Below are 72,089 nucleotides of genomic sequence, written 5' to 3' on the forward strand. Positions count from 1 at the left end.
AACAACCTTGAAGGTCATATGTACTCTCTTTTTGCCTGAATTATATTCCTGCATCATGTATCTATATTCCCTAAAAATACCTACCCAGAAAAATCACTTATTTGCCTTACTACATTTAAAGTTGGATAATGTGTTCGGTAATGGCAATTTTGTGTACCTCTTCCTGTATAATTCCTTCTTGTTCTATTCAAAATATACAATAAATATGATTTGTTCCCTTTCTCTCCATACTTCCTCTCAACTCATTAAAATATCATTTGCAAGTCGTTGGCATCATCCAAATCATAGAGGAAAATAATAAGTAATCTAATCTAGGCAATTAGCAATAGTAAGAAGAGTATATTTAATCTTGAAAACATTAAGATCTTCAAAAATCTTGAAAACATCAGGAAGTCTGAATGAATAACCAGTGGAAAGAAAGCATTCATAAGGAAATTATAAGAAAGAAAGTATCTGGGTCAGATGAGACTGGCAAGATGATAGATTATTGGTCTGAGGCAGAATTGCAGCACTGAGGCTGACCGTAAGATCGGAGAAAAGGAAGTAACGTGCAATAGAACAGGTTCATAAAGAGAAAATGATTGAAACAGAGGCTGCAGGAAAGAAAGGGAACAAGTAATTAGTGTTCCATCAGTTCTGAACAAGTGGAATTTAAGCTGGTAACATGAACCAAGAAGAGATGGAAGAGGGAAGCTAAAAAAGAAAGAGCAGAAAAATGTGTATGTGAGATATTACCATAACAGCTGATAGTAAGAGACCTTTAAGAAGAATTAATCACTCTCGGAAAGCATTCAGAACTAAAGGTGCCTAAGAACAGAACCTTTCATGTTCTTTCATTATCTGGTTACTATTTTTGAACATACATTTTTGCAGAACAAATGGAGGAGCTGAAATTGTATCTTCTCCTGTAGCGTAATTAGTTTTATTAATTTAGTACCTTTCCTGCTCAGTAACTCCACTGAAACAACAGGTAGCTCCTTTAGGAAAATAAACATGATTATTCATGTAGTACCTACAATACAGAAAACTAAAGATTTTAAGATAGTTGGCTCCCAACATTTACCTTCTTTTCTTCAATATTATTTTCTGTCTAATTACAAGAACAAATGAGTATTCACCTACACTGATCTTCAATACAACCCACTTACTGTTTTCCCTTAGACCCAGTAGCCAGCATTAAAAAGATATTTTGAAGAGGGTATTTAACTTTTGTTAATAAAAACATATCCCTCTCTTGAGCAGCCTTTCAAACAGGCAATATAATAATGAGTCTTAATTATTTTTAAACTCCTGCTGAGTTTTTACAGGCCTTGATGCCTCTAAAACAAGTTAGATTTGTTCCTTACTATATAAACATTCAATGTATCATTTAAAAATACTTCTGGTTTATTCTCATACTGTTCAGACAGCAAGGTCTATACAGATTTTGCCACAACTTAATTTGTCACTGCTACAAAACAAAATGCAAAATACTATTTCTGTTTTACTGCTACTGATTGCTTACTTTGTTCTGATCATAGTTGGGGGAATGGAGCCTGAGAAAAGATGGCAAGATTTTTCCTTTAGCAGAGAAGTAAAAATTAGCTTTTAATTGCAGGAACAGGACCACTCAGAAAAGATATTTTCCTTTCCTCACATCAGCTTACTGCTGGCATGATAAATGAAAGAAATGTTGAGAGCTTTTTATTGATCTTACTAAATCCAACTCATCAGTTAATTTTTTTTTAATGGAAGCTACTTTCGGAGTACGATGTCAACTCCTCCCTGTCCCCTCTGTGCTGTAGTTAACTGCACTGAACTCCCAACAGTTTTGCAGCCAGGAGAGAAAAAAAGCAGTCCTGGAAGTTAGTAGGCCAAGAAACAGTATCTATGAAGTCTGTTCCTTGAAAGCACAGAAATTTAATAGATAAATATCTATAAAACTTGTCAGTCTGCTTTAGGCTGATGTAATATATGTATTCTGCTTATGTTCTTATCTCAAAGGAATTGTTAAATTGTTCCATGCTGATCTTAGAAAACTGACACCCAAAAGATTGTTTCATTATCAAAATAAAGTTCTATTACAGGGACTCAAAGAAAGAAAATAAAAAAAAAAACCCCAAATCCTTTTCCTGAACTTGACAAATACATAAATGTGTACATGTATATCTATATCCTAATATCCATGCCCACACAAGTGGCTGTCAACAGCAAATCAGCATGAAGTAGAGACAAAATGCAATGCATTGAGTAAACAGTGCCATTGTTTTAATTATTAACTTCAGCAATGTGGTTTTTAACCTTATTTTTCATCAGTTCATTTGAAGTAGTTTTATCTCTTGCATTTTCTCTTTAGACTAATATTTCCCTCAGTTGTACTCCACAAGGGAATTATTTACTCTTGAAGCAAATGTGCTGACAGCTACCCAAGTATATTTCCTCCTTGTCCATATAGACAACAACTCCTATATTTTATGTTAATTCTCTATTTCCCTGTCTTTGCACTATGTGGCCGTGCAGCAGCCACAGGGGGAGGGAGAATGGGAAGGAGAGGAGTAACAGGAACATGTCTTGCAATGTGTGTGTTTTCCCTGTTGTGCCCTATTGAGATAAGAAAGGTGCAGACATTACATAAAGCTGTGGCTGTGTATTCCTTCCAAAAGTCAGCACTTCATCTTCTTGCTATTTCTCATCTTTCAGAATTTCCTGGTAGTACACAGGATAAGTGTGGAATAAATTATTTCCTCTAGTAGTAAAGAAAAAAGCACAAAAAAAGGTACTATATGTAGCACCTCATATACTAAAATCATTCCTGAGATACTATATTTACTCAGTCATCCTTACATTATTCACATTTTGCACTGGAAAAAAACCCCAACCAACCAGTCTAAAAATACATATGCATAGGTATATATTTTCTTTCTTATCCTTGATGCTTTATATACATGAGAAGGAAGTTGCATGTTAACTGTTGTCTTTAATGACTGCAATAACTCAACAAATCTGTATTGGCTTTTTCCTCAAAAGGCATATTTAGTGGAGCTTTTTGACCAGTTCTTCTGGGAATGCATGAGCCTTCACTGTCAAAAAGGAACAATTCATCTTTTAACTGCAGAGGTGTTTGAATGTTCTCCTAACACAGTGCATTTCCCTGACGTGTGCTCAATCTACCAGAACATTTCTGTTAGGTTGTCTATCGGAGAGCCACACTGAAGAATACGTAATTTGGGTTTACCACACCAGACTACAGTAATTCAGGAAAGCATAAGAGCACAGATAACTAGTATATTCAAAAGAAAACCACAGGTCCTCTGGCACAAACAACTGCTTACAGACTTGGAAAGAGCTTATTACTGTCCAGGACAATCCACATACAAGAGGCAGAATCACAGACATTTTATTCTGTTCCATGAGTTAACAAACTCATCACTTCCATAATCTTATATCTGTGGAGAGGAACAGAATTTAATGTTTTGTCTTTATCATTACCTGTTTCTTTTCACAACTACGTAGAAATATATAAATAATTTGTGTGTGTGTGTGTGTGTGGTATGAGAAACTTTGGTCTCATAGCTGGAAGGAGAAACCATGCTCATGAAAAGTGTGTCCTTCCTACTCAGCTTTTAAAGCCACATTTCATTCCTTCATTCAGTAGGAGGGGAAAAAAAAAAGAAAACCCAAAACCAAACAAGTACAAAAACCCCAATACACCCCTTAATACGCAGTGATGTCTAACTTCGCTTTAGAAGTTAAGTCACTGTAACTTAAGTGAATGTCATTATATAGATAGTTATTCAAGCTGAAACTGTCCTTGGCAGCACTGTACAGGGCAATCTTTCCATAAGAATAAACAATTCTTGAACAATTTCTCCAATCTATTAGGCACAAACATATTTTTGTCAGCATGAGGCATGCATGTTTCTCCTCCAATTATTTTTATTCCTCACACAAATGTTTATAAATGTTTATCAAGGACAAATCTGAAGAAATCTCATTCTGTGTCTCTATGAGTGCTCTTCTCTCTCTTTTACACTATTTCAGCAGAGTCAGTTGTTACATGTTCCTTTAATAACATGAATTCATTTCAGGTTTCTCCCCCAGCCTCACAAAAAATGATTAGTATTTATGCAGTTTCAATACCAGCCCTCTACTGCTCACAATGCCAATATTTCATAAGTCTCTGTCATTTGAAGAATTAGAGCAACTTTTTTCCCAAATGGTGAAACCGGCTAACAGCAGCTCTTGGGATTAACAATGTTATTTTCCTCTGGTATAATCATGGATGAAATGTGTTCAGCAAGCTTGCCCCAGTGAAATGTAGTTTTCATTCTATGCACCTTATATGAGGTTTCATTCCATGCACCCTCATATGCACCTTTGCCCAGGTGGCCAGGAAGGCCAATGGCATCTTGGCTTGTATCAGAAACAGTGTGTCCAGTATGTCTAGGGAGGTGATTTTCCCCTGTACTTGGCACTGGTGAGGCTGCACCTTGAGTGCTGTGTGCAGTTCTGGGCTCCTCACCATAAGATGGACATTGAGGTCCTCGAGCGAGTCCAGAGAAGGTCAACCAAGCTGGTGAAGGGGCTGGAGGGCAAATCCTATGAGGAATGGCGGAGGGAGCTGGGGCTGTTTAGCCTGGAGAAGAGGAGGCTGAGGGGAGACCTTATCACTGCCTACAACTACCTGAAGGGAGGTTGTAGAGAGGTGGGCGATGGTCTCTTCAGCCAAGTAACAGGAGATAGAACAAGGGGAAATGGCATGAAGCTGTGCCAGGGCAGGTTTAGATTAGATATTACAAAAAAATTTTTTACTGAAAGAGTTGTTGGGGCCTGGAACAGGCTGCCCAGGGAGGGGGTTGAGTCACCTTCCCTGGATGTGTTCAAAGAAAGGGTAGATGAGGTACTTAGGGATATGGTTTAGCATAGGATGGGAACGGTTGGACTTGATGATCTTAAAGATCTTTTCCAACCTTGCGATTCTGTGATTCTGTGAAATCAGTTTTTAAGTGCTGTATGGAGTATCTTTTAAACACTCAGGCCAAACATTGAGATATACATGTGAAGTTTCCTCTAAGCAGATTTCTTACAATTATGTTTAGCTGGATCTTTTGTTGTGTGGTGTGGCCTGGTTCCTGCCCTTGTTGCTAGAGTGCACCTCAGCTCTTGTCTGGACTAGGAACATGTATTCCCTGTAAATGGCAATCAGGATGTATAGGGCTGCTGTCCACCTCAGTGCTCATCCTAAAACAGCCAAGATACAGGAAATAAGTTGAACCAGTAGGCAAACAAGATGTATTTTAAATATATGAAAACAGAAAAGACAATCAACTGTTTAAACAACCCACCATAATGAAATATTTTGGATTAATTTGAATGAACCTGACAAATGAAGTGAGATTAAATCAAAAAAGCTTTCTAAACATTTGCTTTCTGTTATGATCAAATGCAAAAAAGTCAAAATAAGTGTAAGATTCTTTCAGGATATATTAATCAAATAGTTTCTTGGAAAAATATGTGACATAATCATTATTTTCTGTATATTTCTTTCTAAGAGGGGAGGGTTAGCTGCAGTTCAGAAATGAACAATGTGTCACATAGTCCTAAAATCCAAATACGAAAATTTTATCTTCAAAAATACTTTTAAAAACTATTTATACATTTTTAAAGTGATTGGATTTTCACATTGTAAGTAATGGAGCCCAGACTAAGACAGGTCACGAGCTACTGAAATCCAAAGAGATTTCAGAAATCAAGGGAATACTGATATATCACTGTCTTACTTCATAATCAGTAATTCAGATATTCAAATAATGGCAGAAAAAAAAATACTAAAGGTCAAATGACACTGTTAATTGTTGCCTGGATTGATGCTGTGTCTGCAAACATACAGGCAGACAAGAAAGGGAGGAAAAAAGAGTCTTGCTTTTGTGTCTTCCTGTTCACCCAGAGGCAGAGGTAACTATTTTAAATAATTTCTTTAAAAGAATTGGGAAGAGTAAGTTAAGGCCATTTCAGAAAAAAAACAGCAGAATTGAAGTCTAGAGACTTCTTTAATGAGACCGAGGTTAACTCCTTATCCACCTTAAGCTTTAGTGTGGTGAATCATCTTCATGTGGTTAAAGAGCCAAACCAAAATTACTGTTTGCTGTCTTTAGCCTTTGCTCCCCTCGCTAGGTAATCTGCAATACATTTACACTTCGTGAACAGCTGTTTTGGAAAATAAAAATTGCTTTTTACACATGACAAAACCTGTGACACTACACTGAGGAAAAAAAATCTTTAAGTCTTGCCCTTTCATGCATCTGTCAAAATGGTAAATTTTAAGAATATCTTTTTTTAATATATAATTTATTTGAACATGTATGCACACACATGAACACACAGATAAAGAAATGCTCATAGAATAGGATATGGCAAACCTAAGCACTGACATTTATAAAACAGTAGTATGGAAGCTGCCTATGTAGTTTTCATTTAATCTCACTGTACAAACATGTTATATTTTGTCTTTATTTGTGCAATCTACATTGTTAGATTTATTCAGCAGACCTGAAATAGACTGTGTTCAGTTACTGAACAGCTCCTCAGTATATTTGGTCTCTTTATCTTATCTTTTTCCCACCCCCCATATCTCTTATATGCAGTTCACCATTTTATTCCTTAGGAACTATGAAACTTGTTCTTAATACAAAATAAAAAGGTCAGGACAAAAAAAAAGCATATTTTAAACATAAATTAATAATTATAGTAATTCTGTGAAGGTCAAATTTTACAGCAAAGAACTGAGATATAGATAGATTAATATTAAAAGAAAAAAAATCCTTTCTTTTTTTTCTTTACCTGGTGTAAGACAACTCAGACATTATTTTTCAGGACTGTTGAGCATTCTGTATCAATAAATCATGGTAGAATTTATTTTGTATTATTTCTAAATGTGAGCTTTCATCTGCTCAGAAAATCTGATCTTTATATCTCAGAAAATGATAAGCAGACATTTTAATACCACTTCTCAAAACCACTGCTGGTGCTTATGAGCTAGTAAGTCCAGCTAGTAAGTCAGTCTCACTGGGGGCCCAGCTGAAATGCTTCTATGCAAAGAGACATAGCATGGGAACAAACAAGAAGAGTTGGAGACCTGTGCATGCCCTGTGCGTGCCTGCAGGGCTGTAATGTTATTGGCATTGCAGAGATATGGTGGGATGACTCCTATGCCTGGAGCATCAGGAGAGAAGGATACAGGCTCTTTAGGAAGGCCAGGTAAGGAGGGAGTGTTGCCCTCTCTGTTAATGAGGCTCACCAAGAGCCTGTGGGTTAGGATCAGGAGGAGTGTGTGGGGCGCCATAGTGTGTGTGTGGGGTGAGGGAGTGGGGGGTGGGGTGGGGGTGTGTGTGTGTGTGTGTGTGTCTGTGTGGGTGGGTGTGTCTGTGTGTACCACAGGCCCCCTGATCAGGGAGGCTGATCAGATGAAGCCCTCTATAGACAGATAGGAACAGCCTCGTGTTCACAAGCCTTCTTATGGGGGATTTCAATCACCTCACTATCTATGGGATGGACAACACAGCTGAGCACAATCTAGGAGTTTCCTGGAATGTGTTGATGATAACTTCCTCCTCCAGGTGACGGAGGAGCTGCTGAGAAGAGGTGCCATGCTAGATGTTGTCCTCACCAACAAGGAGGGGCTGGTGGAGGATGTGAGGATCAAGAGCAGTTTTGGATCCAGCGACCATGAAATGGGGGTAGTTCTAAATCCTCAGGGAAACGAGGAGGGAGCATAGGAAACTTGCTGCCCTGGATTTCCAGAGAGCAGACTTGGGCCTATTCAGAGTAGAGTGCAATGGGACAAAGCCCTAAAAGGAACAGGAGCACAAGACAGCTGGCTAGTATTCAAGGGTCACCTCCTCTGAGCCCAGGAGCAAAGAGGAAATTAGGCAAAACCACCATGGGGCCTGCATGGATGAATAATTTGCTCCTGGGCAAATGCAAACCAAAAAAGAAAGCATAGCCAGGGTGAAAGGAAGGACAGGTTTCTTGAGAATAATACAGGGAAACTGTCTGAGCAGTCAGGGATCAGGTTAGAAAAGCTAAGGCCCTGTTAGAAATATATCTGGCCAGGAATATAAAGAAATGCAGGGAAACAAGAAAAAATTGTTACAGGTATATCAATGAGAAAAAGGATGATGAGGGAAAATGTAGGCCCTCTGGAATTGAACAGTTGATCTTGTTACCTGGGATATGGAGAAGGCTGAAGTACTTAGTGGCTTTTTTGCCTCAGTCTTCACTGGCAAGAGCTCTAGCCACTCCACCCAAGTAACGGAGGGCGAAGGCAGGGACGGAAAGTATGAGGAACTACCCACTGTTGGAGAAGATCAGGTTTGAGAACACCTAAGGAACCTGAAGGTGCACAAATCCATGGGCCCTGATGAGGTGTGTCTGTGTGTCCTGAAGGAACTGGTGGGTGAAATGGCCAAGCCACTCTCCATCCTATTTGAAAGGTCCTGGCAGTCTAGTAAAGTTCTCACTGACTGGAAAAGGGGAAATATAACTCCCATTTTTAGAAAAGGGAGAAAGAATACCCAGGGAACTACAGATCAGTCAGTCTCACCTCTGTGCCTGGGAAGATCATGGAGCAGATCCTCCTGGACACTATGCTCAGTCACATTGTGAATAAGGAGGTGATTGGTGACAGCCAACATGGCTTCACTAAGGGCAAATCATGCCTGACAAATATAGTGGCCTTTTATGATGGAGTGATAGAGATGGTGGACAAAGGAAGGATGATGGACATCATTTCCCTGGACTTGTGCAAGGCCTTCAACACTGTCCAGGATGACAACCTTGTCTCTAAATTGGAGAGACATGGATTCAACAGATGGACCACTCAGTGGAGTCAGTCCAGAGGAGGGCCACAAAGATGATCAAGGGGCTGGAGCACCTCTCCTGTGAAGACAGGCTGCGAGAGTTGAGCTTGTTCAGTCTGGAGAAGGGAAAGGCTCCAGGGGGACCTAATTTTAGCATACCAATATTTAAAGGGATCCTACAGGAAAGTGGGAGAGGGACTGTTCACCAGGCAGTGTAGTGATAGGACAAGGGACAATGGCTTCAAGCTGAAAGAGGGTTTGATCCATGGACGTGTTTAAGGCCAGGTTAGATGGCGCTGTGGGCAACCTGGTCTAGATGATCTTTGAGGTCCCTTCCAACCCAGAGCATTCTATGATCCTGTGATTCTGTGGTGTCTCAGTATCAAACGGGGATTATGTAGAAGAAAAACAGAATTTGACTAATTAGAAAAATAATTTCTTTAATAAGACACCTTTGTCTTTTTGTCTCCTGCCTGTTTTACTATACTCATACATACTCTATGCACGTTCTGAAGAAACAAATTGCGTGCTTATAAACAAAATGACCACAACAAACTGACAACAGAATGAATCCTAATCTAAGGCAAAAATCCTGTGAAAAATTAGGCGATGATAGTACATAAAAACCTTAGGCACAATGACATTAAAGTTGTGTCAGTATTTGTCTCTTTTGAAGTGTTTTAAGTAAACAAACTGAAAAAAAAAGTCATGCAGTCAGATAGAAACCCAGATTCTTTTTAAGCAAAATTTGCATTTCTCTTCCACAAATTTATCTAATTGCTTTACCATTCATGTAAGCCACTTGAAAGTTCCTATGGCAATGTACTCCTCAGTTCTTGGAATGCATGAGGAAAAACCTCCCTCAGTGTTTTTTTTGAAGACAATATACTTTCCCTTTTCTAATTTTACTTCATGAACAATATTTCTCATATTTTTGAGAATCACTATTACCTAGTTCACTTTTCTGTTTGGTATTTTTTGGCTACACATATTTCCACAAAGAATTTTATAAACATCTACCATTTCACACAGAATCACAGAATCAGAAAATGGTCGGACTTCGAAAGGTCATCTAGTCCAACCTCCCTGCCGGAGGAGGATCACCTAGCATTTACCTCCTGTATTTTCTGGATTTAAATTTAATGTCCCCATCTATCAGTTGCTCCTTACGTATTTTTGTTACTTTTCTGAGAAGCTTATATAATCTCACTAAGTGTTCTTTGAGATGCAAGGACCAAAAATGCACAATTGTTTAATAAATATTTACAAATTTGTAAAATAGTATAATATTTTCTGCAGTGTTCAGCATTATAATTAAATACTGTAAAATGTTTAATACTCCGGACACTTTCATCTTCACTACTTTGAATATCTTTGAATCTCTAGAAAGTTTTTGTCATGTCTTGAGGAGGAAGAAACCCCTGGAACTTTTAAACATTAATTCTTGCCAGGCTACTGCCATCTCAATGCTAAAATGCCCTCCATCGTTGCAATGAAGTTTCTGGTTTCTCTTTGTGGAACACCCACTATGAATGGAATGGTAAAAGCATAGAGTGAGTACAAATAGTATAGGCAATGGTGTTAATTCCCTGAAAACATCTGGAGTTGTGCTTGTACTTAATATCATGTGTTTTTCCCCTAATTCCAACAGATACAGACAAATGCTTCTAAGGACTGGTCTCCTGGGGGTCTCTGCATATTCTGAAATAACAACCATAAGGTATAATACCTAAACCCACACCTTGTTTTTCTCCTTGTTTTTCTGTAATATCTACCTAAGAAACACCATTTCATGCAGTTTAAGAATATCTTCAATAGGTAGTGGAGAATAGGAAGAATAAGTCAAGTTTTCTTTTCTGAAAGGCTTTGTTCCCTTTCTGTGTCCCACAGCCAAAGGCCTACATTTTTCAAGTATGATTGTACTCAATTTCACTGAAGTGTATTCACTTATGTTATACATAAACATCATAATTAAAACCAAAATACTTTTTTTTTAAACAATCCATGCTCTTTTCTGGAGCTAAAACACTGTAAGACTACTAAATCTTATATGTAAAGAAGAATTTCCCCTACCTGCCAGTAAAACTGTAGACCACTATATGATTTGATCAGACAAGATAGATATATGGATATAGTATGCAAGCCTGAAACCATTGAGGGAAGCAATATTGTAAAGAAAACATTTCTAAAGCAGACAGCCTGTATGGTTAAAGCAGTTAAATCTAATGGAAAGCCAGAAACATTTAACAGTTTGTTAAGGGAATACGATCTGTTTCTAGTGTAGTTTAATTTGAATCTGTAATAATTACACAACTGGTGTTTAACATACAGAACTCAAGCAGAACTGAAATGATGAAATTAAAACTGTGATGAACACTGCAAAAAGGCAGACAAGAAAGAAAATACACCCCTCACATAGCAAAGCTGCTCTATCCCTCTCCCTCTTCAGCTGGACAGGGGGAACAAAATTAAATTAAAATTCTGTGGGTTGAGATAAAAACAGGAGAGTTAACTCAGTAGGAATTACTGTCACAGGCAAAACGGACTCAACTTGGGAAATTTATGTAATTTTTTACAATGAAATCAGAGTAGGATAATGAAAAAAAAATAACTTAGAACATCAGAGGTGTCACCAAGTTCAGAAACACTTGCCGTCGGATCAGCAGCATACTGTTGGAGATCAGGCCTGAAGTCATTTGAAAAACTTGGAAGTGCACAAGTCCATGGAACCTGATGAGATGAAACCATGAGCCCTGAAGGAACTGGATGATGAAGTTGCTAAGCCACCCTCCATCATATCTGAAAAGTCATGGCAGACAAGTGAAGTTCCTGTTAACTGGAAAAAGGGAAAAGTAAGCCCCATTTTTAAAAAGGAAAGAAAGGGAGATTGGGGGAACTACAGACTGGATAGTCTCACTTTGTGTGCAGCAAGATCATGGAGCAGATGCTGCTGGAAAGTATGCTCAGGCAGGTAAGGGGGTGATAGGTGACAGCCAACCAACATGAGTTCACTAAAGCTCAAGTTGTGCCTGACAGTTTTGGTGGTCTTCTGTAATGGGTTACAGCAGTAGTGGGTAAGGGAAGAAAAATTGTCGTCACCTATCTAGACTTGTGCAAAGCATTTGGCACTGTCCTGTATGACATCCTTGTCTCTAAATTGGAGAGACATGTAATTGATGGATGGACCACTCAGTCGATAAGGAATTGGTTGGATAGTCACACTCAAAAGAGTTGTGGTTCGTTGTCCAAATCAAGACCAATGACAGGTGGTATTTTTCAGGGGTTGGTACTGGGACTAGCACTGTGTAACGTCTTTGTTGGCAACGTGAATAATGGGATTAAATGCAGCTTCTGCAATTTCGCTGATGACAGTAAGCAGTATGGTGCAGTCAATGTGCAGGAGAGAAGGGATACCATCCAGAGGCACCTTGACAGGCTTGAGAGGTCTGCACACGTGAACCGTATGAAACTCAGTAAGTGTAAGTATAAGGTCCTACACCTAGGTCAGGGCAGTCCCCAGTTTTAGTACAGACTGGGGGATGAACAGATTAAAAGTTGCTTGTGAGAATTACTTGGGGTTGTTTGCTGATGAGAAGCTCAGCTTGAGCCAGCAATATGTGCTAGCAGCCCAGAAAACCAACCGTATCCTGGACTGGAACAAAAGAAGGGTGGCCAGCGGGTCAAGGGAAGTAGTTCTTCCCCTCTTGACTACTCTTGTAGTACTCCATCCAGCTCTGGGGCCCCTAACATAGGAATGATGTGGAGATGTTGGAGCGAGTCCAAACGAAGGCCACAAGTTAATCAGATTGAGAAAGGTGATTCTCCCCCTCTTTCTGCTCTGGTGAGACCCCAGCTGGAGCACTGCCTTCAGCTCTGGAGTCCTCAACACAAGAAGGATATGGATCTGTTGGAGTGTATCCAGAAGAGGGCCATGATGATGATCAGAGGACTGGAGCACCTCTTGTATGAAGACAGGCTGAGAGAGTTGGGCTTGTTTAGTCTGGAGGAGAGAAGGCTCCAGAGAGAGACCTTATTGCAGCCTTCCAGTACCTGAAGGGAACCTACAGGAAATCTGGAGCGGGACTCTTTACTAGAACATGTAGTGACAGGACAATGGGTAATGGGTTTAATTTGATAGACCGTAGATTTAACTTTTCAGAAGAAATTCTTCATGATGAGAGTGGTGTTACAATGAAACAGGATCCCAAAGAGAGGATGTGTATGCCTTCTCCTTTGTTCAAGGCCAGGTCCGATGGGGTTTTGGGCAACCTGGTTTAGTGGAAGGTGTCTCTGCCCATGTCAGGGGTTGGAACTAGATGATCTTTAAGGTTGCTTCCAACCCAAACCGTTCTGTGATTTAGTCTATGATTCTACAACACTTGAATCAATAACCCTTGGGGGTTGAGAAGGGACACACATACAGGGATGTGTAGAAGGCTTACTACACACCCAAAAAAGGCTTATAGCTATGACATGACAACTTACACTGTCAGAATAAATACCCTGTTCCTTTAGGTCAATGGTGCTGGTCTAAATTGGAGTGGAGGGGTTTAGGCCTTGGTTTGTGTCAGGGTATTTTCTGTGTGTTCTATAATAGAAATTTGAGAACAAAAATTGTTTCCACCTGATACCTGTATCAGTTTAGTAAATACATTTTAAATTATACACCACTGAGCGACATGACTCAGATCTAGTGACAGTCTCACCTAAATTTCCTATTTTATGCCTGTACAATATGTTTCATCCTAAAGTAGGCAACTAAACTGAGTCCTTAAATACTCTCGGTATTGGCAAGACATGGAACTCCTAGTGCCTGGTAAATTTTAGTAAAACTTACCTTGAAATGATTTGGACACTTTCCTGTCAATAATAGCACTTTGTAAATATAAGAGAACTGTATCCTTACATTCTTTAATATTTGTCTAGTGGTAAGAAAATACACTGCATTGCTTCCTTGTACCTTATGAAGTAAGATATAACTTAAGGCAAGATGTAAGTCAAAGAGTAAACAAAACCAGGTAATTCCTCAGCGTATGTGAGCCACTCAGCAAGTTAGGGCTTTTGAAGGTGAAAGGATGGATTTCTGTCACCAAGGAATTTGAGTAAAAGTCATTCTTTTGGTTTGATCTTTTAATTTGCTACAGCTAGCTTTAGCAAATACGGAACTTAAACTCTATATCCTGTCATTCTGAATGTGGCTATATGTTCTGACAAGCTAAAGAAAAACAACTTGGAGTACAGGCCAAGGTACTTGAAGAAAGTTTCAAAGGAATCGGAATTTGATGTAACTCTTTGAAGCATCATATTTCTTAGATATTTGTAATAATATTAAGCTTTTCACAATATATATAAGTTAAGGTAGTTGTCTTAAATTATCTCCCTTGCTTCTTCATAGCCAAGGAAGCAATACAAAACACTCGCCTACAAACCTAAAGCAAATATTAACCTGTGACTTCCTTTTCTTCTTATGCCTCTCCTTAGCTAGAAGTTTAAGATTTACTTTCCTCACCTTTCCATCACATTGCAAATTTTCTTGTAGAGGTCAAATGAGTACGTACTGAATTCAAACCCTGAAGATACGTACTTTTCATTTTAACAAAATTGTTTTTCTAGGATCTGTAAATTAATTCAGAGAAACTGAAGAGGAATTCTTTTTACATTTATACACTTCTGTCCAAGTCAAGGCTTTACTCTAACGTAATTTTAACATCTGTGAACACCGCAATAAAAGCTATCTTGAATATACAATTTTGTTACAGATAAAATAATTCTTGGCTGACAGAGTGTTATCTAGTACAGATATGGCATTTTGCGTGAAGCTGAAGTGAAGAAACACTTATGTCTAATAGAAACTGCTATGGCAATCAGCAGAAGAGTGTTTCAGAAAATGGTGATGAAAATATATTAGACTTACAGAAAAGTATATGAGAAAATGGATTGCTTACCTCACAGAGAAATGAATTAGGGCATATGTCAGCAAAAGTATACACAATGGAGATAATATAGAGAAAGTATCATAAATCAAGGGTTTCTATTGTTTTTTTTCTTTTGGTTTATTTTAAGAGAAGATCAATGGGAACACTAGTGAAATTAAAATCAACAAATTAAATATATATTAAAGGGTTCAGGTTTGGGTTTTTTTCTCTTTTTTTTCTTTACATTACATGTCATGGAATTTCCACCAAATTACCTTGAAGTAAAAATGCTTAATCCAAGTGAGGACATAAATGTGGAGAGGCATGACAAGAATATTCCAAGAATTAAGAATATCCAAAGCAGACTTTGGTGTTTGGGCAGGATATAAACTCTTACATGTGAAAAGCAATTTATGACGGGCAAAGTGACAGTGGCAACACAGTAGATTATTCCACATCAATTCAATATAGAGTTCCATGGATCTTCATCAGAGAATCTAATTCTTAGTACTTCACTAGATATTCTCATATGTTAGACTAGTGTTTTATTAACACAGTTATTCATATGAGAAATTGGGCGATGTGTCTGGAAATGCAATTTTCCGGTATTAGCTAGGCTGCTATCAGGGATTCACCTGTTAAGTGCACAGCTGTATTTTTGTAAAGCATTTTCTTAATTTCATAACAATTTAAAGACAACACATTCAATAGATCAGTTTGTGGAGTTTCTGTGGATAGGAAGTGTAGTCTTTTTTTGTTGTTGTTGTTCACGTTTTTTCTTTGTTTTTCCAGCAGAAATTGGTAACATTAACAATGTCAACAGTATAGAAAGTCACAAGTATAGCTAAGCTAATATTTTACCTTCTTGCACTGTTATATAATAAAAAAACACAAGAAAGTGAGTATCTGAAGTTTAAAACAATTTCTGAAACTTTGTTTATATAAAAATACATCTATGATGGAAGGAATGAAAGGGTACAAATACGTTATACATATTGAGAATTGTAGGTAGCAATGAAGTCATCTATTAGTCTCTTTTTCTCTAAACTGAGCGAACCTTCTATCCTTAGTTTCTCCTCATAAGTCATAAGTCATGCCCTCTACTACTTTCAATATCTTTGTTACCCTCATTCTGGCACATCCTAGTATTTTAATATCCTTCCAGTATTGTTGAGCCCAAAATGGCACTTGGTATTTGAGGTGCAGTTGCACCAATGCTGAATATAGTGGGGTAGTCTTTCAATTACTTAGCTATGCTCTCTGTGCTTAATGCACTCCAGTTTATGGTTGGCCCTTTTGGCCACCAGGTCACACACTGTTGACTCATATTGAGTTAACCATCAACCAAACAAGGCCCAAAGTTCTCTTTCTGCAGGGCTACACTCATGTCCCTCAGTCTGTACCTGTACCTGTATCCGTATCTGTATCTGTAACCATATTTATCACTACATCTACACCTACATCTATATCTATGTCTATATCATCTATAACTACATCTACATCTTCATCTACATCTCTCTCTGTATTTATATCTATACCATCTGTCTGTATCCAGGATTACACTATACCAGCTGCAAAATCCAACATGTGTTCTTGTCAAGTTTTCTATGGTTGTGTCCTGGTTCCAGCTAGAACAAGAGTTAATTCTCACAAGGAGCCAGCACAGGTGAGCCGAGCGGGCCAAGGTTGCTTTTTACACCATGTTACAGCAACGCTCCCCATAAAAGGGGGCTAGTTTTGGAAGGGTGGTTCCACAAGGCTCCAAGATGGTCTTGAGTGTGGGTAAAGCACCTGGTCAGTCATCAGATGAGTAAAGTGCTTTTGTTCTCACTGTTGGTGTATTCTGTCCCTTCTCCCTGTGCTGGGTCAGTATACTGTCCTTTTGTCCACTTCTCCTCCCTGTCTGGCTGCAGTAGGGGTGAGGTAGCGGTGTGTGGTGCTCAGCTGCCACCTGGGGCTGAACCATGACAGGTTGGTAATTTCTCAGCACTCTGATCTATCAAGGTCTCTCTACCCTCAAAGGTATCAAAGACTGCTCCTAATTTAGTCTGATTGGAAAAACTTACTGAGCATACACTCAACTCCTGTGTCCAGGTCATTGATTAAAAACAAATTAAAATAAAGAGAAGTAGCCCTAAAATTAAATCTTGTGGAATACCACTGGTACCTCTCCACTAGCGAGGTATTACTGCATTTACTAAAAGTCTTTGAGACCAGCCGTTCAGGCAATTGTTCAAGTTGATTTAGGAAAAGGAAGTCTCCCCAAAAGGTAATTGTATCTTTCATAAATCACTGAAAAACTGACTTTTACTGATTTTCAGGAACTTCTGAAAATCAAAGGAGCTTCCCAAAAGTTTTAGATTTTTGTCTGCCTACAGATGGTCTTCCAGTAACATCATCTTTCAGTACAGAAAAAAAAATGAGATTTATAATACTTTCTTCACTATTCCATTCCACTGCAGAAGGAAAGTGGGAAAGGCTATCAGTGAGAATCATAACACTATCTTTTTCTTATCCTCTTACCTTTCTCTTAATCTCTTAATCTGTTTGACAACTAACAGTAAAGTCCATTTGGATTTAAGGAATAACTTGGAAGAAAGTGTGAATGGAGAACAGAGTCAATTGACTAGCCAAGGAGTAGCTGAAACATTTAAAAAACCCCAATAGAATATTGATGTAAATAATTCAATAAATGAATAGATGTCATGCTTCTGTAAGGAATATCAAGGCATTTCTGAACAGATATCTATCTGCACTTCAAAAGTTATAATTTTCAATGTTAAGCATTTGAAACTGATCATCTTTTTCTCCAAAGAGAAGTTTAATTTTTTGTCCTGCAGTCAGCCAAAAAGTCTTAGAGTGGGAAATGTTTCTTTTCTTGTTTCTGACAATCACATGGAGTATGTGACATGGAATTGAAGACAGAACATGACTCCACGCTATTAGTTAACACATATGTCAGGTATAAACATTGTTTTAGCAATGTTCCAGTTATCCAAATACTACTTTTTCACTTCTTGAGCAAGAGAGGGAAAAATGTTATTCTTGAAGGCTACTATAGGTTTTTTATGTTTATATTTTTTCCATGTTTATGTCTTAAAGAATAAAAAGAATTCCATTTCTATATAGAAATTTGTTTCTGTGAATTACAAGGCTCGGTTAATTTTGATCACTCCTTTGTTAACCTCATTTTGTCACTGCTTTGCATCTTGAGTACATCCAAAAAAATTAATTTGAATTTTCATAAACAGCTTGGGCACTGCCAGTGCTGCCTGCAAACTGAAAGAAATTACACAGCATAATTGACTTAAAATAAATGAAACACAATTGGATTTGCCTTATTGAGTTTACATAAAGTAGTTAAATTTACCTAAATCTTTATAATTACAATATGGCACATTTTGAAGTACAGAAATTAGGTCTGATTCACAGATGCCATTTATTTTAGATTTTGCATATTCCTTTATCTTTTAATCTGTTCTTTTGAACTACTTTTTTTTCCTGTGAAGTTGAATACATGTAGTTGAAGTCAGTTCATGAAAAATAATCCCCCAAACAAATGTAAATACAGTAATCCTTCTGTAAATTGTCCATTTGATACTGAAATTAAATGAAGCAATCAAATAGCCTGACTCAGCCAGGTAGTAGGATGATTCTATTTGAAATAGTAAGCAGATGTATGTAAAAACTAACGCTGATTGTCAACTTGCTAATTAAAATGTATTTGCTCATAGAGCACACTGCATTGATGGATTCATTTCAGACAGAATCATCTTGGTCCAATAATTAGATCTTAATATTTCTATTCCTTAGTTGTTGACTACAACCCTGTAATTGTACAAAGGGGATTTTCTTTAAGTGTTGGGCATACGGAAAGATCTAAGACTCCATATAACTTTATAGCTTCATATTTTGAAGAACGTTATATACCACTCCGCAGCTATGCTAAATTGATCTCATGCAAAATTTAACCCTCATACCTCCCCCATGTTGAGCTTAATACCTCAAAATTTATTCAAATAACCTGAAGTGGTTTATGTTCTGCTGGGTGTTTTTTTGTTTGTTTGTTTTGTTTTGTTTAGTTGGGGTTTTTTAATGTATCTGTGGTTTGGTGACTTTTTCTTAAATAAAAATCCCTATTTACACAGCCTTCTGAAAGCAGTCAAAATCTAGATCTTCCTGATCCTCTTATTATTCTAGATTCCAACTACATAATTGAGCTTTACTTATAGCTGCAAAATAATAAAATAAAACTCACCATTTTCAATTTAAACGCTTAAGAGCATGGGTTGTTTGGGAGGCTATTGTTAGGAACTATAGCAATTTGGAGAGCCAAAATGTTTCCTGAACTTGCAACATCACCTGGAAACAAATAGGAAGTAAATTAAGTACACTGAACTCTACAATAACATGCAGTTTGCACAGAGTCTTTCTAGGTGAAAAGGTTCACTTGAGTGAATCATGTAATGATTTGCTTGAGGTTTTGGTTATTACTCATGCTTGGATTACATTCTTCTGATTGCCTACATTTGAGATCTAACCTTTACTATATTGCTTTTAAGCATTTAGAATTTATTCACCTGGAAATATTGAGAAAATTGATCTATTGTAAATAAACCCCTGTTCTATTGTTACAATTAAAATGTGTCCGGATTAGCACTGGATCAGACACTATTTTGCCAGGAGTGGGTTAATTACCTCACTCAAAGCCTAACTACTGTACCTCAAAATCATTATAACTAATCAGCAGCTTTATCCAAAAGTTAGTACAAGATTTTCCATTGGCTTGCAAACTTGAAAGTGCTGCTTTCTATGAAATATATTTATTGTTGGCATCCAAACAATGCTTTTTAGAAACTGAAAAGAGTAGTAGTAGTGACAGTTAGCTGTGAGAAAACATGCTGGTTTACTGAAACACCTAATGTGAAGGCAAAAATACAGCTGATGTGGCATGTTTGAAAGATGAGATTTAAGAGAGGTGTTAAGTTCTGAACTGGTGATCTATGCAGTGGGAACCTGGCTCACTTTAAACTCAGAATCTAAAATCAGACCTTCCTGAGCCAAAATATTATGTAGAATTAATTTGATTTGGAATATTATTTTGCTTAGAAATCCACATCTATTATGTTTTTTTATTGTTGTCAATAAACCTTTCTTGGTGAAAGAGGGTACCATTGTGCATTCAAAATAAAAATAACTAAAACACTTTAGATCTTGCCAGCCAATCAAAATTGGCACAATTCATCTAAAGCTGTATAAAAGATGAATTTGAAAATAGAATACAGACCATATTGTGGTGCTCCAGAGGCATTCTTGAATCATATTTAAGGTGACTTGAACATCTAATGGCCTTAACCCGTCCCTGTTGTCCCCCTCTTTTTCATTTAAAGTAAGAAACCAGCATACAATGGCCCTGTAAGCCAGAATCATATTAGTCATTGAAAAGCATGAAGAATGCAGGGAGACAGGAGACCTCTTTTGTGTATGTTGTGGTTTAACCCCAGCCAGAAACTGAACACAAAACACTCAATCACTCTCCCCCAGTAGAATGGGGGAGAAAATCTGAAGCGTGAAAGTGAGAAAACTCATGGGTTGAGATAAAGACAGTTTAATAGGTAAAGCAGAAGCCATGCACAAACAAGATGTGGAATTCACTCCCCACGTCCCACTGTTGGGAAGGTGCTCAGCCAGCTCTAGAGAGCTCCATCACTCGTAACAGTTATTTGGGAAGACAAACACGTCCACTCTGAAGGTGTCCCCAGCTTTATTTTGTCTTCTTCTTCCAGCTCTTCTATTCCTGAGTGTGATATCATATGACATGAGATATGTTAATGGTCAGCTTTCCTGGCTGTGTCCTCTCCTAACTTGTGCACACTCAGCCTACTTGCTGGCGGGGTGGTGTGAGAAGCAGAGAAGACCTTCACTCTATGTAAGCACTGCTCAGCAGTAACAAAAGCAACTCTGTGGTATCAGTGCTGTTTCCCAGCACAAACCCAAAACACAGCCCCACACTAACTACTATGAGGAAAATTAACTCTGTCCCATGTACTCAAATCATTCTAATATTAGCTAGTAGACTTGTCTGGCAGTCTGCATATTTAATTAATGTTATTCAGTGCTTCATCTTTATGAAAAAGCAAGCAAACAAAATCCACCAACAAACTGTTTAATGTTTTGAAGTAGTTGTATGTTCAAAATGAATACTGTAGCATTCATAAAAAGAAACATATTTGTCTGTTCATTTCCCTAAAGAGGAATTTGCTCTTACTTACTTAATTTTTTTCCTGTAATTGGAGTCTTATATTATGAAAAGTAGTTTCTTGTTGTTTCTTTGTTGTTAAAAAAAAAAAAGCCAAAACCAAAACAATCACCACAGGGTCATATTTGATCATGTGTGAATTAACCAGAAAGCTAACGCTCTCTTTCATTGTTCTGATTACTACCAGCCCACTGATGCATTCCCCTGCATCTTGCTATAAGCAAGTAGCTTTCTGTTGTCTTCTCCATCCACAAGTATAAATATTTAGACTGTTTGTAATCTTGAAGTGCCTTGTATGCAACCATTGTAGATTATTTATATTTAAAAATCTTTAAGAATATATTAAGAACCTTAATATATATCCAAAAGAATAAGTACAGAGGTCAGGGACAGGATCTAAATGTTTTAAGTGAGTTCAACAAAAAGTATCAACAGCTCAGCTGTGCTTTTCAGCCTTAATGCTTGCTCCTGCCCTTGTGTTAAGAGCCACAGGTCCATAACTCTTACTGCTCCATCTGTGTTATGAATTCCTAAAGGTTATGAATTTACCAGCGTGTCCTACTTCTGTTGCTGGAGGAATTATTCACAAATTTCCCTTTTTTTAAAGAATTTTACTATTAAACATGTATAATGACCAATTATGACAGTGAATGAAAACTACTGTCCTACTTCTGTTGCTGGAGGAATTATTCACAAATTTCCCTTTTTTTTAAAGAATTTTACTATTAAACATGTATAATGACCAATTATGACAGTGAATGAAAACTAAAAGGCAAGTTTGTGGGACTGTGGACATTCATTATAAGCAATTATATACCTGGAGTTATTTTCACAGAAGAATGTTCACTATACCTTTAACTTTCCAATACTGATAATACAGGCAGACATAATGATTTTTATCCCTTTAGGTTTACCGTGTTAGAATAACATGAATTTCAAATAATCTTTGACAAAGAAATATGCTGTTAAATGATCTAACTGCCATCAGAATAAGAAAAGAAGTAAACATGTGGACATACTGATAGTGATTTCCCACAGCCTGATCCTTTATGGATGAAATAGTTCTATTCCAGACTGATTATTCTGTCATTCACTAGAGCCTATCTTGTCTGCTGCTGTCACACTTGGTCTTTGACATTAACAATAAGATTAGCACCAGCTCTGACTGTCACAACACCAGGCAGAGCCCAAAAAGATACCAGAGAACTTACTTTGGTACAATTAAATTTAAAGCAGACCTTCAAATCTGCCCCTCTAGGCAATGATTCTCAACCTAGGCCTAGAGCAGAATGTTGAAGTCCATTTGGAAAGGGGAATGTCAGCATTGTTTTGATAGCTCCCATTTTAAATCTTTAAGATATGTATGTAAATTATGTGATTGATTTTATTATATGACTAATATGATTAACATGTATAATACATATTATACATCTATAATACATATAATACAAATATTAACATAATTTTTGTCCTTCAGTTTATCAGTGTGTAGTTCTGCCTTGTGATTCATATAAATAAAAATTATGCAGAGTACTTTTACAACTGCAGATTTTAATTTACTGCGATGAGACTGTTAATAGATGCCTTCAGTCTCTTTGAACACGTACGCGTCTCCTTTGGGAAAGCAAAGCAAAGAGTATATGCACACAGGAGAGGTACAGGGCAGAATTGGATGCTTCCTTAAATGTCTTGAGGAAGTGAGGCGCTATTGGAAATTAAACAGCGATGACAGTTGGGTCTCAAGAAAAGAGTTTAAATGAAAACAAACTAAAATAATCTGTGCTGAATGTCATAGTCTGGCAATTTTGTTTAATTAAAGCTCCTATTTGAGATAATGCAAAAATCTGTTTTTCAAAATATTATGCATTGACATTTGGCATATAGAGGATTTAATGTTTATTCAATGAGAAGGAATCAGATTAAATATTGCTTTTTAATTATTCTAACATTTTTGTTTGTCACTTAGATTAGAAACAACTATTTAAACTACTTGTTCCGGGGTTCCGCTTAATATATTTGGATTTCTAGAACTTTTATGAAAAGATTTTTTTTTCTTGTTATAGACCCCCCCAATTCTACTCTTATTATGAAAAAAACCCCAACACATCAATAAAATTTTTTAATACTAATAAACTCATGATCATAGAACTAGAAAAAAATAATTGTGTTAGATTATAGACACGTAAGTAGCCCATAGTTTCCTTCTTTCTCTAAGCGAAGGTTCTAATGATCCCTGTATGCCTTCATTCAAGTCTCTGTGGCTGATAATTGTTTCTCAAACAGCACTTTCAGGCTTAATACTATCTGATGCTTCACGTTCTAAAGACATGTACCTGATTGACCAAAGTGGCCTTCCATGGCACAGAAATCTTAATTTTTTAGAATACTTTGCAAACTTTTGTTTCATTTTAGTTTATGAATATTCAAAACCTACAAAACCCTACCCTTTATTTCTGCATTTTCAAATGACAATTTTCAAAGCTGAAAGCTTACAATATGTATAAAATTCTGTTACTCCTCAGAAAAATATTATTTGTGCAGGAGGCTAAAAATACAGCATCAATATTCTAATTTTAAATACAGAGGAACTGAGGTTAGCTTGAATGAAGAAGATAAAATTTTAATCTCATCTTGGAAAAAAGATTAAAAGTTCAGGAAAATTCAGGAAGCATCTTTAATCTTCAAATTAATTGCCACCAGTGCCATTTCCAAATACAAATGCAGTTATTGTTTTCCTATGTAACTTCATTGGCAGCTTTTTCTCCCTGTCAATGTAAATACCTGGTACTCAGCTGCCCTTATATCTTGCTGCTATATCTAGTTCTAATTTTGCTGTTTCTAGAATAAAAGTGTAGAGAGCTAATCAGATTACTTTCAAAATGAGATAACATAACATAAACCTCGAAGAATACAGTAACATAGGAGAAAACACAAAATAAAATGAGTCCTCTTGCTAGCTCATTCAAATAAAAGTTTAGAGATTTCCAGAGTATGTCTTTCTAACAGGTAAAAATGTTTTTCTCATTAATAAGGAAAATGTTATGATTTGGCTGCAAAATGAACCCTTGAACTTGACTCAGTGTGATGTGCTAAGAAATTGGAATAATTATATTTTACTGAGAGTTTTTCTGAAAGCTACGGGCTTTCAAATCCCACAAGTGGTACCTCATTTAAAACACGATATCCTTTAATTATAGTATATTTTGTCTTAAGAAATTTAACCTCCCTGAGGCATAGAAACTATGTTTCAAAGGGAAAAAAAGAATTCAAGTCTTTAAGCATGGAAAAAAGAGAAAATCAATACTGCAGGTTTTTTAAAACAAACAAAAGTGTAGCTGTAGTGCTTTGCAAGAAACAAGACTGATGCTTTTAAGTGAAACAGTCAGCTCCATTAGGCTTGTTTCCTGGTTACTGATACCTAACAACTTCTCATCTTATCAGCTAAAGTAAACACACGTGTCACCTGCATCATGTAATCATGCCTAGTTGTCATGATGATTCATTGTAAGTAATTAGCTACCATAACTCAAATGGATGAATTTGAATGCAGTACTCTATTGTTTCCGAATGTATTAAATACAACAGGTAAATTCCAAGAGAAGAACAGGATCCATACCCTGGCTTTAAGGGTCTAAAAAAATCATAGAACCATAGAATGCGTTAGTTTGGAAGGGACCTGTAGAGGTCATCTAGTCCAACCTTCCTGCAGTAAGCAGGGACACCTTTAACTAGATCAGGTTCCTCAGAGCCCCATCAAACCTGACCTTGAATGTTTCCAGGGATGGGGACTCCACCAGCTCTCTGGAAAACCTGTTCCAGTATCTCACCACCCTCCTAGTGAAGAACTTCTTCCTCATGTCTAATCTCACCTACCCTGCTCTAGTCTAAAACCATTGCCCCTCGTCCTATTACTTCATGCCCTTGCCAACAGTCCCTCTCCAGCTTTCTTGTAGGTCCCCTTCAGATAGTGTAACGCTGCTATAAGGTCTCCCTGGAGCTTTCTCTTCTCCAGGTTGAACAAGCTGATCTCTCAAACTGTCTTTATAGAGAAGTGCTCCAGCCCTCTAATCATCATCGTGGCCCTCCTCTCTGGATGCATTGGAACAGGCCCATGTCCTTCTTGTGCTGAGGGCTCCAGAGTTGGATGCAGTAGTCCAGCTGGGGTCTGTCTCCCCAGAGCAGAATAGAGGGTGGAGCGTCACCTCCCTCAGTCTGCTGGCCACACTTTTTTTGATGCAACCCAGGATGCGATTTGCCTTCTGGGCTGCAGCTGAAGACTGGTAGCTGATGTCTAGCTTTTCATCCATTAGTACCCCCAAGTGCTTTTCTGCCGGCTGCTCTCTGTCACATCATCCTCCAGCCTATATTGATAATGAGACCCAGGTTGAACTTCATGAGGTTTGCACAGGTCCACCTCTAGCTGGTCCAAGTCCCTCTGGATGATATTCCTCTGATGTGCTGACCACGCCATTCAGCTTGGTGTCATCTGCAAACATGCTGAGGGTGCACTCGACCCCACTGTCTATGCCACTGGTGCCAGTACAGATCCCTGGAGGACAGCACTTATCACTCCTCTCCATGTGGACTCGGGCCATTGACCCATATCATCTGGATCCGACCATCCAGCCAATTCCTTATCCACCAGAGAGTAGACCCATCAAATCCGTATCTCTCCAGTGTAAAGAGAAGGATATTGTGGAAGACTGTGTCAAAGGCTTTGCAGAAGTACAGATAGATGATATCCGTAGCTCTTCCCTTGTCCACTGATGTAGTCACTCCATTGTAGAAAGGTTGATCAGGCAGGACTTGCCCCATGGTGAAGCAGTGCTGGCTGTATCAAGTCACCTCCCTGTCCTCCATGTGCCTTGGCCTTCCTGACCTCATCTCTACATAACTGGGCAGCATCCCTATACTCTTTCCAGGATGCCTGATCCTGCTTGAACTGTAAGTGCAATTCTTTCTTGCCTTTAATTTTGACCAACAGGCCGTGCTGGTCTCTTGCCTTCCTTGCTCGATTTCTTACATTTGGGGATCAAGAGCTCTTGTGCTCTACAGAAAACTTTCTTAAAGATTGCCAGCTCTGTTCTTCTCCCTTGTCCCTGGGGACAGTTTTCCAAGGGGTTCTATTGACCAACTCCTTGAGGAGCTGAAAGGTTCCTTTCCTAAAATTCTCAGGGTCCAGCATGTACAAGAGTACATACTGCTAATACCCACTAGATGGCCCAGGGCAACGTGCTTTCACGGTGAAGCTGGAAACACTTTGAGCAGGTTGTTACATTAAATAACCTCCGGAGGTCCCTTCCAGCCTAAATTCTTTGGTTATTTTGAGATCCAGTGAGTATTGCAATTGTTTTCTACATGCATTGTGCTTAATAGAATTTGTCTGAAATGATTTAATACTGGTAACAACTGAAAGAAGCTGTCCTTCTCTACTTCAGATGTCCACAGAGTGTCAGCTAAGACACCATGGTCATCATTAGCTTCCTCCTTATTTGGTAAAGATTGACAGGCATTGAAGGATTATCCGCTATATAAAGAGGCATTGAAGCTGTGAACACCCCAGCTTGCAGTGAACATTGTAGAGGCACACTAAATTCATAGTGGGTTTGTGAAGGAAATTTGGTCTTTGTGTACATTAAGGTCCTAAACAGGACTACTCAGATTTAGAACTGAAAACTTAATTGTCCTAATTACCTTATGACCCCTGTTGTACCCTATTCCTATTTCTCTGAGTCTTTTCTGTATAACATATTTGTTGTTTTGTTCAAAGGAGCTCATGGATAATAGAGTGATACGAATACTCAGCAAGAGTTCATGGAGAATATTTGCCAAAATGTGCCAGTTTCCTTTCTTACAGATGGAAGAAATTCAGCAGATGTTTGTATATATACATATGATGATTTTTGAAAGACACAACCATTGTTAATTTTCTTTATGCAGTATGCTTTAATAGTCAGAATTTCTGGAGTGATGTGATTCAAGGAAAGAAACTTTTTCTATGGGCTAGGACCTCCAATTTGAGAGTGTCTACAAAAGCCTGGTCCCCCCTTGTTCTCGAGACTTACTTCCCTGTTAATGTGAATCATAATGCACCTAGACTCTGTGAGGAAGGAATGGCAAATTTTGAAGCATAGACTAAGCAAACAGTTATTGAAGCATAGAATCATAGAATAGTCAGGGTTAGAAGGGACCCCAAGGATCACAGAGTTCTAACCCCAATGCCACAGGCAGGGACACCAACCTCAGGCCTGGATTTACACAAGATTGCCCAGGGCCCCATTCAACCTGGCCCTGAACACCTCCAGGGAGGGGGCATCCACTATGTCTCTGGGTAGCCCGTTCAAGCACCTCACCACTCTCTCTGTAAAGAACTTCCCTCTAATATCTAATCTAAACCTTCCCTCCTTTAGCTTTAGTCCATCCCCCCTTGTCCTGCCATTATATATCCTTTTAAAAAGTTGATTCCCCTCCTGTTTATAAGCTCCCTTCAGGTACTGGAAGGCTGCAATGAGGTCCCCCCGCAGCCTTCTCTTCTCTAGGCTGAAGAAGCCCAGTTCCTTCAGCCTCTCTTTGTATAATAAATGCATTTGATTAATTTTACAGCTTGTCATGAAGCTTTTGTCAGTGTAGAAGCTGCAAATCTCTCTAGTTTGGCATTCCAAACATTTTACATTACTTGCAAATTTTGTACATTGGTAGAATTATTAAATACATCTACAACACATGAATGCATATAAATCAGAAATCATCCACTCCAGTGGAATTTATATACTGTGAGTATTCCTGTAATTACTTTAGAAATTGACCATTTGTAGTCTATATTTTCTATTCTTAAATGTGCAATATATGTGGTAATCTGAGCTTCTAATGTACCATAAATAATATCATACTTTAGTTAACAAAGTACCACAGTCATGCAGTGTTAAATGTCACATCAACATTTTCTCGTTTATTTTCAATTGCTATCTATTAGTATTTTGAAATATTAAATAGTCTGTGTAGCATTGTGTTCAATGGTTACTTAAATAAGCTGTATTCAGTGTGATGAACCATTGGACAAAAGTTGAAGAGAGAAACAAGATTTTATGCAAAATATTTAGGTGGTTTTTTTCCTAACTTCATAATGAACAATGCTACCTCTGGGGGAAAAAAAATAAATAAATGTGTCAAATTTGATCTTAAGAGTTAAGTTTCCAAAAATACCTTGTAGAGTGTACCTGTATGAAACTGTAAGTGCATCTGTAGAATTAATCAAGACTAAATATGAACAGGAAAGATCGGTATTATGGTCATGGATGTAAAAGGTTAAAGGAAATTTCCATATTTAAATGAATTTTCCAAATATTGTAAAAAATAACAAAATAATGGGCAAGTCCATGTTCTCAACTTTTCCCACAAAACTTAAATCTATAGAAAAAAATCTTCAGTGTAAAAAAGAAGTGCAATAGTCTCAGGGCCAGATGGAGACATTTTTTTAGATGAGTGTATAATCTCCTATTTTTACTGCTGGTAAAATTTCTAAAAAGTGAAAACTAATGAAAACCAAATCTTACATCAAGAATTATAAACCAATTATTGTTTGCATCACAATGCCACTAATAAAAAGGCAAAACATGTACTTCGTGGCTTTTAATTCTTTAAAAACAGGGAATAGGAAACAAGTATTTGTCTCAAAGATCATGGTATCTAAGTCAAGAAGCACCTACTCTTATAGACAAATGCAATGTCCATAAAACCCAATTAGTTTCTTTACTGGTCATGAGATGACAATCTCCTAGAACTGTCATTTTGACTGGCTCTAAAAATCCATAGTAACAATAGCAGAGAGTATGAAGGGCAGTTGGAAAGAACATTGTCCATCTTTACATTTGTTTTTGAGTGTGACAGGCACATGATTTGTCTTATTTGAAATAACAAAACACATTGCTTGCATGTTGAATACTAGGATTCAGCTGTACCACACTTTATGAACCAGATATTTGTAAAGATATTCACTGATAGATATCTTAAAAAATTACAGATGGTCAAAAGCTTTCTAGGCACTTATGTTTATGTTTATTTGGAATCTCAACACATTTTCCATCAAAATAACTCTGCAGCAACATACCTATCCTTTAGCAAAATTCTATTCTTGTCTTAACTATCTGCTCATAAAATTAATAAGAAAGATATGCAGAGGTTTGAGATCATTATTTCCTAAATGCTTAGGAAAGTGCCTATTATTAAGTCTTACAATATTAAATTGCTTATGCACATTTCCCTATGCTTTCACCCATTCAAAACCTGATATTTAGCAATGCCAGAGTAGGACTTGACATCATAGTAGCCATGAAGACTTTATGTAATCTGTTTATACAGAAAGATTGTCTAATTCTGGCTATTCTTTATTTTACCGTGCACTATTTGCATGCACAAGGTCTTTCCAAGAGTAGAATTATGGTTGTATAATTACCCTTTACAGAGGATCAAGGTCTATTATGTGGAACTGCATCAAACTAAGTACATATGTTTCTCTTTACCCTCTATTTTGCAAGAGTCCTTAAAGAATTCTAATAGACATAATTCACCTTTCAAAAGTCATTACTAGTTTCTCCCTAATGTATTAGCTTAGTCTAGGTGGTTTATGACTCCCCCATTAATGGATTTTTTGTTTTGTTTTGTTTTAAAACATTTTCTCCTAACACCAGGATAAAGCGTATCAGGCAATAATTTCTTGGATCATCTTTAGCACCTCTTTAAAAAGAAGTACAATCTTGTCAGCTCTCTAGCTCTCTGGTTTAATAGGAATTTAATGATGAAAGGCCTAATCCTGCTTCCTTTGTCACTAGTTCAAGAGCCATTAATTTTAGTGGGAGCAGAATACAATTTTAATTGCATACTTTTCCTACTAGCACTGTTCATTTGTTCTTTGATTTCTTTAGGATTCTTGGACAAATGCCATAGGTGACTGTTGACTTATTTTTAACTTTATTTTTCTATGTTATAACATCTCCTCTGATTGCCCATTTGCACTCAGTTCTAGATAAAGTGTCATTTTCAACAGCACATGAATTAATCTGTGTGGGCTCACCGCTACAAGCTTTAGTTATAGAATAGATTGTATTTCTTGCCTGACAGGCACCTTCTGTCAAAGAACAAAACAAACAAAACCCAACCAGAAAACACACCAGAAATCCAAACCCCCAAACCTAAACAAAACAACAAAAAAGCAACATTTGGCCCATATCAGGATCCAGATGAATTCCCAGAGTTGACCAAATTCAGATCTTAAGGAATATTACTAGATTTCAAAACAAGGGAATTTCTCCTTACATACTGAAGCATATTTTAAGAACTGAAATAAATCTCCTCCTCACGTGATGTATTTTAAAACTGAGTCAAATATGAGCCATAGGTACAGGTTACACTGATACTGCCGAATACATAAATTCCAGACAATAATCTGTACTTCCAAGACTATTCCGTGTTCATATGGCACAGTACTTGGTCTTAATCTTCTTTGGGCTTTGTCTTACGCCTTTTCTATAATTAAGATGTAATTACCATTCTGGCTTTAAATGGGTGCTTTTTGCTTTTTTTTATTTACTTTTCAGTTTCTTACATAGTAGGAAGGCTGAGCTGTAGCCCCCAGTATTGGCACATCATTGCAGCATGAAACTGAGGATATATGTTACTAAGTTGCCTCTTAGAAGCGAACTTTCACCTGAATAGAAACCAGGCTTTTGAAGTCAATGAAATGGTGCATACCAAAAGAAAACTTAAAATTGAACCATAATTTATAGGATGTGGTCAACCAAAAAATATACCTGGTAGTGATACGGAAACATGCTATGTGACAATAGAGGCATAGTTATTATCTAAGGGTTGTATAACTCTTATGTCAGCAGATTTAAAAGTTTGGATTGATTAGAATTGTGATAGATACAGACCTGTGAAAATTTAAAAAGAAGAACTTGAAGCCTGTCGAGGAATACATTTGGGAGGATCAGTTGTGGAAAACAAAGTCAGTGTTATGTCACTGGGAGGGAAAAAACGATGTTACCATGCTTCATATTGGATCATGAGGGAAGCCCTGTAAACACAGCATCCCTAGATCCTTCCAGAACCTGTTCAGCTGCACTCATGTCATGATTTAACCCCAGCCAGTATGTAAATACATGTAGCTGCTCAGCCCTGTCCTGGTTTTGGCTAGGATAGAGTTAATTTCTTTCCTAGCAGTGGATGGAATGCTGCATTTGGGAGTCAGGATGAGAGCAGGGCTGATAGCACCCTGATGTTTCTAGTTGTGGCCAAGCAATCAAGGACTTCTCAGTTGTTCATATTTCCCCGCTAATGAGAAGGGAGGGGATGCAGCCAGGACAGGTGACCCGAACTGGCCTAAGGGCGTATTCCATGCCAATTCCGTCATGCTCAGTATAAAGGGGGGCTGAGGCAGGGGGAGAAGCAGGCAGCTCCAGGAGGTGTGGTTCTGGGGGTGGTCTGGTTTCGGGACAGCTCTGAGCTGTATGGTCACTTAGTGTTCCTGATAAAACGTAGACAGACAGTTTATTTATTTCTGTGATCTGCTCTTGTATTAGCACTGTGGAAATGGTGATTGCTTCAATGGAAATAGTTACTTTAGAATTGGAACAGGATCTTCAGAGATGTAGGTACTTTCCCAAGTCTGCTGCAGATTTCCTTCAAAACTCTTAAGATGCACATCGGCTAATACTATGTAGTCATTGCTGATGAACATAGAAAACAGCTCCTCAGAGCACTTTAATAGCATTCCTCGGGCAAGTTCAATTCCTGTGAGTTCATGATATATCCCTTTATCTCTCTTACTCATCTTTTTTGAAAAAATGGAAGCAGCAATACTTCTGTGAATGATAAAATCCTCAAACAAATATTTGCAAGTTTCCAGAAGGCATTTAAAATGTTTGTATTTGCATCAAAGATGGAAGTTTATTTTATTAAATTCTCTGTGTATTTAAACATAAAGATTGGCCTTATTCACAAAGATCTTACACTTTAAAAAGGCTACAAGTGAATACAACCAATGCATACATCTTACTGGAACAGTAACAAATAGTCTAATAAGCAGAGGGCATTGTATTGTCACTGCACAGCCATTCATCTGGGCACCTGTGAGCAAACGTGCAAGTTTTTTTTAAAAACTTGCACTTGGTATTAAGGACAAATATTAAGAAAGCAAAAGAAAAAACCACATAATCTCCTTGTACATTTTTAAAGGGAGATGAAGGAGTGATAAGGACAGCATGAAAGCATGAAATAAAAGGTAAAAGCTGTGTTATTGCTGCAATGCCAGCAATTGTCAATAGCTTGATAGTGTATATAAGATAAGAGGTAGAAAGTGTGGGCAGAACAAGGGGTGTTAATCTTGTAAATAATAAAATAAATGGTGGATTTGATGCATTCTTGTGACAATTTCACCTCACCTCTATTCATTACATAATTTAAATGTTAATTCATTGACAAAATTTCCTTTGTCTTTGTCACTGATAAAAATGTTTTGACATAGTTATGATTTAGCAGAAAATCAGAATTTAATAGTATGAGGTAAAGCAAAGGTTGAATTTTACTCAAATGCATTGTGATCAAAATGGTGACTTAATTACAGGTCTGAAGATGACGAGATTCACAGTAATGCAATATAAAGTATCTTAAAGTGTGTAAGTATCCCAGCTTGCCTGCTGCTAGCCAGGAGAGCTCATAGAACCCCACTTAGAATTGCTATTTATAGGATCTGAGATAATTAACTTTTGTCAGGTACATTTCCACTTTGGCACAGCTTGGATGTTGAAATATTCTGGTAGTTTCCACCGGTTGCGGAGACGCAGAATATGCTAGATTTTGAAGTTCTGATACGACTTCTTTTTGGTCTACAACCCAGGTACAGAAGTAGCAAGAGGTGATTGATTGCCATTACCCTTACCAAGCAATAGGGGAAGCAAGAGCCAGGCATGTTAAGGGTGTACCCTAGCACACTGAGATGCTGCCTTCTGCAGTTCACATCCAACTCATCCTAGGTTGGCATGTGGCACAGGAAAGTGCGGGAAATCACCAGATTAACAGAATAATAGTCATTTGTTTTAGAAGGGAAGGAAAATACCTAGTTCCAACCTCCCTGCCAGGGGCAAGGACACCCTCCACTAGACCGGGTTGCCCAAAGTCCCATCAACTGGACTGGAACAGTTCCAGGGAGGGGTTTTCCACAGCTTCTCTGGGCAACCTGTTTCAGTGCCTGACCACCCTTAACGTAAGAATTTTTCCCTAGTATTTATTTGAAATCTGCCTTCTTTTCAGATTAAACCCATTACCCCTTGTGCTATCACTACATGTCCCTTTCCAGCTTTACTGTAGTTCCCCTTTAGGTACTGGAAGGCTGACATAAGCAGCTGAGGAGGGGGGTGAAGTGGCACCACCACAGTCTTCCTACGCACATTTTTTTCCTGACAGATTGGTTTCTGGAGCTACAGCTCAAAAAAAGAAAAGAAGGTAAAAAACCACAAAAAAAGAGGTACCAGAATAACTATTTCTGATAAACTTGTGTTAAAATAAAATCATCTAGACATAAACTCTATGTGTTGCTTCATTTTGCTTTTATCTGATACAAGTAGACATAAAAAGTTTGCCTTGGACTGACAGTAGCCAGATACATTTCTGTGATTTAGCAACTGTGTCCCCAGTAGTTTGTGAGTGAGGATGAGAAGGGAATGAAAAGCTCAAATGAACTTAGTAACAAGTTTCTGGTGTTTTCATGCCTACTGAAGAATTATTTATCCACTTACAAACAATGAAATAAAATTGGCTTCTTTCGCCGTTCTCTGTTAGACATCTTTAATTTCAACTTCATCTAATTTGCATACATTATTTTTATCTTTTATACACAGCAGCCAAGCAGCAGAACTGTGCAAGTCAATCTAAAAGCGTTTTATTACATTACAGTTGAATTTCTTATTTACTATGCTTGCTAAATTATATTTTTGAACAAAACTGGCAGATACTCCCTCAATTGACCAGAATGTTGTATTTTTAATGATTGGAGCTGGAAACAGCTGGAAGCTATTGTTTTAAACATGTCCTTAACTTTGTTTGCATGATAAGTAAATGGCTGTGCTGGCTGGTAACTGAACAAGATTGAAGACGGTAGGTAATAACAAGATACTGACATCAACACCCTGAAGACATGTATTCAAGGAAGGCAAGTTAAAGTCCTTTTATCTTAAGAATTTGCTTCAGGACAAAGTAGATCCAGTATATTTATTTAGTGAAATGCTCTGTACTGACAGTTGAGATGTTATGGAAGAGTCAAAATAATTCCTGTTTGCAGAAGATAGAAGTTTAAAATTATCATTGCATGGTGAGGTGGTAACAGAGTATCTAAAAATGCTTATTGTGTGGGTGCATGAAAGTACGTTAATTCCTTTTAATCTGTTGCTATTATCATATATTTTGATTATGCCATTCTGGACTACTCAGAGTCTGACGAAGATCGCAGCATCATTTATGAAGTGTGCAGTTAAGAATGTTAGAGGCTTTTTCACTTTAGTCTGTCTCTGCTAATTTTCTCTGAGTGACCAACAAATGGTAGATTCAAGAAGGCACCTTGATGGTCTGCAAATATTACATAACAATAAAGACAAATGACGCTGTCTTGATTATCACTATTTTTAACTCTAAATATAAACTGAAAAAAACATATGTGGTGATTTAAGCCTCTCAGAGTTCATTTGCCTTTAACCTATTGGATCTTGGATATTGCTGATGGTTCGTTTCTGACATAATTATTAAAGCTGCGATAAGTTCTGGAGTTATTGAACTTCCACCACTAGCCACAGGTACATAAGGCTGAGTCTCTTGACAAAAACTACTGTAGTTGAAATAACTATGATTTTTTTAAAAAATTCTTACCAGTTCTGATGTGTTTATTAAGTATTTACTTTGTTAGGAATTTTTAAATCGTTAAACATATCTTGATTCTAATATTTCTAATATTCTTCTGACCTTTATAGGGAGTGCCAAGTTGTTGCAAATACATTAATTTTAAAAGATTTCTCAAAATTAGGTTCCTGTACAAGTCATGATTACAGTTCTGTATTTCACAGCCAGTTTTCTAACACAGGGATATGGTTCAGGATTTGGCTGCCACTGAAATAATTTTCTTCAGTTTGCTTTTTTTTTCCTTTTTATTTCATAAACTTTATTAAATTCAATTACGGTGATTTCTGGTGATGATAGAAATTCTGAAACATTTAACTTACTAAATGGATAAAAAAAGAATCCAAAGTAAACAATCTGGGGACTAATCTTGTACGGATGTAGATATCAATACTACATTTATCTACATCTGAGCAGATTCAGATTATAGTAATGAGGATAAATTAGTACTTTTTAGGTGCAATTCACCTGATCTGTTTTATGTCTACTTAAGAATAAGATAAATTAGTCTCTAGAAAGTTCTTAGTGATTTTCATTTGCCATAAAGGGAATTTAGGATGACTAGCTTAGGAGCCAGTATCTAATTTTGGTTGCTGAATATCGTCAGTGCTTGTCACTAAGAAAAGAAGATGCATATCATGAGAACAGACATAAGTGACCATTCTTCAAGTGACCTCCATTTATGTAAAATGTTTACAGAAACAAATACAGTGAGAATTTATATTTCTTTCTTAATTATTTTCTGACTAAACCTATATATTTACATTCCTCTATGGTTTGGTTTTGGAAGAATTTATAAGAATATTAGAAAATACAGAAAGACAGAAATACAGGATAAGGTTGAATTTCCTGAATTACCAAATTCACTCACGATCATTTAATCTTTAAATTCTTGTTTATTCAGTCCATGATTCCAGCTGTAATGCTTTCTGAGAACAAGACTTAGGTAGCTAAAAACTTCAATTTATCCCCAATTTTTAAGATATCTTTAAATATATTGTACGATATCAAATAGAGACATATCTATCTGAGATTTCTTTGAACTAGTTAGTAGATACCAAATATGACCTTCTCTAAACAAAAAATTATCTAGGAAATACATATGAACATTATAGAATGTTCCAACTGTAAGGAACTAGCTGTACATTTAATCTTCCTTTTCCCTTCTCCACATATTCCTTCTTTGAAAGTTTACTATTAACATTGGCCTATATTTACCATGACATATTTCTTCCTTCTCACTTTCCTGAGAATATGTATTTACATAGAATAATTCTTAATATTGCTCAGTTATTGTAACGTAAAAGCCCTCAACTGACATTTGTGATTTCAGTTGTATCTCAAGACTGTAATGGAGAAAGTTTTACTGAATTTATTCTGTCAAAATCTATGGCTTTTGCCAACATCTAAAATACATGTTCTTTTACAACATTAAATCTTAATATGAACGTTGCCTTTAGCATGTACTTCTCCAATACCATTTTTTTTCCTCTCTTTGGGAAATTTATAAGACTGAGTTGGTAGTACCACATCATCCTATCAATTTTTCAATATTAAAAGAGAAGCCACAGACACTTTTAGATTGGCTTACCTGGCACAAGAAAAGAATTTAAAAGTTATGCAGCCTATTTGGGGTGTAGTATGTCATATTGAACATTTCTGAGAAAGGCAGAAAAATATGCATATGAATACATTGCCTGTGTATGAATATCTGATCCACATGCAGATGTAGGGGTAGCATCACAGGAGATAGACATAAATATTATCTTCAGTGTTTAAAAACTCTTGGGTTTGTTCAAAGGCTAAATTTCTCGTGAAAACTGACATTTTACTATGCATCATAGCATGTAAGAAGTACAGATTAAGGCAGGTGTTAACATCTTAAATGGTTTTATGGTTCATTCTTTAGATTACAAATATAGATTATATTTGTTCCAGACTAGAGGTAGTTGATTTGATGGTTGAGTGACTGCACTACTCATGTCATGTAGATATAAAGGCAATCAGGCTGTAATTCTCAGAGACCGAAGTGGCACAAATAAGGCTTGTGGTCATGTAACTCAGGTTGACCACAATATTTCAGAAGTGATTTCAGTGTTTACTCCAAAAAAGGGGATTAAAGGAAAAAAAATTCTTATCTGGTTTCCATGAAAATATATGTCTCAGAACTTCAACAAATGTGATTTAGTCACGGTTTGACTAGCTCATTATATTTGCTTCACTACTGACTTTTGATTTACATAAATGTTCACTACAGTTTTAATTGCATTTTCCTTCATGTTACATTTTACTGCTACAATCTATGGCTGTAATTGAAAAGGACTTAATTTTTAATCAGGGATGTTTTATGGAGAAAAATATGTATCATTTTAATGTGACAAAAAATTACTGTGTTGGGTAGAACTTCAGGGATGTAAATGCGGACACTGTGTCTATCAGGTATTAGCCTGGCAACTGGTATGGCTATAGGCAGATGTACAGACAGACATTCCTCTTAGTTTGATGAGGAAGTGTTTGCTGAATAGATTTTGCTCTCAAATTTTAAGCTAAAAGTTAGGTCATTGCTCTAACAAGAAAGCAGTTATAGAGATACTTTTCTTTCGGTTTGGTTTGGTTTGGTTTGGTTTGGTTTGGTTTGGTGTTGTTGTTTTGGGTTTTTTTTTGTCCCAGAAATGACTCAGGAGGATACTGCTGTCAGTGTCTACTGCCTCCACACTGGACAATCCCTGTTGCACTGCCTCACAGCAAGAATACTTCCTTATGACTCAGGTTACCAATTTTGCATATTGAGCCTCATAGCCAGTATTTTGTATTTGTTCTCTAGAATACACTTTCATAAATTAATCTTAACGTTTTAAACTTACATCTGCATTCAACACAATGGTTTAATTAATATTCACACTCATTGAGTTTGCTGATGTTCAGTATTGGTCAAGATTAGATCAGCTGACCTACCTCTAATGCATTGGTTGTTTGTGTAATATAAACTTTTATTTTGCAGCTTTGTAGTAATTTATGCTTTGGATCAAGTGAAATCTAAAACACCTTCAGAGCACTTTTAAAGCAGCAGCCTAAAACTGAAGCAGAAATACCCTATACAGAATTGGCTAAATTTACTCTCATGTAAAGTATAGGATCATTAAAATGGCAAAAAAACCCCACCAAAATAGTACTCTGAAAGCAGTGCTTTTAAGAGATTGTAGAGCAACTGCAGTGAAATAGAGATGTACAGAATATAGTTTCATTACTGTGCACTGTCTGGACTATTTTTGGTTTCATAAAGTTATGTTGAATATATAGTGAGTATAGACTTCTGCAATGTATTCTGTCCACTTGGCGCCTTGCGAAGGAAATTCTACTTACTAGCCTAATATGTGAAGCATGTCAGGAGGAATAGAAAGTAAATATGTTCTTAAAAAGATGCAATAGCTCAGACACAACAGAATGTTCAATATTTCAATTTTTATGTGAAATGGAAAGACTTAGGAGAATCTACTGTCATTCAAGTGCATCACTGGAGTCCACTACTCAGACTTCCCTGAAAAAAACCCACCTTACCTATTTATGTTCTTATATTCCAAAACAGGTGCTTCATTATAAAGATTGTAAGGCAAACATATGTGTGATATTCATCATAAGAAAATGAGAGGCAGAAAGATTGAGCAGTGTCTGCCCTCACTCAGCAAACTGAAGAAATTGATTGCATGTTGTGACCTGCCCCCGTCTATCTGTATTTCTGCAAGGCCTTTGACACAGTCCCCTATAACATCTTTCCCTCTAAGTTGGAGAGATGTGGATTTGATGGGTGTGTTGTTCGGTGGATAAGGAGTTGTCTGGATGGTCACATCCAGAGGGTGGTGCTTAATGGTTTGATGTCCACATGGAAGACAGTGACAAGCGGTGTTCCTCAAGGGTCTGTACGGAGACCAGCGCTGTTTCATACCTTTTGTAACGATATTGACAGTGGGATTGAGTGCATCCTCAGCCAGTTTAGTGATGACACCAAGCTGAGTGGTAAGGTTAACGTGCCAGAGGGATGGGATGCCATCCAGAGCAATCTGGACAGGCTGGGAAAGTGGGCCCAACTGAACATCATGAGGTTCAACAAAGTCAATTGTAGGGTCCTGCAGCTGGTTTGGGACAACCCCCATTACCCACACAGGTTAGAAGATCATATGCTAGAAATCAGTCCCCAGGAAAAGGACTTGGGAGTACTTGTGGATGAGAAGTTGTACATGAGTGACCAATCTGGATCTGCAGCCCAGAAGGCCAAGCACGTCCTGGATGACATCAAAAGAAGTGTGGTCAGCAGATCGAGGGAGGTGATTCTGCCCCTCTGCTCCGGTGAGACCTCACCTGGAATACTGTGTCCAGCTTTGGAGCCCTCAACACAAGAAGGACGTGAAGGGTAGGTAGTGGCAGGACAAGGGGGGGAATGGGTTAAATCTAAAGGAGTGAAGGTTTTGATATTAGGGGGAAGTTCTTTACAGAGACAGTGGTGAGGTGCTGGAATGGGCTGCCCAGAGAGGTGGTGGATGCCCCATCCCCAGAGGTGTTCAAGGCCAGGTTGGATGGGGCCCTGGGCAATCTTGTATAGATCCAGGCCTGAGGTTGGTGTCCCTGCCTGTGGCATGGGGGTTGGAACTGTGTGATCCTTGGGGTCACTTCCAACTCAGACCATTTGATGATTCTGTGATTCTATGGACCTGCTAGAGTTCCTGCAGAGGAGGACCACAAAATTGATCAAAGGGCCGGAGCACCTCTCCTCTGAAGACAGGCTAAGAGAAGTTGGGCTGTTCAGCCTGGAGAAGGCTCCAGGGGGACCTTACAGCAGCCTTCCAATACCTGAAAGGTGCATGTCAGAAAGCTGGGGAAGAACTGTTCACAAGGGCATGTAGTGGCAGGATGAGGGATAATGGTTTTAAACTCAAAAAGGGTAGATTTAGGTTGGATATAAGGAAAATGTACTTCAGTATGAGGGTGGTGGATCACTCAAACAGGTTTCCTAAAGAGGTAGTGGAGACCCCTCCCTGGAAATATTCAAGGTCAGGCTTGATGGGGCTCTGAGAAACTTAATCTAGTGAAGAAGTCATTGCTTACTGCAGGGGTGTTGGACTAGATGACCTTTAAAGGTCTCTTCCATCCTGATGTGTTCTATGATTCTATGATTTAAACCAAAGAGAAGAATGACCTGTATGTATAGCCCTCAGTTCCAGGATGCAAGGTTTTGGGGACGGTCCGGTTTCAGGAGGGCTCTGAGCTGTATGGCCTGAGCTGTGCCGTTCAATGAGAAACTGCATTGTGTATCACCAGATTTGTATATTTTTCTATAAAGTTCTGTTGTTATATCTATCTTTCTGCTATCCCAGTAACTATCTTTATCCCAACCAGAGTGGTTTTGGTACCCCCTCCCCCCAACACACACACACACACACACACACACACACACACACACACACACACACACACACACACACACACACACACACTCCCTCTTAAATTGGAGTGGCTGTGTGGTGCCCAGCAAAACCACACCACCAGCATTAGTCTTGGATACTAAGATCTTATTGGTATTCAGATTTCAGATACTGCATAGCTCACCTGACCCACTGGTATATTGACTGCTCCAACACCTTTGAGCAGTAAGGGGAGCTGAAGATTCTACTGAACAGACCTAAGAGCAGAATGCTGCAAAAGGTAATTTGGGCATGGTTCCTGATCCTGATTCATTTTCAAGTTATCTACAGAACATTCATCTTTACTGCTCTACCACGCTGCGGCGTGCATAATGTCTGCAGTGCCCATTACTGATCTCCCTGAACTTTTATATTTTAATGTACGTCCATAGGCCAACAAATTTGGGGAAACAGAATATAGCAGTGGGGCCCAAGGAACACATGATGGGTGTTTTGGGACAAACTAAGTAAGATTAAGGCCAGTAAAAACAGGGAAGGTGAAACTATGAAGGGAGGAGGAAGGTAGGTGGTTTGTTTAGAGTTTGAAGAAGGAAAGATATTTACATAAGTGCTTGTTTTCAGTTTGGTTTTGTGTGGTTTTGGGGTTTTGAAAATTTTTTTTTAAATTAGTTGTCAGACTTTGGTGGTACCTGGAAGTAAATTCCATTATGTAAAATTGCCTGAGTTGAGACTTCTTTGCTTACAATGGTCTAAGACTATTATGCTGTAGAGACTTTAACAAGAAAAAAAGTTAAGAACTATTCTGCAACTCAAGAAATCTGGTTTAAAATCTGTCACAGTAATTTAAATATTTTCAATTCACCAATTAAGTATCTATAAAAAGGAAATTAAATCTTTTTTTTTTCCAACTTCAGAATGTCTTTAAAGAGTATATATAGTTTTTCTGGGTAGATTTTTATTGATGAGAAGGAGGTAGCCTTTACCCTTTGACATTTTATTCTGCCAACGAAATGTTACTTTAGTTTTATTGCCTACCAGTAATGAAACGGAGACATTCAGCTTACAGCAAGGATGGCTTCTGCAGGTACATTGGCCAGAAAAGGAAGATGAAAGTTCCCTTCCCAATAAGTAAGACAGAAGAATTAATGGCAGCCAACACAGAGACGGCTGGGGAACTCAACAGTGTTTTGCCCCAGTTTTCACTGGTGAACTCACTTCCCACATCTCTCAAGCTCCTGAACCTCAAGTTAGGGAGTAGGGGAATAAGATCCCTCCCATCGTAAGTGAAGGTTGGCTTTGAGATCATGAGGAACGTGACCATACATAAGTCCTCGAGACCCTGCATCCCAGGGTCCTTAGGGAACCAGCTGATGCAGTCACCAAGATGCTCTGTATTCTGTTTGAAAAGTCGTGACAGTCAGGTGAAGTCCCGTGTGGCCGGGAAAAGAGAAAGATCAAGCTCATTTTTATAAAGGGTAAAAAGGAAGATCCTGGGAACTACCAGTCAGCCTCACTTCAATGTCTAGTAAGATTGTGGAATAGCTCTTTCTGGAAGGATACTTCCAGAGTGACTGCATCAACAGACTGGGGAAGAGCTATGGATGTCATCTATCTGGACTTCTGTAAGGCCTTTGATGCAGTCTCCTATAACATAATTCCTTGCACTTTAGAGAGATAAGGTTTTGATGGATGGACTGCTAGATGGATGAGGAATTAGATGGATGGCTACAGTCAGTGGTTTTCAAGAAGAATCCAGTAACTGGTAGTGTTGATCAAGGGTCTTTATTAGGACCAATGCTACTTAATATCAAAAATATAGACAGTGGGATTGAGTGTACCCTCAGCAAGCTTGCAGATGTTACCAAACAGGATGGTGTAGTGGATTCACTAGAAGGAAAGGATGCTATCCAAATGAACCTTAACAGGGTCGAAGAGTGAGCCTGTGAAAACCTCAGCAAGGTCAGCTGCAAGGTCCTGCCCCATGGTCAGGGCAATCCTAAATATCAGTACAAATGGGGGATAAATTAATTGAGAGGAACCCTGAGGAAAAGCTCCAGATACTGATGGATAAAAAATTGAACATGAGCTAGCAACTTATGCTTACAGCCCAGAAAGCAAATTGTATCCTGGTCTGCATAAAAAGAAGTGTGGCGAGCAGGTTGCGGGAGGTTTCTCCCCATCTAGTGCTCTTGTGAGATCCTACCTGGAGTACTGTGTCCAGATCTGGATGACTGGAAGTCAGATATTTTTTATATCAATACTTTTTCTTTTTTCCACATATGACACAAGTGAAAAAAATTGTGTGAAGTTAAGATTATATTTACTTGGTCATCTATAGAGACTATATATTTGTTCATGTACATTTCAGCCACAGTCATAAGTTAGTGCATTACTACAAAACCACACAAGTCATGGAGTATATGTTCTAGTCTTAGAAGCTCAATAAGATGTAAAAGTTCTTAAGTATAGGAATCTTCATTTCACAGGGAGTTTCCTATTGGAAAAATAATTGTCCTTTGTCCCATTTATTAAAAAAACCCCCAACCAAACCCCAAAACAACAAACAAAACCCCCAAACCAAAATAAACCAAAATCAACAAACCCCACAAGAAACAAAACCACATTTATCTCTCTATATTTTCACTACCTCCTATTGTCTTGTATAGACTTACATTTCTTTTGTATAATTATTTAAAATGAGAAACCTAAATATCTCCAAAATAGTCATCTGAGCGAGCCAAAAATTAAATAATACATTTCAGTGTATTATGATTATACTAGTGAGAAAGAAAAGTTAGCCAACAAAATGGTAAGTCAAAATTTTATGTTCAATTCACCGAAATTATTGCTAATCTATTCTTAAATGGGGAAAAAATATTAAAAGGAGCTAGGTATAGGAATCATAGCATCAGTTTCCACGAGATGAACCCTGTATGCTTTCTGTGCACACAGGCAAGGGCAGAATCTCACATCCTGCACCTGAAGTGTTTTTTCCAAGCTTTACACAAATTCCCTGACCCTCCAACCACTGCACATTCTTCAAACGGACACCTACCTTCAAAAGTGACAGCAAGCAATAATGTGACAAACGAGGCTACAGTCTGCACATGTGCAATATACTTCACCTAGAATATTTGGATGTGATAGAATTAAAATGACCTCTGTGACAAGGACACCTTAATCAAAAGAGCCAGAATCAAAGGGTAGATGAGTGGAGGGAAGCAATCCTGATGGGTCTTGTGTTTTACCTTTGCTGCCTGTTCGGTTAAGACATTTCTTAATCATTCTGTCAACATTTGTTGTGTATGTCTTTGCTCTGATACTTCCATTCTCTTGATTAGAAGAATGCTAAAAAGTTTTATGTGGTGCTTATGTAAGAAGAGGGAAAAAATTTAAAAACAATCTTATACTCCACCATGATTAGTCTTTAATAAATATTCCTACTGATAGAATGGTTTGGATTGGAAGGGACCTTAAAGACCATCTATTTCCAACACCCCTGCCATGAACAGGGATGTCCTTCACCAGACTGAACAGAGCTCCATGCACTCCAGCTGGTCACTGACACAGAAGGTGACACCCCCTCCTTGTCTACCCTGCTGTCCTTCCTAAAGAGCCTGTATTCTTCCATTCCAACACCCCAATTATTGGAGCTGTCCTACCATGTCTCTCAGATACCAATAAGATCATAGCCCTGCAGGCATGCATATGTCTCTGACTCCTCTTGTTCATTCATCATGCTATATGTGTTTGCATAGAGGCATTTCAGTTGGACCCCAAATTAAGCTGACTGACTGACTGGAGTGGCCAGTTCCTTTGTGCTGCACATCAGGTGCTCTCCCTCTGACTTGTGATACTTCTCCTGGCTCTGGTCATCTGTTGTTGGCACTGGCATCAAACTGGTAGGAGTGGGATGGATTAAATTCCCCTCCCCCAGAAACTTTACTTTAAATACCTCTTCACCAGCTTGGCAAGCCTATGATCAAAGACGTACTTCCCCTTCTTGGGCAGATGAACCCCCAGTCATCCTTCAGGAGACCAGGTTTCCAAAAGCCAGTCTGATGGTCTAAATAGTCAAACTCCCAGCTGCAACACAATTCTTGTAGCCATTTGTTGATCTGCCATATTTGACTGGCCTTTTCAAATCCCTTCCCTTTGACAAGGAGGACTGATGAAAAAAATACTTGCACTTCAGAGTCCCTTACCACTGCTCCCAGGGCTTTGTAATCTTTCCTGATGTTCTTCAGACTGGTCCTGGCTTGGTGTTCATGTAAAATAATATCAGCAGATAATAGTCAGTTGACTGTAGCAGCCTTGGTAGTCTTTCCATGACATCCCTGATACAAGTCCCCAGTAAGCAGAACACCTCTCTCTATATAGGGTGTGTCAGGTCAGCAAGTGGGTGCTTCTGTACCTCTCAGAAGAGAGAGGCACTGCTTTCACACATCATTTCTCAGTAGCACTGGTTGTTAGATGGGAAGCAGATAGGGAGGCCTTGCTCAGCTCCAGCATCTTTTCTGGTGTGGTGGGTCTTTCCTCTTCAGTCTGCAGAGCAGTGAAGCAGTTATCAATACTGGGCTTGATATTGGGATTAAAAATTATTTTCTTAGTTTCTGCTTGTGTGTACCACAAGGCTTAACCTTGTTTAGCTCCCTTTATTAAAATGAGAAGATAAATTCTGCACCTCTTGTATGTTTTCGTTAATGAGAGCATAATCCAAAATAAAAAAAAGCATAATCAAATATTTCCAACTGTCTGGCTATTACAGGTAATGTACAAATTAATTGTTTCCTGTTCACTTTTACATGAACACAATCAACACATAGAAAGCTTTATGGTTTCTTAATTGCAGCAACAAAAATTTTAGAAAGCACTACAGGGTACAGTTTTTTTAAATTGTCTTGGCAGACTTTTGGCAACATATGTTTAAATTAAATAGGAAGAAACCCAAGCCCACCAGTCATCTGACAAGGAGAGAAAATCACCAAGTGACAGAGGTACAAACTTCTAGTAAATATACGTTCAAGAGTTGATTTTGGTGACTTAAGAAGCTATTAAGTGCTTAATTTTGTGTTTTCAATATTGTCCTGAAGTGATAGAGTAATTAATTTGGTACATTTTTTACAATTTGTGATGAAAGTATTCAAAATAAACTTTTTACAATAAACATGATGTGTAAGGAATAGATAGTTAATATGCAGCCCGACTATAGAGAGGCAGAAAGAGAAGTCAGGATACCAGAACTGTGCTCCATTTCTGACTGCTAGGCTGCCCTGAGACTTTCTGAAGGCCCTACAGGTTTGCCATATTAATGAGGGATACAGGAGCCAGAGAAAAATGCATATCTCTGTTTCAAAAAACCCAAACTTTTGTTCTTTGTCTAAACAAAGAATTACTCGGGAAGATAGAAACCATAAAGATTTACCACTGCTTACTGTTGCAGTTTTGTGTGGCTGGATTCTGTTGGAGAATGGGAGGCTGCAGAGATGGCTTCTGCAGGAAGCAGGTGGGGTCACTCTGCAGGCCCCGGAGAGTAAACATCAGCTGGCTCAAGGCCACAGTCATTGCTGACCAAGGCTGAGCCCATCAGGGATGATCAGAGTGCCTCTGGGAATCACACTTAGGAGAAAAAAAAAATTCTAGCAGCTCCATTTTGCCACCCCAGAAAGGAGTGAGAAGATGTAAGAAGCTGTACAGACACCAAGGCCAGGGAAGAAGAGACGGCGGGTGTGGGGGGACGATGAGGCACTCCTGGTGCTGGAGAGAGATTGATTCCCCTGCAGCCTGTGGAGAAGACCATGGTGAAGCAGGCTGTCCCCCTGCAGCCCATGGATAATGATGGGGAGCAGAGATCCCATCTACAGCCTGTGGAGAGACTGGCACATGTCGCAGCAGGTTTGCTGGGGTACATGTGACTCTGGGGGGGCCAGGCTGGAGGAGTCTGGGCCTGAAGGTCAGCACCCCATGGTACTGAGGCACTTGGTCAGGAGATGATGCCCTGACAGAAAGGGCTCACCTTGGAGAAGTCCGTGGAGAACCGTCTCTCAGGGGTGGGACCTCACAGTGCAGCAGGGGAAGGGTGTGTGTGTGTGTGGAATCCCCCCCCCAGCTGAGAAGGAAGACAACTCGGGAGGAACTGACTGAAACCCCCATTCCCCCAGTCCCTGCCCCTCCCTGTGCCACAACGTGGGGGAAGAAGGGATAAAAATTATGACTGAAGTTAACTCTGCTAAGAAGGGAGGGATTGGGGGGGAAGGTGCTGTAAGATCTGGCCACACTTCTCATTACCCAGCTCTGGTTTCACTGGGTGTGTAGTTGTAGTGTAATAAATTAGTTTGTTTTATTCTGTGCTGAGTCTGTTTTGCCCATGACACTAATTGTGGAGTGATCTCCATCCTTATCTCAAATCCTAAACTGCTCAATGTATATTTTCTCCCTTCTCCAGCTGAAAAGGGGAGTGATAGAGTGTCTTTGGTGGGCATATGACCTCTAGCCAGGGCAAAACTACCACACTTAGTTAAAAAATAGTATTTTATGCAATACGTGTATATACCATATAGGTTTGTGGGTTTTTTTTCCTATTAGGTAAGTTTGATGAAAATCAAAGTTCTAACATCAATGGAACTATGTCTTTTATTTAATCCAGCCCTTTTACTTTCTAATTCTTTCATATCTCATGTCATGTTAAAAACTGAAATAAGCTATCTTTCCTCTTAATCTTTTTCACCCATTAAGTGAATGAATCACTATGAGTTAAGGGATCTACGGGCCCACAGAAATGTCTGTTGTATGAAGGTGTTCCTTCATGCAGTCAGATATTTAAAACCAAATTCCAAGCATTCAAAAGGAATGTATTGCTCCTCAAAGGCAAAAGATCTTCTTGAAATAAATTTTAAAAGATTTTTTCTTCTCATTGACTTTTAGGTTCTGAGTTAACTCTGCTAAACTGGATCCTGATATTTTGCTGTTCTTTGCAGTAATGCAAGCTAAATCTTTTTATTAAGATAGAAATTTGTCACATTTTTTGTTGAGCCCTGATGTAGAGATGCAGAGGGAAAGAATCCCAGGCTTTAAGACTTGTAGAAATACTATAAGAAATCTTAATAAATAAAAAGGTACTGATCATACAAATATAAAGATCAAGTGTTTAAACAGCAAATGTGAGAAAACAGGTCTGAGAAAACATTTTTAGTAAACAGATTTGCTTAAGTCTTCTGCTTGTAGAAAGGACATAAATTTGCCTATCTGGTCAAATATAAACATAGGAATTAATTTAGGTTTTCCAGAGTTAATTACTATGGTCCATTATAGTGTATGTGTTTTGAAATATGACTCGCGCGGTTAATGTAAACTGATCCCAAAGAAGAATAAAAGTATAGAGTCATCGAATGTGTTAGGTTGGAAGGGACCTTCAAAGGTCATCGAGTCCAAACCCCCTGTAGTAAGCAGGGATACCTTTAACTCGATCAGGCTGGTCAGAGCTTCAGCAAGCCTGATCTTGGATGTCTCCAGGGATCAGTAATAGCAATGAAGGAAAAAAAACCCAAAACTGTTGGGGGATTCTACTCATGGGTAAGATTTTGCCCACTGTCACAGACACCAAAAAGTCGAATACTAGCTACCTTGAAAGTTTTTCCTTGAAAGATTCTTCCAGGGAAAGAAAAGTAAAAATAACAGCAGAAGCATTAGGAAAAGCAATTTCATTTGGGGAGGGTTTCTAAAACTGTCTTTTAGATTCAGTTCAATTTAGTGTTTCAAATTAGCAGCTGCTAAATGCCCGCCATGTGTCAAAGTACTTGGATTTAATTTAATTTAAATGTCTATCTCCCTGCAATAATTAAACAAATAGCAAGTCAACTTAAAGGAACATTGTGCAAGACACAAAAACCACAAAAGAAGTTTAATTGCACTAAATAAATTATAATATTGATCAACATAAAGGAGTATTGAATTTAGTATTGCACTCCATGATTCATTGGTTTAGCTTGCTTTATTAACTCTGTAAATAGATCGCAAAGGATTGTAAGAGTTAAAATTCCATTGAAGAATATAGCATTTTAGTTTCAGAAAATTGTTTTTTTGTTTATTTTCATACTGTAATCTTTATTCCACCATTATGCCACCAACTCTTAAATTTATCTTCCTGTGAAAAGTGTGCACTAGTTTTCTATTGTTTACTTAAAAATATGTTGCAACAGAAGTGATGAGTTAATTTTAGAAATTGAATAGAAGTCCACAGGTCAAGTGGACTTAATGAATTTAGGTTAATGAATACTGGTTTTGTTGTTTTATGGACTGGTGTCATCTTACAGGACTGTAGTGGTGTCATGATCATTTGAAAGAGCATTCTTTAGTACAGACGTGTTATTTTATTGCATGTTTAAAGTTATCCTACTGAAGATGTTTTCAGATCCTTCTTCTAACTTCATCATAGAGAATATACAGGAACTTGCTTAGCTAAAATTAGCTATTGAGCTAATAGTATTGCTACCTGTGGTAACGTTGATTTACATTACTGATACAAGACTGATTTTGTATATCGAATACTCTTTTTATTATAAATCTTCAATATCTATTATTTTCCTTTAAGTTCAACCTGTGGAATAATTTGATCAATTAACAGCACCACCTTTATTGAAACCAAAAAGAAGCAACACCCCCAAAACCCCTCCAACCACCCATCAAATAAACAAAAAAACAAAAGCCCTAAAATGGCCTTAAATTTGTAAAATCCCGGGGAAAACCTGTATAGCAAGCACAGATGTATATGTATATGCATGTGTTTGTGTATATGTATGAGTGCACACACATGTGAAAACCAAGGAAAGTCATTTACAGATTAGTGCTAGAATACTATATTCATTTAGAGCACATGGAACAACTGAAAAAAAAATCTTTCAAAAAGAATGACAACAATGACCACAAACATCTAACAGACATGACTTGCTTAAACCATTCTATGATTCTATGATAAGGGGATAAATCATGCCATTTTTAGATGTGACATTTAAAATACTGTTAAACAGAAGCATTCATCTTGAAATGGTACCTTTTGAATAGCAGGGCAATGATCCTGTGAAACACATCAGTGTTTAATGGCATTTGGACAATGCCCTTAATATGCTTTACCTTTTGGTCAGTGCTGAAGTGGCCAGGCAGCTTGACTAGATGATCATTGTAGGTCCTTTCAAACTGAACTGTACTGTTCTATGCTAGTCCTCTGAAGAACAAAACAAGGTTGCTCAATAAAGATGGGAAACCTAGTGATAAGGAAAATAACCTTCAAACAAATAAAAAAAAAAAAGGTAAATTGAAAAGGAAAAATGTGTCTCTCTTGTCTTCTGTAAACAGACCGAGAAGTTAAGGGGAAAAAAAATTGTTGGAAGAGACTTATGAAAAACATATTTCAATAATAAAGGCGGTTATGAACTAAGGAAAATTGTGACATCTGAATCAGTTACACTTTTTAACAGTAACTTAGAAAAATATATTTCAGAACTTCTTAGATAGAGTTGATTTTTTCGCATTCAGCAGTTGTCAGGCCATACCTGGAATACTGTGTCCAGTTTTGGTCCCCACTATGCAAAAAAGATGTGGAAAGACTGGTGATGCTCCAGAGGAGGGCCACCAGGATGATCATAGGACTGGGAAGCCTGCCATATGAGGAAAGTCTGAAAGAATTTGCTTTGTTCAGCCTTGAGAAAGGAAAGTTTAGGGGAGACGTCATTAGTATGTTCCAGTACTTGAAGGGTGACTACAAAGAAGGTGGAGATTCCCTTTTTCCAAGGAGTCACATGGAAAAGATGAGGGGTAACAGGTGCAAATTACTCCTGGGGAGAATGTTTTACAGAAAATCACCCACTGCCCCGGGGAAGTAATGGATTCCCCAACACTGATGTCACAGATGGGATAGATAAGAGGGATGCACTTCACTCTTAAGAGAGAGGCAACAGTATGTTTATTGATATAAACCAAAAGGGTTTAAAGGTATTTGGTAATAAACGCAACAATGATTAAGATTTGATGGTAAGGTAATCTTGATTAGTTAGTGCATAGAGAACAGGGTTAGAGGAATCTGTCAGGGAGACCCTCCCGTTGAGTCACAAGGTTCAGAAAGAATCCCTGTGCTTTCTAAACCCCTTCTCAGGGAGGAGCCTCGGTGCGTCTGGATTCAGTCTTAGTCCCGGACTTGGTCAACGGTTTATGTCTAAGGGATTATATATATACATGATCATTCCTTTCTATTTCTTAGCTAAGATCACAAATGTTAGTGCACTTACTCCCAACTCACTTACTGAGGATCTGTCACAACAAGGATTCTCTTGACCTCGAGGAGTAACTTTGAAAGGTGTCCCTTTCAAGGGGAGATCCTGACGTGCAGCCCTCTGTCCTCTCAGGAGAGCTCAAAGGGCTTTTGGACTGCTCACTATTTATGGAACAAGATGATTGGTTCATAGTCATATTTACATACCACCAGTGTCTGGGTGGCCACATTAGCATAGACAACCCTTGGCTATTGTGTTATCTGTCGTCCTGAATTCGCTGCCAGGCGGATGCAGAAATCACAATCAACACCAGTGGTTATCAATCAATCCATATTTACAGGAAAAAGTCAGGAAAACATGGGGGTAGCAGGGGAAGCATACCATCACAACTGGAGACTTTTAAGATTTGGCTTGATGTGGTGCTGGGCCATCTTGTCTTGATAGTGCTTTTTTCTAAATGGTGCTTTCGCCTAGGCAAAGCATTTGCCAGGGAAGTTTGGACAAGTAGATCGTTGAGGTCCCTTCCAGACTAGTAATCTATGTTTCTATGATTATCTTTAAGGGGGATGTGTGTGCATATTAGATCACCTTCTTGAATTCCATCCTAGCCCTACTTTACACCCATCTACAAATCAATAAATAAAAATCATAGAATCATAGAACGGTTTGAGTTGGAAAGGACCTTAAAGATCATCTAATTCCCTGAATAAGCTAGTTTTGGGTGGATCTGACTAGTTTTTTTACAGGTTGTTTTTTAAAAAAGACCAAAAGGCATTTAAACTAAAACTGAAAGAAACTTAATGCAACGTATTAAAAAAGAAAGCAAATTTTATGAGCGTGTATGCTACAAAAAAGAAGAAAACCAAAGTCATTGTCAAACAGAAAAAGATTGAGAACACTAGATCAGGAAAAAAAAGTAACTGAATAATTTATAATTTTCTCTGCCTATTGTGTCCTTGTAAGTTAGGTCATACTGTATTCTGTTGTCTGTATTTTATGGAAAACTCTACCAAGCAAAAACTCTGTTCCTTCATTACTTCTCTTTCCATCCCCAGGATAGTTTGACTGTGTTTTTTTTTTCCTTTTTTTCAGCCCCCATGCTGTGCTGCTACTCCAGACTCTTTGATGTTGCTGAGTTCCTTTCACACTTTCTAATCATTGTATTTTGGGTAGTTGCTACCCTCTAGGCTTTGTAATACCTGGCCCAGGACATGTCTACCTGTTCACCAAGGAAGAAGGAATTTCTCTAGATGTTTTCTTCTGTCCTAACCACTCTTTTTTAAAGGAAAATAATAAACAAATCAAGAAAAATAGTAGAAGAAATATTAATTTTTTAAAAATGCAAGTTTCAATACCCATATTTTAAAATTCTTTGTGAGGTTGCTGTTGATGGTTTCTATGTAGCACTGCTTTGAAAATTCTTCTTCTCACCAATGAAGTTTTAAAAGAAAATACTGCATGGTATGAGTATGTGTCTTTATTAGAAAACTAAATATGTCAAGGTCTGTTCTCTGTGTGGAAGCCAGCTGGCATGAAAGAGACCACTTTCATACTGTTAAAATCTTTTACCTTCAAAGGTTGCACAACCCAATAAATTACCTTCAGGAAAAAGAAAATGGAAATGTCTAGTTTCCAAACTAAGCCCAGACATTCGTAACTAGCATAAGTCAAGGCTATGCCATGGACCACTCAAAGATTTTTTTAGTAAACAAAGGTGAATTCCAGTGACTGGAAATATTCTCTGGTGCTTGGTGTTTTAACATTAGTAATCAATCTGTCTATGTTCTGCATAAGTTGGGACTTAGGCACCCAGAATTTGCAAAATGAATTTCTTAAAACTTGTTTTCCAGGGCCCTCAGTACATTTTCCCTCACTCACCTCTTTATGCTTAGCCTCAGATTTCCCTGAGGATATACTTACAGGTACCCAGGAGTGTTGAGAAGATCCTGTTGCAGTAAAAAGAATATTTTTCTCTCTTACCAGTTTTTTGTGAACAATGTTAAGGGAACAGACCTGAATCGCAACAGATTCCATACAAAACTCTATGTGACTTAAAATGAGAGAAAAATTTTGAGAGTAGTGCTGGTGATGCATATTTTTTCTACAGGTGGATTGGTAGTCTAGACAATGAATAAAACTGGTTTCTAGGCCCCAGTAAGTCTGACAAGACAGTCCTGAAATTATCTTGAGTGAATCAAAAGTTACTATACAAATCTGGAAGCATGGTTTAATAAATCTGGAATTTGATCTGTCTTTTAACAGGTTGAGTGTTCTCCTCAGAGAAGAACAGATCCACGAGTCATGCAATATTAGCCTAGCTATTTAATCCTTCAGCCTGAAATATTTTGGCTTTCTGACAACATAAGCAGGAAGGTATCCCACTTCAGAATAGGGGAATTTAAAGAAAAAGTAGAAAATTAAAAAAAAAGCAACCCTCCTAGATTAGCACAGACTACAGCAAACTGTAGTGGCCTGACCTACCGAGTACAGGTGTATTTATAATATGGTTGTTTAAAAGAAAGCAAGGAGGATAATAGGCAGATTTCCCCAGTATCTCAGATACCGGTGTATTTCTCCAGGAAATATACTGAATGAAAAGGAAGAGGTGAAGGTCATATTGGTTGTTTATGACTAAAATGAAAGAACAGATTTGATGGTATATACCACATGATTAGAATAACTTTTTTTTCATTCTTTGCAATGATGCAATAATGGAGAAAAAGAGGAGTTATTTTATATGGTTGCAAAAAATTAACTCTGTAGACCAGAAAGTAAAAAAACATACAAATCTGCTGAAAAGTTAGAGGTATATAAGGAGAAAATATCAGGGCTTCCAACACAATGGAAATCTACCACATATTACAAAAATGAAGTCCGAATGAATGAGATGGCAAACAAGAGATACCAGAGCATAAATTAAGGTCAAAAAGGATACTTGACTATTTAAAATGGATAATTGAAGAAACCCATATAATAGAATATGCACTATTTAGTTGTTTCATAGAGATACTAAGAAAAAATATTTTGAAAATAAAATGGAACAGAAAAAATACACACCAAAAAGAAAGGTAAGAAAGTTTTTCTGAACTGAATTAAAACTCATGGAGGGAGAACTCGTGAGAATAAGAATGCAGAGAAATCTAGGTGAGAATATTCATTGTATGTTAATTGCAGTCATGATTTCCGGATAAATTTGACTTGGTATGTTACTATGTCTACATTTTATCCACCGTTACACCTTGTTTGGTGTTTATATTAGTGAAAGACAGGAAGACAGGCATAGTCATGAGTAATCAATTTTTCCGGAAGCACCTAAATGCTTTTTAGTCAACAGAAGATGTACTAATTTAGATGCAATTCTTACCTAAAATAAAAACAAAACAAAACCTACAACACAAAACCTACAACTCCCTCCTGCCAAAGAAATAAAAGGAAAAAAACCCACCCAACCAAGATGGGTTTAGGCAGACTACATTTCTCCTGACTAATCCTGTTTTTTTTGTGGTGTTCTAAATAAGGTTAGTTTTGTTCTGTTCTTTTGAGCAAAGGTAATAAACAGTATTTTCATCTGGGATTCGTAAGTGGGAGGACAAGGTACACAACCATGATAAAATAACAGAGAAAATGATGCCAAAGCACTTAAAAAAAGTCAATTTCTGTTCATTCTGAGAGACCTTGTATAGAGGTTTTCTCTTCACTCATCTGTGATTTTGACTCATCAAAGGATTTGCATCAGACTGAAGTTTTAGTGGAAAAAAACTGAACTGGCCCCAACTGCCACTGAGGTGACAGTGTCCAAAACCTGGGTTAATCTCAGCTTGCTCATCCTTTTAGCATTGTGTGATGAGGAAAAGGGCTTTCTCAAAGAGATGTCAATTTATTTACGCGGACTCAACAGCCTGATGTCCTGTTGCACTAATCACTTTTCTATAGAGGTTTTCTCTTCACTCATCTGTGATTTTGACTCATCAAAGGATTTGCATCAGACTGAAGTTTTAGTGGAAAAAAACTGAACTGGCCCCAACTGCCACTGAGGTGACAGTGTCCAAAACCTGGGTTAATCTCAGCTTGCTCATCCTTTTAGCATTGTGTGATGAGGAAAAGGGCTTTCTCAAAGAGATGTCAATTTATTTACGCGGACTCAACAGCCTGATGTCCTGTTGCACTAATCACTTTTCTAGATGAACAAAAACTAAAGCCACATTCTCTCTTGGTGCCTGGTCATGAGTAGGTGTGGATGTAACCCTATTAAAAAGCCACCACGGTTTCAGTTGTGGACATTTGTAGCTACAGCAGTTGCAGAGCTACTGGTGAACTGGAGGGGAGGGTGCTGTCATACACACTGTTGTTTGTTTGCTAGTGCTTTATACAGGCACGGAGTCTGTGTGAACACATGGGATTTCAGAGTTGTGCCCTGTTCCCATTTCTGCAACATGAGTGACCTGATGTACATTGCATCCAAATACGTCACCAATGAAGGCTTATTTGAATGCCAAAATGAAGTAGGAGCAGGCATGCTAGCCATGTGCAACCAGCACAGTCTCAAATCTTAGCACTGACAGAGGGACTGGGAGACATTATACGGATTGTCCGCAGTTCTCTGCACTTCCTCCTATGTCCTCCACTCTGAAATGGTTTGTGGATCCAGCCAGTTGCAGTGTTTAGATGAATCCACACGCCCCGCAACAGGAGCAGAGTAGCACACAGTCCTTTGCATCTGAGGTAAAGGAAGATGGGCAGAAGTCTGCCTTAGCTGAACAGGGAACTCCTTTTGCAACTCAGTATGAAAAAACATTGTATCATTTTTGAAAAGAGAGGTCAGCCCTTGCTGGAGGATCATAGGCAAAGGCTGGCTGGGCAGACTCAGCAGCTGCTGCCCTAAATAAATATCCTGTGTACTGCTAGGAGCTCTGGGCTGCAGCTAAACTGAGGGGCTTTAGAAAAAAAAATCCCTCCATCACTGAATGAAAACACGAACACATAAACAACTCCCTGTGCACTCCAAAGGGAGTCAGGGAGACCTTCCTGTGGGCATCTTTTGACCCAACAATGGATACGGACAGGGCCTAAGCATGCTGAGACACATCCATACCTTGTGAGCGAAAGCTGCCTGGCAAAGCTGCTGGCAAGCAGCATGGCAGAAGAGGTCTGGGCGTCCTGGCGGACATTGAGTCGACCAGGAGCCAGCAAGGTGCCCTTGACCAAAGGCAGTGATGAGCAGTACCTGGGGCTGCGCTGGGGAAAGCATTGCTGGCACCTGGAGGGAGGTGCTGAGGCCATACCTGCAGCACTGTGCCCAGCTCTGGGCTCCCCAGTCAGACACACACCATGAGACTGGGGAGAGCCCCCCAGGTCCCTTCCCAACTGCCACACTCCCAAGTTCTAGGGTCAGAGCACGGAGCTGCATTGACCCACTGCCCCAGTGTGAAGCGACACGCCACGGAGCTGCACTGTGAGTGTGGGAATCCTGCACAGAAGGACTGAGAGCCTCCTGGGAGCCTCGCTTGGACACTTGAGCACTGTCCGGATCCCCACACCGTCTCCAAGCCCAGGCTTCTGACCTCGGCAGGATGGGCCAGTTGATTTGCTGCTGCCACCCCAGGTAGACTCCCTGTGCGGCTCGCGGACACGCAACCACAGCCAGAACCCACAGCAACCGCCTTTCTCACCCTCAGCACCGTCTGCTCTGCAGGGTCTGTCCTGAGCCCACACAGCAATCCCAGCCTGCCCCAACATCCTCAGCCAAGCAGCCTTTCCAGCAGTGCATTCAGGTGAGTGTGGGCCATGTGACCAAGAGGGACCTCCTCCTTCCTTCAACTGCACGCTGCCTGGTGATGGCCAAGCCCGGGCTGCCATCTGGGCTATGGCCAGCTCTTCTGCAGAGCCAGGGCCCGAGGCAGCTCACCCCAGGGCTGCTGGCTGAGCACGTTGCCTTTCTTGCAGGCTGTACCAGAGCAGCGGCAAGCACCCGTCCCCTCTCGCAGCGAAGGCGAACTCTCAGCCCCTCGGCTGGTGAGTGAAGTGAGCAGGACCCGGGGCCACTATGGCCCCTCTCTGCTCCTCTGACCGGCGGCCACTCGTGCTGCACCGTGTGGGGCTGCTGCTGCCCTTCCCGCAGAGCACTGCCAGCCCCAGGGCTCTGCGGCAGGAGAGAACTCAGCCGCGGCCCCTCAGTTCAAAACGACGCCTCCCTGCCTGCCTGTTTTCTGTCCGTGCTTCCGTCCCTGTCTCTGTCCAGCTTTCAGGAACCGCGCTTCTCGTCCCTCCACGGCTCTTTGCTCTCTTGTCCTTGGCAGCAGGCGGGACCCGCCGGAGGAGGTGGCGGCTGCCCTGGCCCTTCAGAAGGCGGCGAGGGAGCTCGGCCGCTGCAGAGGCAGCAGAGCAGCCAGCCGCCGAAGAGAGCAGGGGGGCTCTCTTCAGCCGGCCTCTGGCCGATCTCTGCAGCCAGGACGGCGCGCTGCCCCAGCCCATCCAGGTAAGCGAGCCTGGCCAGGGGCTGCCCGTCCTGCTGTCTGCTGAGCACAGGCGCTGCCCCCAGCAGAGGAAGCCCGGCTGGGGCTCGGGGACAAAGCTGGCTGCTCCCTTCGACCCCCACCTACGGACAACGGCTGTCCCGCCCCGGCCAAAGCAGAGCCTTCCCCCCTGGCTCCTGCCTCTGCGCAGGGGTCACCTGGCCCAGGGTTTGTCTCCAGCCCGGCCGCTGTCCTCCTCTGTCCCCGCAGGACCTGCTGTCTGTCCTCAAGGAGCAGGGGCCATCCACGGAGCGGATCTTCCGGCTGGGGGACAGCGAGCGTGCCTCCCGGGAGCTGAGGGAGGCCCTCGACAGCGGAGCGCAGGTCGAACTTGGAAAGCCAGCCCGTGCATCTGCTGGCCGTCATCCTGAAGATAAAGCCCTCTGACCTGTCCCCCGGCAGCTCCGGGCTCTGTGCGAGCTGATGGGCACCTTACTCATGAGCCAGGCTGCCGGGGGATGCTGCCCATGCTGCCGGCAGCAGTGCTCCAAGCCTCACCCGGAGCCCTGGGCATTGCAGGCCTTCCTCCGGCAGATCCCTTCCAAGCTCCTCGTGGCCGATCTCTACGAGGAGTGGATGAGCGCCCTGCAGAAGACCAGCAGGTGGAAGAAGCTGGTGGCACTGAGGGAGTAAGCATCGAGCCGGCGTGGCCAGGGAGCCTTCCCTGGGCTGGGCTTGGCTGCGATCAGGCTAGGAGAGCAGTGTTGGCAGGTTTGGCTTCATTTATGGTGCCTTCCTGCCCTCTGCCCTGCCAGGGTGGCCGGCATTTCTATGGATAGAAATACCTACTGAGAAGGATTAGTTTGGCAGTTTTATAGTGTCTAAAAAACATTGAGCATTTAAGCATCACCATTTAAAAAATGTGCAGATGACGAATGTGTCAGTGCACTGCATGCCATTTCCCTAAAAAAAAGTATAATTTCAGTAAAACTGCCAATGAAAACCTGCATAACTGAGCAGAAAGAATGGTAATTTTGAGAAAGTCCCTTTCAGTTACTCACAGCAGAACTTGATATGACCTTTAATCTTTAAAATAGTGCTGTATGTGTAATCTGAGGTTAAAATCCATTAAGGCAGAGATCAACAATTTAACTTTGATGATCAAAATTTGGCAAAGGATGTTACATCTACAGGCATATTTATTCTCTAGGGCTTCAGAAATGAACAAATATATTTATGATATTCATGTGATCTCTCTAATGTGGCAATTCCTCCCATAATTTCATGACAGATAGAACTATTATAAGCCACTTCTTTTTGTTCAGTCTGGAGATTCTAGCGCAACCTATAGTAGCACTCCTATTATCAGATGCTTAATTATAGGGCATACCAAGTCTCTTAACAATTTCTTGCTTAAGGTTACATTGCATAATTTATTCTATCAGTTAGTATAGTGGAAATTGGACTAAGTAGTGTGACAGGAAGGTTAAAATGAGTGTCCACTGTGTTATGCAGTAATTAGGACAGTTGGTGACAAGAATTTTGTTTTTTTTTTTTAAAAATTTTTGATTCTTAGACTTGTAAGAACATATGCATGTTGATTGCTGTACAAAAATTCGAGGTTTATGTTAAAAAATGCTCAAATCTTTTTTTTTTTAATTTTTAATTAATCTTCTCCCCCTACATAGACCTTCCCTACCTCATGTACCTGACTAATATTTCTAACAAACAACTTTAAGGGAATTGTTTGAAGACTTGGGAATGAAGCTTAATCTGAAATTTCTTTAATCCGTCTAAGTTTTATATCACTGGGAGGAGAAAAGCACAAGGCCCAGGTGACCATTGAGTTGTTTCTTATATTTTGAACTCCCCCAAAAGAGTAATGCACCAGATACGATTTTTAATTATAAACCACTATCCCCTCAAAAACGAAACCCAAACCAAACCCCATTATTTTCAGCAGACAACTGTAAAATAGTCCATCAGAACTGACACACCACTTGGAATCCACTAAGACTGCTGTTAATTTCGTGACCAGCAAATATCTCTCTGCACGGCACAGTGGGGTACCATAATACAGGACACAGCTCAGAAAGAGCTGACTAAATTGGTAGAAGCATTGCAGCTGAACAAGCACCCTACCTGGCTCAGGACGAAACATCCTGCTTCTCATCAGGGTCAATTAAGCCTGTGCTGTGTGCTGTGCTGACGCATTTATTCTTCTACTGGTACCTAGACTAGCCTATTTAGATCCCCCCCAAGGTATCCCTTTGTAACAGGGCACTGGGCAGGCAGACACTGGCTTGATGCACTTAATACTCCCTGAGACAAGGAGCACTTTACTCAGTGGAGAACCACTTCCACTTACTTCCTCAAGAACCTGATACACACAGCACATTGAGGCTGATGTCAAAACTCCTGTTGTCTTAAAGAGAACGTGAAGCAGACTTCACAGTTCTCCAGCAGTGGATATGAAGCTGCGGAAGGAACTAAAAAAAATCAGGGCACAAGCACTGCAGTGGGGGAGAATGAGAACAGGCAAATACAGAGTATTCTTACCTTTTCCACAAAAGAAAGATGGCCCAAACATAGCTATTAGACTAGCAAATAGGAAACCCTACCTTCCTGAGGAAGCATTGTTGTCACCAGGCATTTTAATGACTCCATTTAGCACTGCAGCATTTCTTTTTCTTAACAGTGACTAATAACATGCTGAGATAGGTGCACTCTTTGCAAGTGGAGTTTTATTGAAGAACAGGAAGGTGAATGCCTGGGGATTTTACTCTGAAAACTGTAGAGGACACATTTTGGATACAATATTTAAAGAGGAAAAGAAAATTAAAAGGAAAGGTTAGTGAGGGAGATTAAGGGTGAAGGAGAGAAACAAGGGGAAGAGCTAATGAAGAAAATTAAATGGATTGGGAATTACTTTGCAGAACAACTGGTAGCAGATAATAAATCATGGTGCTGTAAGCACACAAAAGCTAAACAATAAAAATAAGGAGGTAGTAGAAATGTCACAACACACTTCTGGTAAACTTAAAATGTAATCTGCAATATGTTGAATCCTGCAAACTTTCCACTATTTTCAAGTAAATTGCCCAACTGTACCTTTCTTTCTGTTATCTTTATTCTACCTCAGTAAACGTGGTTCAATGACATTAGTGCAACTCTACAGTTCTGGCAGCAGCTTCTGCAAATCCAGGCGCTCAGCAGATACGCTTCTGTCTAACCTATTAGAGGCTGACTAGTTCCTTATACTTGCTAAATATATATGAATTTGTCCCTAGCAATATAAGATTGTATTAACATTGAATTAGCACACCCCATATGTTACTAATGTATAAGGGTGCCTTTATTACAGACTTAAACCACCTACAGATGATTTATTCACTTTTTTTTATTATTATTAATGCCTTAGAAAGGGAAAATGGCCCAGGCACCTTAAAAATATTTGGATTTTATGGCAAATAAACATATTTATTTCAAGAGTACATGAATATTTTAGTATTTGCACTAGTCAGCCCTGCATAGTTTTGTAGTTTATTCATCTACGTTAGATTCTCTGACAGGATTTTTAAGATTAATAGTTCAAACATGAGGAGATGCTTTTAAAAAAATGTTCATTTTAAAAAATGGAGCAAATATGATATGCCTCTCTTTCTTAGCAAAACCAACTATTTTTCCCTCTTAATGAATGCATGCATGCATATTTTTATGTACTGTTGCACCTGAGAAATTGGTGGGTATAGTAATATTTGATTAACTCTTAATATTTACACTAACTCAGTGGGCACACCAACAGTTTCTTGCAAAAATACAGAATATTGGTAATCAACAGTCTACCCCTGGACTATTATTCTGTATTTTTTACTTTTTAAAATCTGTATATATATATATATATATACACACACACACACATGTCTATGTGTACTATACGTACTATGTGTAGAAATATATGTACGTATGTGTGATACATGCTCTGTATGTATGTTACCTGAAGCACTCCCTGTGTCTCAGAGTACATAGGTTTAACTAGATTATCCAAAGGCAAGTGAAATCTCATACCACTGTAACCTGTTAAGAGGTTTCAACATTATTGATAATTTCTTTTGCTGACAGGATGTGGAGAAAAAATAAGCCAGTCAATCAATTTCAGTTAATTTATCCTTCTTCGAAAATAATCTCAACAGTGAAAGAAAGGATGATCTCTTATTTTGAGGGGAAGAATTCTGCCTTAAACAACCACATCTGAGCAGTGGTGAGTATTTTGATATCTAGAATTAAAAATAACTTTTTTTTTTTAAATTATTTCAGGATATTTCTCTTTTGTTCATTTGTTCTTAGCCACCTTTCTTCCAGATGCAGAGATAACTGCTACAAATTATGCAGCTGCAGATGGCGAAAGCAGCAAACCCAACTTGTATATGTTCAGCACATTGCACACAACAAGCAGTTTCTTTAGGAGCCACAGAAGTGACTTTTCCCAGTTTGTAACTGAGGATTGTGCTGCTCAAATCTATATACTTTGTAGGTTTGAATCCATAAATTTTAAGTAACACAATTGACAGCACTTTCTAGTTACAATAGTTATGAATATATTCAAACCCACTCAATGTCATCTCAGATTTGCCTCACCATTTTTTTTTTACATTGTCTGAGATTTTCCCATGTAAACTGACATTTCCCTCTGATAAATGAAATCTCAAAAGATGAAGAGGGAGAATGTTTTATTTTTTTTTGGAGGTTTTTAAAAACTAAGATATTAAATCTTTGTTCTATCCTACCCGTGGTAGTATGTTACACAAGCAATGCAACACAAGTGAAAGCATAAAACAATATGATGGAGTTAATTAAAATTTATATTGTAACCTTAAATGAAACTGGAAAGCCTGACAACACTGGGTGTGATAACTGATGCTTATAGGTGTTTGGAGCAGAAAATCTGTTGATGTTTTATGAGAATCTTGCATCTTATTTACATAGATATTTTCATTTTGTTCTTTTTTTTTTTCTGTGTGCAAAATTTGTGTTGAAGAATTTGGTTGGGTTCTGCCAGTTGTATGAGCAAAGAACTGCAAACCCAATTAAGCACCTGAAATAAGCACATGGCAAATATGAATAGGGAAAAATTTTGGTTCTATGAGCCTGAATAAGAGTGACCAAGCCTTTTAAAAGCTAAACTGAAGACACATCTGACAGTAAAATGGCAATGGATTAATGTGAATCAATGTTACAGATACCAGCTAGTGTCAGACGGTTTTGTGGACAGAGAACAATAAACTTTAAAGTTTAAAATTTTCTGCAGACTTTAACTTTTCAGTACAGCCCCTCATAGCAACTTAGTTTTTTATGATCTTGTACTCCAACCATACTTTTACAATTTTCCTTACAAATACTATACTACTCTTTACAGGACTTGAGCAGCAATGGCCCAGGCAATTAATGAAACAATACATAAATATATAATGATTCTTACAAGTAAGGATAATTTGAAAAAGATCACATTTTTTTAAGATATCTGCTTGGGTTGAGGGGTTTGGGTTTTTAAGCCAACTTTGCTTCACATGTGTCACTTCTTTGCGTAAGAATAAGTAAATTTTATGATATAACTCTAGTTGAAACCCAACATACTAAAATATCTTCTAATGTCAGTCAGCAGCACTTAATAATAGGTGATTATCATTAAAAAATATACCTTTCAAAAAAACCTGACTTCCACCTTGCCAGTCATAACGTGCAGAGAAAAGCAGTTATTCACTTTCATTTGCAGATATACATGAGCAGACTATAACAGCCACATTCAGCTTCCAGCAGGGACGTTGCTAGGTGACTGGGAGAGGCTACAGCAGCTACATAAATACTGCTTTTCAGAACAGAAACATTTTTCATTACTTTTCTTCATTCACTTAATGCTTTTCGTAGAAATGCTGCTTTTGGAGATCTTAATGTGATTTGAGTCACCTGCCCATGGATTAATATTGCTATAGCTGGTCACAACCATCTGTAATACGTTCATTTACCATGTATGCCATCTGAGAAATGCACTGTAGTGTTGACACTCAAGTGTGAAAAAACATCTTCCCATCCCAGACCACTCCAGAAAGGACAGAGCTATGACTGGATGTAATAAGATGGAAGTGAATAGCATGTAGTACAAAGTGCATATACATATTCCACAATTTCTTAGCTCATAACATTTTTAGAGAGGGTTTGATTTGTGGTTCTTCCGGACATATTGGTAAGAAAGCTACTGCATTATTGATAGAATTTGAAGTTCTGTACATGGCATTTTCATTATGCTACTATCTACAGTTATGGACATGATATTTATGGTACAAGATGTAAAAGATTATTTGTAAAAGTATTTTCTGGTTGGGTTTTGTTTGTTTGGTTGGTTTTTCTGGTTTTGTATACTAATATGTTTAAGTATTTTTTGCTCCATGAATAAATAGATCAATAAGTGAATAATAATAGTTGCTTTTATTTTGTAAAACTGGATTACTGTCTCACCTGGTAAAATGTATTTCATGTATTCATGCATTCACTATGAATAGATGATCTGATGGAATTTCAGAGAGCATGGATTAGAGCCCTGAGGAGACTAACAGGCCTTTAGTGGCCCTGACCATCCTAACCTGGGACCTGCACCCACACAAATGAGCCCATGGGCTCTTAAGCTCAGGCATGGACACCAGTCTAGCCCTGAGCTCTGTTGTAGGAGGACCTGCGCGCAGCCCTGCCTCTGGACCTGCCTCCTGGATGCATCTTCGTCCTGGTTTTCAGCTGTCTTATCTCCTAGAAGGGTCCCTTGGACCTGTGTGTCACCTTGTCTCAGGTTTAGCCTCCTGGGTGGGCTTTGAATCCTTGTTACAGCCTTGTCTCCATTTTGCCTAGTCTCCTTTTGTTCCTGACCTCCTGCAAGGATCCTGGCCTCAATTCATTTCTTGTCACAGTCAGGATGTCAGTAGATCCCCATTACAAGCCCTGAACTCTGCAGGACTGCGCCCATCAGTGAGGACACTGCACATGCTGGGGTCACCCTTGGCTCCTGCAGCTTGCTGATAGTATGCTGCTGTAGGCTGACAAATATTGTTTTGCACTATTAAAAGGGCACACCACCAGCACTTCAGGGCCTCTGGACTTGTCTGAAATTGTGGTAAGGTACATGGGATATGGGAACATCTGTTTCATTAAGTTCTCTGGTTAAAGTCCACTCAGCATAAATGAAATAAAAAAAAGGAAAGCGATAAATTAAACACACAGATAGATACAGAAAACCTAACAAGCAGGTGATGGCCAAGACAATAATGAAGAACTGAACTCTTCAGCCACTGACAGATAGGCCATTAACAAAACTGCTCAGGCATAGCCTATCCTTGAAGAAGGTCAGCTTGAACTTTGTAAATGATAAGAAGGATGAATCCAGATTAGCATGATTATTATGAGTTACTCGCAGAAGAACCTCTGAACGGGTGAAAAACTTTTTGTAAGATATTTAGGGGAAAGTCCAAAAGGAGGAAAGGATTTGAGTCAGGAAGGAACAACTGTAGGAAAATGGGAAGGAGGATGTATAAAAAGGAACCTATTGTGCAAAAACAATGCCAGTGAGTACATTTGTCTAACTGATCCCCATGCCTTATCACTGAAATCTATCCTATCTTCTAAATAAATCTTTTTAGGCTTTTTTTTTTACTTTTTACATGTAACCTCACTCTCTTCGTGTGAATGCTGCAGGGTCTAAGTGACAGCAGCCATAGAGATGTTAGTCACAGGGTCTATTCGTCTTAATACCAGCAGCTGGAGAGACCACATCGGGTAGGAGGGAAAATGTGCTGTACAGTTTGTAAGTGCTGACAACTAGAGAGGGACCATAGGCATGCATGTATGTATGTGTTGAAAGATTTAAGTACCATCAACTGGAGAAAAGGCTGCAAGTCACAGGGCTCTCAGGTCTAGGTGGCATCAAGCAGAGTGATGGACATGCAATAGAGATTTGAGGGTGAGCAACTGGGGAAGGACTTCAGGGCTTATAGTTCTAGGTGCCAGGAATTAGAGGAACTCAGAGTGTGTGTTGCCATGTCCAAGTGCCAACAGCTGGAGAAATTGCCATGGATTGCAGGCTTGTAGGTCTCTGTGTCAGCAACTGGAGGAATCCCCATGGAAGAAGGGCGTGGATGCCAGCAATCTGAGAAGGGTCTGCAGTTCCCAGGGCCTTAGGTCTGTGTCAGCAACAGAAAAGGTCACGGTGGGTATGTGAAATGACAGCATTTGGAAAGATGGAGGTATATGCATTTTTCTCTTAACTTCACACTGTGCCTGTGTATGTGCAATTCACTAGTGGAATTAAGCTGGACTAGCTGGCAAGTAGAAGGAGACCTGCATACTAGGTAAGTGGGCTCAGGGTCTGGACATGTTTATAAGATGGGCTGGGGACCCATGTTGGTAGGCAAAGGATCTGTGTGAGTGTGCTTGTGAATCTTGTGGTTTTGCAATGGTGAACTGCCATTCTGATCGGTCAGAGATGAGGAACAGGACTTGTCCATTTGTACTTAGGCTTTGTGAGATCTGGTAGCACTGTATGTGTCTGCAGCAGTCTGCGTGGCTGCTGATGCTAGTGTCCGGTGTGCTTATGCGTCTCTGGGCTACACGCTCAGCCTTCATACCGGGTGAACTTGCAAATGGGAAAGCAACAGGCTGATCTGACATCCTGGGATGGAGATGTCTGCATCTCAGGGTGCACCAGGCTGAGCTCCAGCTGCCATGAAGGACCGCTCTGAGGGTGATTAGCTTGCACAGAGATTGCAGAATCTTCCTTGTTGGTGATAAACAAACCTGAATAAACAATATTCTGGACAACCTGCTCTAGATGACCACACTTTGAGCAGAGAGTCTGGATTAGACAATCTTCATAGGTCTCCTTTTTCTTCATACAATGTTCGCTCAGGTGGAGCACCCCCAGACTGAGCTTATTGGAAAACATAGCTGTCTAGAGCCTAGGCACATCCTCTCAGAAGACATAAAGACCCTTACACCTTGAAGACACTACTCAAAATTACATTTCTTCTGACAGTCTTGTGATTTTCTCAAGTGAGAAGGAATCTTTAAAGATAAATCATTATTCCTTCTTTCACAAAGAAATTCTCCACACGATCTTTCATTCGTGCATGGCTCACAGCACATACACTATGTAGAAGCTATGCAACCTTATGAATTCAGTTAATTAAACATTTTATATAGTAGACTTTAATAATTTTTCCCTCTGCTTCGTTACATTTTGTTTTGTTTCCCCACCTTATCTTAAGGCTTGAAATTGATGTGTTCTTTTGCAATAAATTCTTAGTGAATGGCAACCCAGGTGCTATGTTTATGACCTTACATACCCTTTTAACACAATTACACAATAGACAAAGCTCCCTGAAAATTTCCGCCATGTTCTTCTTTTGGTTGGCTGAAAGTCCATAAATGTTTTTCATCTTCTTTTCTTTACGTGTCACTGATTACTCAGTCTTGGTTCTGCTTTGGATCTTAAATTCTGCTGATCCATCTTGGAGGTCACTGTCTCCTCTTCATCCTTTCTTAGAAAAGGTCTCGGTGTTCTGTGTTAGACATCTAAATTACCTTATTCTTCTCAAACTAAAAAATACTCAAACATTTTAATTATATTTGTGCATGTACCTTTGTCAGTCCTTCATTTATAACTATCTACTGATTTACTCGTCTGAGGATTAGTTCATCCATGGAAAGGGACACTGAGTATAGTTATAATTTTTGTTTAAACACCTGTGATTACACAGCTGTAAGTGCCTTACCATTAATCCTATTCCTACATAATGGTAATTGATTAATTCTAACATACTATTTGTACTAAATTCTAGTTACTGTAACCATGATAATATTAACACCCTCCTGCCTTCCCCCTCCAGAGTATAGGAACATTAATTTAAAAACAGAATAAACGGATGTTTTGAAGATTGTGTATCTGGCAACTCCTCAAATTTTATTTAAAATTACAGTGGAGTTACGTTAGGAAAATCGTTATTTTGTAAGATTCTAAAAATATCTTTGTTTTCCTTTCTAACCAGATAATCAGCATAACATATTCCAGATGCCACAGCAGACCATGCTGTACATTCTGAGGGTGACTGAAGGCAATGAATTGGTAGGAAGATAAATAATTATGGAAAAATATGTTAACCATATTGTTATTAGAGAGTAATTTCATAATAGTCCTTAGATTTATACTTCATAAAGTACTTTGATTGAACATCCTTGCAAAGCAACAAAATCAATATGTCCACGACAGTAGTGACTAATAACAGAAAGGTACTATACAAAAATGAGAAATGAAAAAGGCTCACCAAAAGAGTAAAATCTATCAGGCCAAGCCTCTTCATTAAATACATTTTTTTTTTCCAGGAGGAAAAGGAAAAGGCAAATGTTTTATTTGTTTTCTTTTGTTTATAAAAAAGGATATGTCAGATTCCAGGAAGTTTTTGATAAATAAAGTTGACACCTATGTTAAGCAAATTGTACTAAACTATAATGAAACTAGAAATAGTGAATATAGAGGGAAATGCAACCTCTCATCATCAACTTTTCAGGAAGCAGAGTAAACATAAGATAAAGATTGTTGTATCTATACATAGGTAGGTAGTAGACATGAAACAAATGCTTTAAATGGATTAGATAATCTACTCTACAAGATCTATATGATATGATAAAAGGCAGGGATTGTGATGTTATGAGGTTGCAGATGATACTGTTACTCCAACTACTAAATAGGAGGGCCTACTCTGAAGAACCCCATGAAACTGAATAATTATTCAATAAAATATCATCAATTTTTAAGTAGAGAACATAAGAAATAACAATCTCAACCTTATGTATAAAGCAAAGTGGTTATAGCTGGCTATTGATTTTAAGAATAAAACATTTCAATTTATACTAGAAAGTTTTAATACAACTCTGACTGATATTCAGTAGCATCCAAGGAGTGAAAACAAAATTTTCATTATGTTTTAAGACTGAAGAAAAAAAAATTCCCTTCAATAAATATGGTTATGGAACAAAATAATTCAGATTGTAAGGGACTTCAGGAGTTACTCAGTCAATCCTCCTGCTTGACGTAGAGACTTCTATGAGATTAGATTCAGTGTTTTAGTCAGACATGTCTTGAGACCTCTAAGGACAGACAGTGCACAGCCTCTCTGGCCATCCCGCTTGATTATCTTCGCAGTGAAAGTTTTGTTCTTAAATTCAATCTGATCTTCTTTGTTTTTGAAATCCATGTAGTGTCTTCGTTACTGTGAGCAATTCAAATCCTTCCACAAAAAAGTAGCTGACAGAAAGAAGCAGAAAAGGTAAAGAGAACGACTAGGGACACAACATTCAACCTGGAGAAAAGGAGACAGAGGAGACCTGATTGCAGTCTACGGCTTCCTGATGAGGCAGGCACTGATCTCCTCTCTAAGTGACCAATGATAGAACCTGAGGGAATGGTATGAAGCTGCAATGGGAGGTTTAGTTTGGATGCTAGGAAAAGCTTCTTCACTGAGAGGGTGGTTGTCACTAGAACAGGCTCCCCAGGGAAGTAGTCACAGCACTGAGCTTGACTGAGTTCAAGAAGCATCTCGACAATGTACTCAGTCACATGCTCTGACTTGGCTGGCCCTGTGTGGAGCCAGGAGTTGGACTTGGTGATCCTTATGGGTCCCTTCCAGCTCAGAATATTCTGTGATTCAGAGAAGTAGGCATAAGAATCTCATGTTACAATTCTCCAGTGTTTCCAACTAAGTAGCGAGTATATTGCACTGATCAGTACCGTGATCTATGTCTTTAATGCCTCAAAATGTTAATTTGTTGATTTATTCTAACATCATGTTTAAGTCATAGTAGGAAAGTGCATTTATAGGCAGAATTTTTGCCTGTCAGCTTATAAAACCTGTAACTATTACACATAAACCAAACTTAGCATGTTTTGGAAACAAACCCTGTCTGCTTATCTAAATCACAATTTATTGTATTAAGAACCTGACTCAGGAATTTAAACCTTAAAATTTATTATCTGTGATTCAAAATAACTTTAAGCATAAAGGTTTATTACAATTTAGGGACCAGTCATCTGAGGTCTTAACCACAGGACAGCGAGTTGAGGAAGCGTGCAAAGCAAAGGAAGCAGTGGTGCCTGTAGCAGTAAACACACTTACATACTGAGTGCTGATGTGAAGACTCTGATAGATTTTTACTGTGCATAGACATGTACAGTTTGCATGCTGACTTTGTGTAACAAATCACCTTCCAATACGCTGTTGCCATGATCGGATACTAGACACCTCCTAAGGATATGCTTTTATACAGAATTTGAAGTAAGTATCCTTACGCTTGTGAGTGTAACAGGTTTTAGAAGGTACAAGGACACTGCATATCTAGTTGCAGAGTTTAAATGCCATGCTTTGGCAGTCAGATTTCTTTGGAAATTATTTTTGCCCTAGGATTATAGATTTATCTTTATCCTGTAATCATTTGGATGTCATAGAAGCCTTTTAGTTAATTTTAATAGTAGTGTTTAAAAGAGTAAGTTTTCAGACATCTTGATTGGCTTTTCACCTGCAACAGATACATTTGTGATACTGGGTCAATCTTTTATTAACACCACTGCACAAAATCAAAACCTGAGAGGCAGTTACCTATGCTGTGAAAAGTTACCATCAGAACATACTATCACCACTCAAACAGCAATCAGTAGAGCAAGGTTTATGGGATAGCTTAAATAGCTGATCTTTAATGAGTTTGCTTCAAGCACACAGGCTCCAACTTCATAGGTGCTTGAATTTCTGTCGTTCTCTCTACTTTCTCCAGCTGCTCTTTCAGTGAATTACAGAAACTATCTCCAGGGCAGAGGGTTCTCAAGGAAGATAACAATAAAGAAAGAACATTTTCTAGCATGATGGTAGAACTGTTTATTTCTTAAGAAAAATAAGTTGTAAAAATATGTTTGACCTTTCCAAATTTCAGGGGTTTTGGGGGGAGAGGGGGGAAATTGCCTTTTTAAATTATATGTTTCCACACTGAATTGCTGTATATTTCTGAGCCTCAAGTTCTCTTTCCTTTTCACTTCTCTACGGGGATGTTTAGACTAATACTGTACTTCTCAATGCCTTACTTTACTGGGGAAGCGGGGGGAAGAGAAATGAAAGACTTTCTACAGCAGCATTTTCTAAACACTTCTGTTGCTTCTGTGAAACTCACTTTAAAAAAAATCTGCACAGATCTTTTTTCTCTAACCTTAATTTAGTACTATTCACAGAAATGACTGACAGCTAATAGCTTTAATATTTCTATAATTTTCTATTGCAGTAAATGTCATGTAATTCTGCCAATCAGAGCAGCTTTTTACTAACTTTTTTTTTTAATCCTTTCCCTGATGTTTCCTCTGCTCCAAATACACACATGCATGCACACGCACATGCAGACCGAGTTAGGATGTTAATAACTGAACTCTTATGTTAGCTGTAGCTTCTGACTGCAACTTTTTAATTAGTCAAAAACTTTTATGTTAATTTCCTACAGTTAAAAATTTGAATCTTCGCATGAAAATACATACTCTGGGGGTTTATTTCAGGAAAGTTAAATGATAGAATGCAGTTTAACCAATTGCGAGGCACTCAAATCATAAATTTTGTGTAAACATAGAATATATTAACTTTTAGTGGGTTTCATTATGTAGTTTTAAGAGGGAAAATGTCATAACTAGCCACTATACAAAAGCATGGCCTAAGTACCCAGCTACTGGAAATGGTGCAACACTGATTCATTGTTAATTGATTATTTAGTTTTAATAAATATTTTCCTTCAACATTGTATTTTAGGATTGCTATAGTAGATTCATATCCAGATTACTGAAGAATATTTTCATTAATACTATTTTTCATTAGTTTACTTAATCCATGGTATGCAAACCCTGTTTTTTAACCTTTTACTTCCTTTACCCTCATACAAAAGGGTAAAGGTAAGGTACAAAAAATACAAATATCATTTCATTACAATGAATTATAATTATCTGTTGCATGCTATGAAGGAAAGTAAAACATCTGCTACGCACATAATGAAAGAATAAGAATGATTTCTGGAATCTGTTATCAACAGTTGATATATATCAGTTGATATATACCATCTACATAACTTCTTTAGGTATACTGCTTATAATTGGAAAGACACATGCTTCCAATAGCTGAAAAAGTATGAATATCTTTATTACCTGATCAGCTGCTGTCCTGTGATAAATATATGCTCAAGATTCCTTATAAGAGTTACAGTAAAAAAAAATATACCTTTCAGGACAGCGTACATCAAAAATTTTATCAACACACTTTGATATTACACTTTTGATAGTACAACAGGAAAAACTTTTCTCCTCTGTGTTTCTTGAATCCTGGTTTACAGTGTCAGCAAAAGGAAAGACACAGTGTACCACTGGGATTTATCTTTAAGTCAACACAAGAAAAGATGAAAGTGCAGGGAAAGAGAATCATGGAGAATAAAAGGCAAACAAGGATGTTCGTGTTTATAGATTACTGTAATAGGTGCCTTAAAAGTACATAAAATTGGTAGAAAGGTGTCTTAGATTATTTATTTCCAGAAGGAAAACACTTCCTAGACCCTACTTATAGGAAAAGGCTTTTGTTTTTATTTTAGTTTATTCTCACAAAACTGTTCTACCTTGCAATTCTGTAGTAAATGCTGGATTACTTTGCTACAGCACGTACTCTGACTAAATGCCTGTTCTTGCCATACACAGTTAAGTTACCTTATCTACTTAGCCCCATTGTAGTTAATAGTGCCAGAGAAGAGAAACTAATGTCTTCTATATCACTGCTTTTCTTAGTTGTATAACACTACTTTTTGCTGAAATTGACTTACCCGTTTTCAGAAACTGGATTTCTTTCTGCTTTGGAGACAGAACTCTCCCTAAAGCAAGAGAAGGTTCAGAGGTAATACGTC

The sequence above is a fragment of the Gallinula chloropus genome (assembly GCF_964237585.1).
Source record: "Gallinula chloropus genome assembly, contig: HAP1_SCAFFOLD_100, whole genome shotgun sequence".
In the NCBI taxonomy this organism is placed as follows: Eukaryota; Metazoa; Chordata; class Aves; order Gruiformes; family Rallidae; genus Gallinula; species Gallinula chloropus.